This window comes from Podarcis erhardii (assembly GCF_964252035.2).
Source record: "Podarcis erhardii genome assembly, chromosome: 17".
Taxonomy (NCBI): Eukaryota; Metazoa; Chordata; class Lepidosauria; order Squamata; family Lacertidae; genus Podarcis; species Podarcis erhardii.
In genome coordinates, this window is record NC_138515.1 from 10194932 (window position 1) to 10250515 (window position 55584).

A 55584-nucleotide genomic window follows, 5' to 3' on the forward strand; every position below is an offset into this window, starting at 1 on the left:
AACAAATACTGTATCTGTTGTTTGATGTACAAAGAACGCCTCAAATAGTATTGTAGCTTTTTCTCATCTTTTGAAAAATTCATCTGTATATGGAATATTCACTTGGAAAAATGTGGCCTTGCTTTAGCATTTACAAACAACTTTGATTTTCTCTTTAGTACATCACTGGAAAATAAATTGGGTTGTCCGAATTTTCCCATATACGAACCTGTAATCATTCAGCCCTGCAACAAAGGAAACATTTCTAAAGATTACTTTTGTTTTCTCCCAAATCCTAGCCCTCATTTTCACTACCAAACATTCAGGCAGAACTATTTCATGCTCATAAAATGCTGAGACAGAAGTGTGAAAATTGTTCTTGTGGGGGTCAGTTTGGTGTCCATTTCTGCTTTTCTTTGGTACATAATTATTTCTGCCCTTCCTTGTCCCCAGTAATGGCTATTTTTAAAGAGGGGATCATATATGTTGCGTTTTCATAGGTTGGAATTCATGAAACCAGACACTTAATTTCTGCTCTTTTGCTTTCATGTGATTTATTCTGACATTTGCTTTCTGTAACGTGTTGGCAAGGACGTAACAATATATTGTATACAAAATGGAGCATTGCAATTTTTCAATATGCATTTATCTTAGCATTCATATTTATATAATTTAAACCTTACACTTTAATTACTTTCAGAAACATGCTGAAAGATAGGCTATAACATTCTATTTGCCCATTACTTAATTAGATGTAAAAACAAAACAAATTCCTTCCAGTAGCACCTTAAAGACCAACTAAGTCAGTTCTTGGTATGAGCTTTCGTGTGCATGCACATTTCTTCAGATACACTGAAACAGAAGTTTCCAGACCCTTCTATATAGTGAGAAGGTGGGGAGGGGTATTACTCAGAAGGGTGGTGGGAATGGGTGATAGGCAGATAGCTGTGATGAGTCTGTCTATCACCCATGTGATAGCTGTCTATCACAGCTATCTGCGTATCACCCATTCCCACCACCCTTCTGAGTAATACCCCTCCCCACCTTCTCACTATATAGAAGGGTCTGGAAACTTCTGTTTCGGTGTATCTGAAGAAGTGTGCATGCACACGAAAGCTCATACCAAGAACTGACTTAGTTGGTCTTTAAGGTGCTACTGGAAGGAATTTGTTTTGTTTTGACTATGGCAGACCAACACGGCTACCTATCTGTAACTTAATTAGATGTGTAATTTGATATGTAATTTGCAGTGTTATCATGTCTGAGTGGACCTCTCACCCCCTGATTTTCCTGCATTGGACCACAGGAGGTTGTTGTCCTTCAGCTGGCATTCCGGAATAATGTAGCTGCCAGGCCGATTTTCCTTCTTGCAGAAAATATGCAATATCCGAAACAAGATCCAGCATGATCCAGTAGTGTGGAAAGGGTGCAACTCTACTGTATGGTGTGGTTGGGATAGAGTGGTCTGAATGGTGTCCATTCTTTAGCACCTTTTCCGCAGTGAGTCTGAGCAGAGCAAGCAAGCTGTTATCTGGGGAGAATGGGAATGGCAGGCAGTATTGAAAGAAGTTACTGGATTAATTGGGTTGTGTGTGTGTGTGTGTGTGTGTGTGTGTGTGTGTAAGAGGAATTCTCCCGTATGCGAAGACAGGCTCTGGCAGATTGAGCTAATGAGATCAATAGTGGGTCCAGCAGCCAAGAAGGCAGTTTCTGCCACAGGAGTCCCTTTATAGCAGGAAATGTGAGGGCCTGGGCCTCGCCCCCTAGGCCAGCTGGAAAGGCCTTGTAAGGTAGTAGGCCCTGTATTTATTTTATGTATGTATTTATGTATTTTAAGAGAGCCAGTGTGGTGTAGTGGTTAAGAGTGGTGGACTTGTAATCTTGTGAACCGGGTTCGATTCCCCGTTCCTCCACATGCAGCTGCTGGGTGACCTTGGGCTAGTCACACTTCTTTGAAGTCTCTCAGCCCCACTCAGCTCACAGAGTGTTTGTTGTGAGGGAGGACGGGAAGGAGATTGTTAGCGGCTTTGAGACTCCTTAGGGTAGTGATAAAGCGGGATATCAAATCCAAACTCCTCCTCCTCCTCCTCCTCCTCCTCCTCCTCCTCCTCTTCTTCTTCTTCTTCTTCTTCATCTTCTATCATCCCCACAGCCGATGGTGACCCTTGGGTCCCTTACAAATCTATGATTCTATGAGTCCAACAACAACTATTGGGGGGGGACCGTTAATGCAATGCAGCTCAAAATGTAGATTCCCAAGACAGGTGTTTACCATATAATATCAACTGTGACTGACAGAACTTCACCATAGGTTTATTTGGGCTATGGGACGGTTGATGCTTGTTAGGCTCAGCATTGCCAAAAGATGGAAAGACCTACCAAATGGAATAGAAACACTGTTTTTGTCTCCCTGCCGCTAAGCCCTCTCTGGCATGTTAGATGTTCAGGGAGCGCAGTGTCCCATAACCTTCCTTAACCAACAATCTTGGGATGGGGGTCTGAATTTCCAGTGACTAGCAATGGAGATTTTAGCTGCTGCTTAGAACATAAATACAGTGGTACCTCAGGTTAATCGTGCGCCGCCGGAGCACGATTTCTGTTCTCATCCTGAAGCAAAGTTCTTAACCTGAAACACTATTTCTGTGTTAGCAGAGTCTGTAACCTGAAGCGTATGTAACCTGAGGTACCACTGTACAAGAGGATAGTGGTCAATGGTTGGGTTGTATTACTTTCTAGAGAAAGTAATGCCAAATCTGGATTCATTGCTGAGGTTTGATGCACAATAATAGAAATTAGATTGAACACCTGGGTCCAGTAGTCATTTAGAATGCAGATACTGCCATGAAATCATTTAGTATCCTCTGCAAAGGAAAAGGGGCTTAGCTTGGATTATGGAGCATCAGTAAAATATAATCTATGAAAATATTCAGTTTATGTTCATCTCCTTGAACCCTGATGTCTTCAGTGCCTTGTGAGATGTTAGGTGTTGTGCTAGCATTGTACTTGTAGATGGAACTTTCCCTGCCTATATGACGATGGGTGTGGCTTACCCCAGAGCCATTTGTCCTGTACGCTATGTTTATTTATTAAACAATATTTGCACACCACTTAATCAGAAAGACCACACTGCACCTTACACAGAAACAATCTGTAATATTCATCATGATAAAATAAAAAAAATGGAAAACAAGTTGATGTAACAAAATGTATCGATATAGAGATGAAGTCAACAGCTTTAGGTAAAAATGCACCCAGTAAAATTACATGTATTGTTAATTATTACTTGTAGATTCTAACAACTCCCATTGATAATAAGTTGGTTGATTTATTTTACGTTTTGAAACACCGTGGAGATAATATCTGGTGGGATTTATAAACTTGTTTACATCATTCCATGCTCAATAAAAACATCATAAAAAGGATATTGTGGCAAATTGCTGTCATTTGGAAGAGCTCAACATCCATCGTGCTTCCTTGTAAGTCTATTGTGGTTTGAGGTTCTGCAGCTTTGATTTCAATTCATTCATTCAGCCCTTCTGATGCTCTTGTCTTTGTCACTTTGAAGGGATATAAGAACAATTTCAAAGCACCTGATGCTTTTTTATCTTGGCCACAAGATTCATACTCAATGGCAGATTTACTACTTTTCATGCAGAAGGCTCCAGATCCAATATTTTTCCAAAAGGGTATAAGGTAGCTTAGCAGGCCTAGTGAAGACTGCAACCTGAGACCCTGCAGAGGTGCTACAATTTGGAATAGACACCGAATGTATGACTCTTTAAAAGGCAGGTTAAGATAGGCATGCTCTTCAATAAAATATTCTAGTGTTATGCCTTGTGAAGCTGTTAATTTTGCAATTGACAGGAATATTGTGAAGCCTCAAACTCTTCAGCTCACTTGCCTCTGTGCTCCTTCCTCAGTTTGTGGGCTGTAGCCAGACATTCATTCACAGTGGAATTACATCAATTAAAAGAATACAGAATTTTAATCTATGGTGATGAACTATGCCAAGATGTTGTCTGATTGCTAAAATTTTAGTTCGATGGAAAATGCAGTTTTGTAAATTGGCTCTAACACCTCGCTAACTTGGGAGCAGACATTTCCAGGATTCCTTGAAAGGGAGATATCAGACATTCAACTCTGCAGTGTAGAATTATTGGTCAAGTGAATGTAATAATTGGTTTAAGGGGTGACACAATTAGGTTGCTGGTTGCTCAACTGTTGTGCTAGGCTCTGTCTACTGAGGCCGGCTCTACCATTGGGCAAGTGGAAGCAGGCAGTTCTCAGTCAGCTGTATGGAGTGATGTTTAAGGCACATCAAATGGCTTGTTCTTTAATTTGTTATTATTGCATTTTTACGGTAACGTTATGCATTTTGTGTTTTTATGTTGTAAAGTGGCCTGTGATAGTCAGCTGAAGGTACATAAATTTAATAAAGAACAAAAAATAAATAATCATTTTATGAACAAGCCTCTCCCAAAGTATTTTTGTATAAAGCATCAGCGGACGAGCACTGTTGAAATCGGTAACATCTTTAAAGTTTATTTTCAGATGCTGCATCAATGGGAAGAGGAAATCAAACAGCGGTGACAGAATTTATCTTCGTTGGATTTTCCAATTTCCCAGACCTGCAGGTTCCATTGTTTCTGGTGTTCTCTCTAATCTACCTGGTAACTTTGATCGCAAATATAATCATCATCACTACGATACGGCTTGACCGCAGCCTCCACACCCCCATGTACTTCTTCCTCTCCATCCTCTCCTTCTCAGAAATCTGCTACTCACTTGTCATTATCCCCAATATGCTTGCAAATTTTCTGAGAGAGAAGAAGACCATTTCCTTCATTGGCTGTGCCACTCAGATGTGCATTTTCCTGGGCTTTGCATGCACAAACTGTATGCTTCTAGCAGTGATGGGGTATGACCGATATGTCTCCATATGCAAACCTTTACGTTATCAGATTTTGATGAATCAAAGACTCTGCAACAAACTGGTGGCTTGTTCAGCAACAACTGGATTTCTTTTTTCCACCTCAGAGACTATAATCATATTTACCTTGCCTTTCTGTGGGCCAAATGAACTTAAGCACTTTTTGTGTGATTTATCACCTTTGCTTGAATTAGCCTGTGGCCGAAACTACATAGGAGAAATTGTCATTTTCATTATTTGTGTTTTGGTTGTAATTTGTGCATTCCTGTTCATCCTTCTCTCGTACATTTTAATTGCAAACACTGTCTTGAAAATTCCCACAACGGCTGGGAAGCGTAAAGCCTTTTCCACTTGTGCCTCCCATCTTATTGTGGTCGTGGTGCACTTTGGGTGTGCTGGCATTATCTATTTAGGGCCCAAAAACAGTTACACCCTAGATCAGACTACTTTTATTACTGTCTCTTACACAATGGTGACTCCCTTGTTGAACCCTTTAGTGTACAGCCTGAGAAACAAAGATGTCCAGATAGCGCTTAAGAAATCGCTTGGCAAAAGCTCCTGCACCCAAAGAATTTGAAAATTAAGCGTAATCCAGTTTGAAGAGGAATTATGAAACCCAACAAATACTGTATCTGTTGTTTGATGTACAAAGAACGCCTCAAATAGTATTGTAGCTTTTTCTCATCTTTTGAAAAATTCATCTGTATATGGAATATTCACTTGGAAAAATGTGGCCTTGCTTTAGCATTTACAAACAACTTTGATTTTCTCTTTAGTACATCACTGGAAAATAAATTGGGTTGTCCGAATTTTCCCATATACGAACCTGTAATCATTCAGCCCTGCAACAAAGGAAACATTTCTAAAGATTACTTTTGTTTTCTCCCAAATCCTAGCCCTCATTTTCACTACCAAACATTCAGGCAGAACTATTTCATGCTCATAAAATGCTGAGACAGAAGTGTGAAAATTGTTCTTGTGGGGGTCAGTTTGGTGTCCATTTCTGCTTTTCTTTGGTACATAATTATTTCTGCCCTTCCTTGTCCCCAGTAATGGCTATTTTTAAAGAGGGGATCATATATGTTGCGTTTTCATAGGTTGGAATTCATGAAACCAGACACTTAATTTCTGCTCTTTTGCTTTCATGTGATTTATTCTGACATTTGCTTTCTGTAACGTGTTGGCAAGGACGTAACAATATATTGTATACAAAATGGAGCATTGCAATTTTTCGATATGCATTTATCTTAGCATTCATATTTATATAATTTAAACCTTACACTTTAATTACTTTCAGAAACATGCTGAAAGATAGGCTATAACATTCTATTTGCCCATTACTTAATTAGATGTAAAAACAAAACAAATTCCTTCCAGTAGCACCTTAAAGACCAACTAAGTCAGTTCTTGGTATGAGCTTTCGTGTGCATGCACACTTCTTCAGATACACTGAAACAGAAGTTTCCAGACCCTTCTATATAGTGAGAAGGTGGGGAGGGGTATTACTCAGAAGGGTGGTGGGAATGGGTGATAGGCAGATAGCTGTGATGAGCCTGTCTATCACCCATGTGATAGCTGTCTATCACAGCTATCTGCGTATCACCCATTCCCACCACCCTTCTGAGTAATACCCCTCCCCACCTTCTCACTATATAGAAGGGTCTGGAAACTTCTGTTTCGGTGTATCTGAAGAAGTGTGCATGCACACGAAAGCTCATACCAAGAACTGACTTAGTTGGTCTTTAAGGTGCTACTGGAAGGAATTTGTTTTGTTTTGACTATGGCAGACCAACACGGCTACCTATCTGTAACTTAATTAGATGTGTAATTTGATATGTAATTTGCAGTGTTATCATGTCTGAGTGGACCTCTCACCCCCTGATTTTCCTGCATTGGACCACAGGAGGTTGTTGTCCTTCAGCTGGCATTCCGGAATAATGTAGCTGCCAGGCCGATTTTCCTTCTTGCAGAAAATATGCAATATCCGAAACAAGATCCAGCATGATCCAGTAGTGTGGAAAGGGTGCAACTCTACTGTATGGTGTGGTTGGGATAGAGTGGTCTGAATGGTGTCCATTCTTTAGCACCTTTTCCGCAGTGAGTCTGAGCAGAGCAAGCAAGCTGTTATCTGGGGAGAATGGGAATGGCAGGCAGTATTGAAAGAAGTTACTGGATTAATTGGGTTGTGTGTGTGTGTGTGTGTGTGTGTGTGTGTAAGAGGAATTCTCCCGTATGCGAAGACAGGCTCTGGCGGATTGAGCTGATGAGATCAATAGTGGGTCCAGCAGCCAAGAAGGCAGTTTCTGCCACAGGAGTCCCTTTATAGCAGGAAATGTGAGGGCCTGGGCCTCGCCCCCTAGGCCAGCTGGAAAGGCCTTGTAAGGTAGTAGGCCCTGTATTTATTTTATGTATGTATTTATGTATTTTAAGAGAGCCAGTGTGGTGTAGTGGTTAAGAGTGGTGGACTTGTAATCTTGTGAACCGGGTTCGATTCCCCGTTCCTCCACATGCAGCTGCTGGGTGACCTTGGGCTAGTCACACTTCTTTGAAGTCTCTCAGCCCCACTCAGCTCACAGAGTGTTTGTTGTGAGGGAGGACGGGAAGGAGATTGTTAGCGGCTTTGAGACTCCTTAGGGTAGTGATAAAGCGGGATATCAAATCCAAACTCCTCCTCCTCCTCCTCCTCCTCCTCTTCTTCTTCTTCCTCTTCCTCTTCCTCTTCTTCTTTGTCTTCTATCCTCCCCACAGCTGATGGTGACCCTTGGGTCCCTTACAAATCTATGATTCTATGAGTCCAACAACCATGGGGGGGGGGGAACCCGTTAATGCAATGCAGCTCAAAATGTACATTCCCAAGACAGGTGTTTACCATATAATATCAACTGTGACTGACAGAACTTCACCATAGGTTTATTTGGGCTATGGGACGGTTGATGCTTGTTAGGCTCAGCATTGCCAAAAGATGGAAAGACCTACCAAATGGAATAGAAACACTGTTTTTGTCTCCCTGCCGCTAAGCCCTCTCTGGCATGTTAGATGTTCAGGGAGCGCAGTGTCCCATAACCTTCCTTAACCAACAATCTTGGGATGGGGGTCTGAATTTCCAGTGACTAGCAATGGAGATTTTAGCTGCTGCTTAGAACATAAATACAGTGGTACCTCAGGTTAATCGTGCGCCGCCGGAGCACGATTTCTGTTCTCATCCTGAAGCAAAGTTCTTAACCTGAAACACTATTTCTGTGTTAGCAGAGTCTGTAACCTGAAGCGTATGTAACCTGAGGTACCACTGTACAAGAGGATAGTGGTCAATGGTTGGGTTGTATTACTTTCTAGAGAAAGTAATGCCAAATCTGGATTCATTGCTGAGGTTTGACGCACAATAATAGAAATTAGATTGAACACCTGGGTCCAGTAGTCATTTAGAATGCAGATACTGCCATGAAATCATTTAGTATCCTCTGCAAAGGAAAAGGGGCTTAGCTTGGATTATGGAGCATCAGTAAAATATAATCTATGAAAATATTCAGTTTATGTTCATCTCCTTGAACCCTGATGTCTTCAGTGCCTTGTGAGATGTTAGGTGTTGTGCTAGCATTGTACTTGTAGATGGAACTTTCCCTGCCTATATGACGATGGGTGTGGCTTACCCCAGAGCCATTTGTCCTGTACGCTATGTTTATTTATTAAACAATATTCACACACCACTTAATCAAAAAGATCTAACTGCGCTTTATACAGAAACAATCTGTAATATTCATCATGATAAAATAAAAAATGGAAAACAAGTAGATGTAACAAAATGTATCAATATAGAGATGAAGTCAACAGCTTTAGAAAAAAAATACACCCAATAAAAAATTATATGTATTGTTAATTATTACTTGTAGATTCTAACAACTCCCGTTGATAATAAGAAGGTTGATTTATTTTACGTTTTGAAACACCGTGGAGATAATATCTGGTGGGATTTATAAACTTGTTTACATCATTCCATGCTCAATAAAAACATCATAAAAAGGATACTGTGGCAAATTGGTGTCATTTGGAAGAGCTCAACATCCATCGTGCTTCCTTGTAAGTCTATTGTGGTTTGAGGTTCTGCAGCTTTGATTTGAATTCATTCATTCAGCCCTTCTGATGCTCTTGTCTTTGCCACTTTGAAGGGATATAAGAACAATTTTGAAGCACCTGACTCTTTTTTATCTTGGCCACAAGATTCATACTCAATGGCAGAGTTACTGTTTTTCATACTGAAGGCTCCAGATGCAATATTTTTCCAAAAGGATATGAGGTAGCTTAGCAGGACCTAGCAGGACTAGTGAAGACTGCAACCTGAGACCCTGGAGAGGTGCTACATTTTGGAACAGACACTGACTGCATGACTCTATAAAGGGCAGCTTAAGACAGGCATGCTCCTCAGTTTTCTAGTGGTGTTCAGAGTTATGGCTTGTGATGCTGTTAATTTTGCAATTGACAGGAATATTTTGAAGCCTCAAACTCTTCAGCTCACTTGCCTCTATGCTCCTTCTTCAGTTTGTGGGCTGTAGCCAGACATTCATTCACAGTGGAATTACATCAATTAAAAGAATACAGAATTTTAATCTATGGTGATGAACTATGCCAAGATGTTGTTTGATTGCTAAAATTTTAGTTTGATGCAAAATGCAGTTTTGTAAACTGGCCTCACTAACTTGGGAGCAGACATTCCCAGGATTCCTTGAAAGGGAGATATCAGACATTCAACTCTGCAGTGTAGACTTATTGGTCTAGTGAATGTAATAATTGGTCTAAGGGGTGACACAATTAGGTTGCTGGTTGCTCAACTGTTGTGCTAGGCTCTGTCTACTGAGGCCGGCTCTACCATTGGGCAAATGGAGGTGGCCTTTTCTCAGGCAGCTGTATGGAGTGATGTTTAAGGCACATCAAATGGCTTGTTCTTTAATTTGTTATTATTGCATTTTTACGATCACGTTATGCATTTTCTGTTTTTATGTTGTAAACCGGCCTATGATAGTCATCTGAAGGGCAGTACATAAATTTAATAAAGAAGAAAAAACAAAAAAATCATTTTATGAACAAGCATCTCCCCCAGTATTTTTGTATTAAACATCAGCTGACGAGCACTGTTGCAATCTGTAACATCTTTAAAGTTCATTTTCAGATTCTACATCAATGGGAAGAGAAAATCATACAATAGTGACAGAATTTATCCTAGTTGGGTTTTCCAATTTCCCAGACCTGCAGGTTATGTTGTTTCTGGTGTTCTCTCTTATGTTCCTGGTTACTTTGATGGCAAATATAATCATCATCACTACGATACGGCTTGACCGCAGCCTCCACATCCCCATGTATTTCTTCCTCTCCATCCTCTCCTTCTCAGAAATCTGCTACTCACTGGTCATTATCCCCAATATGCTTGCAAATCTTCTAAGAGAGAAGAAGACCATTTCCTTCATTGGCTGTGTTACTCAGATGTTCCTTTTCCTAGGCTTTGCATGCACAAATTGTATGCTTCTAGCAGTAATGGGGTATGACCGATATGTCTCCATATGCAAACCATTACGTTATCAGATTCTGATGAATCAAAGACTCTGCGCCAAGCTGGTGGCTTGTTCAGCAACAACTGGATTTCTTTTTTCCACCTCAGAGACTATAATCATATTTAGCTTGCCTTTCTGTGGACCAAATAAACTTAAGCACTTCTTTTGCGATTTATCACCTTTGCTTGAATTAGCCTGTGGCCGAAACTACATAGGAGAAATTGTCATTACCATTGTTTGTGTTTTGGTTGTAATTTGTTCATTCTTGTTCATCCTTCTCTCATACATTTTAATTGCAAACACTGTCTTGAAAATCCCCACAACGGCTGGGAAGCGAAAAGCCTTTTCCACTTGTGCCTCCCATCTTATCGTGGTTGTAGTGCACTTTGGGTGTGCTTCCATTATCTACTTAAGGCCCAAATCCAGTTACACGCTAGATCAGACTATTTTTATTTCTGTCTCTTACACAATGGTGACTCCTTTGTTGAACCCCTTGGTGTACAGCCTGAGAAACAAAGATGTCCAAATAGCACTTAAGAAATCGCTTGGCAAAAGCTCCTGCACCCAAAGAATATGAAAATCAAGCGCTATCCACTTTGAAGAGGAATTATGAAACCCAACAAATATGTGTAATTTCATGGACAAAGAATGCCTCAAATAGTATTGTAGCTTTTTCTCATCTTTTTAAAAATTCATTTGTATATGGAATAATCACTTGGAAAAATGTGGCCTTGCTTTAGCAGTTACAAACAACTTTGATTTTCTCTTTAGTACATCATTTGACTTAATCTTTAGTACATGCAATGCTGCTAAAAATGAAAATGCCCAAGACATTTTTACCATATAATATCAACTATATAATACCATATAATATCAACTAAACATACGGAGAACTTCTCCATAGGTTTCTTTGGGCTATGGGACAGTTGATGCTTGTTTGGCTCAGCATTGCCAAAGGATAGAAAGAGCTACCAAATGGAATAGAAACAGTCTGTTTTTAATCTCCCCGCCACTAAGCCCTCTCTGGCATGTTAGATGTTCAGAGAGAGCAATTTCCCATAACCTTCCAAACCAACAATCCCGGGATGGGAATCTGGATTTCCAGTGACTAGCAATGGAGATTTTAGCTGCTGCTAAGAACATAAATACAAGAGGATTGTGGTCAATGTTTGGGTTGTATTGTTTTCTAGAGAAAGTAATGTCAAATCTGGATCCATTGCCAAGGTTTGATCCATGATAATAGGAATTAGATTGAACACCTGGGTCCACAAGTCACTGAGAATGCAGATACTGCCATGAAATTATTTAGTATCCTCTGCAAAGGAAAAGGGGCTTAGCTTGGATTGTGGAGCATCAGTAATATATAATCTATGAAAATATTCAGTTTATGCTCATCTCCTTGAACCCTGATGTCTTCAGTGCCTTGTGAGATGTTAGGTGTTGTGCTAGCATTGTACTTGTAGATGGAACTTTCCCTGCCTATATGACGATGGGTGTGGCTTACCCCAGAGCCATTTGTCCTATACGCTATTTTTATTTATTAAACAATATTCACACACCACTTAATCAGAAAGACCACTGCACTTTACACAGAAACAATCTGTAATATTCATCATGATAAAATAAAAAAGTGAAAAACAAGTAGACATAATAAAATGTATCGATATAGAGATGAATTCCACAGTTTTAGGAAAAAACGCACCCAATAAAATTACATGTATCGTTAATTATTTCTTGTAGATTTTAACAACTCCCATTGATAATAAAATGGTTGGTTTATTTTATGTTTTGAAATACCGTGGAGATAATATCTGGTGGGATTTATAATCATGTTTACATTGTTCCAAGCTCAAGGCTCCAGATCCAATATTTTTCCAAAAGGGTATAAGGTAGCTTAGCAGGACTAGTGAAGACTGCAACCTGAGACCCTGGAGAGGTGCTACATTTTGGAATATACATGTATGACTCTTTAAAAGGCAGCTGAAGAAAAGCATGCTCCTCAATAAAATATTCTAGTGGTGTTCAGAGTTATGCCTTGTGATGCTGTTAATTTTTCAATTGACAGGAATATTGTGAAGCCTCAAACTCTTCAGCTCACTGCCTATGTGCTCCTTCATCAGTTTGTGGGCTGTAGCCAGACATTCATTCACAGTGGAATTACATAAATTAAAAGAATACAGAATTTTAATCTATGGTGATGAACTATGCCAAGATGTTGTCTGATTGCTAAAATTTTAGTTCGATGGAAAATGCAGTTTTGTAAATTGGCTCTAACACCTCGCTAACTTGGGAGCAGACATTCCCAGGATTCCTTGAAAGGGAGATATCAGACATTCAACTCTGCAGTGTAGACTTATTGGTCAAGTGAATGTAATAATTGGTCTAAGGGGTGACACAATTGGGTTGCTGGTTGCTCAACGGTTGTGCTAGGCTCTGCCTACTGAGGCTGGCTCTACCATTGGGCAAATGGAGATGACCTTTCCTCAGGCAGCTGTATAGAGTGATATTTAAGGCACATCAAATGGCTTGTTCCTTAATTTGTTATTATTGCATTTTTACAGCCACATTATGCATTTTGTGTTTTTATGTTGTAAAGTGGCCTGTTATAGTCAGCTGAAGGGCGGTACATAAATCTAATAAAGAACAAAAAATAAATAATCATTTTTTGAACAAGCCTCTCCCAAAGTATTTTTGTATAACGAATCAGCGAACGAGCACTGTTGAAATCGGTAACATCTTTAAAGTTTATTTTCAGATGCTGAATCAAAGGGAAGAGAAAATCAAACAGCGGTGACAGAATTTATCCTTGCTGGATTTTCCAATTTCCCAGACCTGCAGGTTCCATTGTTTCTTGTGTTCTCTCTAATCTACCTGGTAACTTTGATCGCAAATATAATCATCATCACTACGATACGGCTTGACTGCAACCTCCACATCCCCATGTACTTCTTCCTCTCCATCCTTTCCATCCTCTCCTTCTCAGAAATCTGCTACTCACTTGTCATTATCCCCAATATGCTTGCAAATTTTCTGAGAGAGAAGAAGACCATTTCCTTCATTGGCTGTGCCACTCAGATGTGCATTTTCCAGGGCTTTGCATGCACAAATTGTATGCTTCTAGCAGTGATGGGGTATGACCAGTGGCGTAGCGTGGGTTGTCAGCACCCGGGGCAAGGCAAGTGATTTGCGCCCCCTAACCCGTGGATTTGCGCCCCCTAACCCTAACCCCCAGATGTTGCGCCCCCCCTGCACCCCCCACGCTACGCCACTGCGGAGTCGTCCGCCATCCTGAGCCAGCGGACCGACCGATCGCTCGCCCGCCCGGAGCCGCTGCGGCCGGAGAGCTGCGCCCGATCGCTCTGCGCCCTCTGCCCGCCGCTGGCTCTAGGCCAAACCCCGGGCCCGACTCGGGAAGCAAATACCGCGCATGAGAGGAAAAGATGCGCAAACCCCCGGCGCAGGCGCCCCGCTTGTTGACACGGGAGGGGAGGGGGGAGAGGAAACGCTGCTGGTGCCGCTGCTCCTCGGCAGCGGCTCCTCCTCTTAGCCCGCCCTGCTTACATTTGCGCCAATCCCCACCCACTAAAGCCTTCGCGCCTCCCAATGGGAAGCCTTGCCGGGTGGCGGCCTCTGCTGCCTGAGAGTTCTAAAGCCACGCCCACTTTCCCAGAGACTGGCTGTTCTGAGGGATCCAGGGCAGGGCCGGCGTGCGCGCGCGCTTCTTGCTGCCCGGGCGCTTGCTCTAATCCCGCCTTCCCTGGGAGGGAGGGACGGCGGTGGCCGCGAGCGTCTGGGGTGGGGCGCGCGCTGGCTCTCCCTGGCGGCCCCCGCGCCTGGCGTTCTATCAGCGCGCCCGCCCGCCTCCTCTCTCTTTCCCCACCCATCCTCCACGTGCTGCGCTCTAACCCGGAGTTAGAAGGGAATTAGAACACGCCCCCCGTGTGGGGTGGTTTTTTTTTTTGCTGCTTCTTCTTTTTTTAGGGCTTTAAAGTTATGCTTAATATCTGCAACACATTGAGTGCTCGTCCAGAAAAGTTGAGACTCACCCTCCAGTGCTATGCTCATGAGGCGCTTTCCTTCTCGTTGCTTAGGACTTCGTAGCAGCGGGGGAACCGCCAAAAAAGCCCCTTCGGGCGCGCGGGAGGAGCGAGCCGCCCGCTTTCCCGCCCTCGCCGGCCTCCTGGGGCGCACGCAGCGCTCGCGCCCTCCGCAGCCCGCCCAAACGCGCGCCAATGCCGGGCGGGCGACGCGCCCCCTCCGGGAAGTGCGATGTAGGCGCCGCTCCTGCACCCGACGGCCTTTTCTGCAGGGCTTCTAGCTGCAAGCGAGTGTGCGCGCAGAAGGCGGCGCCTGGGCTGGGGAGCGCGCAGCCTCGTCCTTTCCATCGCAGCCAGCACTGTGAGAGAGAGAGTGAGCCACCAGGACCAGGTAGGGGCAGAGAGCTCCGAGTGCGCCCCCAAAAATGTTGCGCCCGGTGCGGCTGGCACCCCTTGCACCCCCCACGCTACGCCACTGGGTATGACCGATATGTCTCCATATGCAAACCGTTACGTTATCAGATTTTGATGAATCAAAGACTCTGCAACAAACTGGTGGCTTGTTCAGCAACAACTGGATTTCTTTTTTCCACCTCAGAGACTATAATCATATTTAAGGCCCCAGATTCAATATTTTTCCAAAAGGGTATGAGGTAGCTTACCAGGACTGGTGAAGACATCAACCTGAGACCCTGGAGAGGTGCTACAATTTGGAATAAGCACCAAATGTATGACTCTTTAAAAAGGCAGCTCTTTAAAAGGCAGCTTAAGATAGGCATGCTCCTCAATAAAATATTCTAGTGGTGTTCAGAGTTATGCCTTGTGAAGCTGTTAATTTTTCAATTGACAGGAATATTGTGAAGCCTCAAACTCTTCAGCTCACTTGCCTCTGTGCTCCTTCCTCAGTTTGTGGGCTGTAGCCAGACATTCATTCACAGTGGAATTACATCAATTAAAAGAATACAGAATTTTAATCTATGGTGATTAACTATGCCAAGATGTTGTTTGATTGCTAAAATTTTAGTTCGATCCAACACTATCCAACCATCTCGTCCTCTGTCGTCCCCTTCTCCTTGTGCCCTCCATCTTCCCCAACATCAGGGTCTTTTCCAGGGAGTCTTCTCTTCTCATCAGGTTGCCAAAGTACTGGAGCCTCAGCTTCAGGATCTGTCCTTCCAGTGAGCACTCAGGGCTGATTTCCTTCAGAATGGATAGGTTTGATCTTCTTGCAGTCCATGGGACTCTCAAGAGTCTCCTCCAGCACCATAATTCAAAAGCATCAATTCTTCAGCGATCAGCCTTCTTTATGGTCCAGCTCTCACTTCCATACATCACTCCTGGGAAAACCATAGCTTTTACTATACGGACCTTTGTTGGCAAGGTGATGTCTCTGCTTTTTAAGATGCTGTCTAGGTTTGTCATTGTTTTTCTCCCAAGAAGCAGGCGTCTTTTAATTTCGTGGCTGCTGTCACCATCTGCAGTGATCATGGAGCGCAAGAAAGTAAAATCTCTCACTGCCTTCATTTCTTCCCCTTCTATTTGCCAGGAGGTGATGGGACCAGTGGCCATGATCTTCGTTTTTTTGATGTTGAGCTTCAGACCATATTTTGCGCTCTCCTCTTTCACCCTCATTAAAAGGTTCTTTAATTTCTCCTCACTTTCTGCCACCAAGGTTGTGTCATCTGCATATCTGAGGTTGTTGATATTGTTTCCTGCAATGTTAATTCTGCCTAGGGATTCATCCAGCCCAGCCTTTCGCATGATGAATTCTGCATATAAGTTAAATAAGCAGGGAGACAATATGCAGCCTTGTCGTACTCCTTTCCCAATTTTGAACCAACCAGTTGTTCCATATCCAACTCTAACTGTAGCTTCTTATCCCACACAGAGACTTCTCAGGAGACAGATGAGGTGATCAGCCACTCCCATTTCTTAAAGAACTTGCCATAGTTTGCTGGGGTCGACACAGCCAAAGGCTTTTGCATAGTCAATGAAGCAGAAGTAGATGTCTTTCTGGAACTCTCTAGCTTTCTCCATAATCCAGTGCATGTTTGCAATTTGGTCTCTGGTTCCTCTGCCTCTTCTAAATCCAGCTTGCATTTCTGGAAGTTCTCTGTCCACATACTGCTTGAGCCTTCCTTGTAGAATGTTAAGCATAACCTTGCTAGCGTGTGAAATGAGTGCAATTGTGCGGTAGTTGGAGCATTCTTTGGCACTGCCCTTCTTTGGGATTGGGATGTAGACTGATCTTCTCCAATCCTCTGGCCACTGCTGAGTTTTCCAAACTTGCTGGCATATTGAGTGTAGCACCTTAACAGCATCATCTTTTAAAATTTTAAATAGTTCAGCTGGAATACCATCACTTCCATTGGCCTTGTTATTAGCAGTGCTTTCTAAGGCCCATTTGACTTCACTCTCCAGGATGTCTGACTCAAGGTTAGCAACCACACTACCTGGGGTGTACGAGCCATCCATATCTTTCTGGCATAATTCCTCCGTGTATTCTTGCCACCTCTTCTTGATGTCTTCTGCCTCTGTTAGGTCCTTACCACTTTTGTCCTTTATTATGGTAATATTTGTACAAAATGTACCTTTCATATCTCCAATTCTCTTGAACAGATCTCTGGTTCTTCCCATTCTGTTGTTTTCCTCTATTTCTTTGCATTGCTCATTTAAGAAGGCCTTCTTGTCTCTCCTTGCTATTTTTTGGAAATCTGCATTAAATTTCCTGTATCTTTCACTGTCTCCCTTGCATTTTGCTTGCCTTCTCTCCCCCGCTATTTGTAAGGCCTCGTTAGACAGCCACTTTGCTTTCTTGCATTTCCTTTTCATTGGGATGGTTTTAGCTGCTGCCTCCTGTATAATGTTACGAGCCTCCATCCATAGTTCTTCAGGCACTCTGCCCACCAAATCTTAATCCTTAAACCTGTTTAAGTGATGTTTAAGGCACATCAAAGGGGTTTTATTGCTATTGCATTTTTAGGGTCACATTATGCATTTTGTGTTTTTATGTTGTAAAGTGGCCTGTGATAGTCAGCTGAAGGGCAGTACATAAATTTAATAAAGAACAAAAAATAAATAATTATTTTATGAACAAGCCTCTCCCCAAGTATTTTTGTATAAAACATCAGCTGATGAACACTGTTGAAATCTGTAATACCTTTAAAGTTTATTTTCAGATGCAGCATCAATGGGAAGAGAAAATCAAACAGTGGTGACAGAATTTATCCTTGCTGGATTTTCTAATTTCCCAGACCTGAAGATTCCATTGTTTCTGTTGTTCTCTCTAATCTACCTGGTTACTTTGATAGCAAATATAATCATCATCACTGTGATACGGCTTGACCGCAACCTCCACATCCCCATGTACTTCTTCCTCTCCATCCTCTCCTTTTCAGAAATCTGCTACTCACTTGTCATTATCCCCAATATGCTTGCAAATCTTCTAAGAGAAAAGAAGACCATTTCCTTCATTGGCTGTGCTACCCAGATGTGCATTTTTCTGGGGTTGGCAGGCACAAATTGTATGCTTCTAGCAGTGATGGGGTATGACCGATATGTCTCCATATGCAAACCTTTACGTTATCAGATTTTGATGAATCAAAGACTCTGCACCAAGCTGGTGGCTTGTTCAATATCACTTGCATTTATTTTTTCTATAGCAGAGACCATTACCACATTTACCTTGCCTTTCTGTGGACCAAATAAAGTTAAGCACTTCTTTTGCGATTTAGCACCTTTGCTTGAATTAGCCTGCGGCCGAAACTACATAGGTGAAATTGTCATTTTCATTATTTGTGTTTTGGTTGTGATTTCTTCTTTCTTGTTCATCCTTCTCTCGTACATTTTAATTGCAAACACTGTCTTGAAAATCCCCACAACGGCTGGGAAACGTAAAGCCTTTTCCACTTGTGCCTCCCATCTTATCGTGGTCGTGGTGCACTTTGGGTGTGCTGGCATTATCTATTTAGGGCCCAAATCCAGTTACACACTAGAAGAGACTATTTTTATTTCTGTCTCTTACACAATGGTGACTCCCTTGTTGAACCCCTTGGTGTACAGCCTGAGAAACAAAGATGTCCAAACAGCGCTTAAGAAATCACTTGGCAGAAGCTCCTGCACCCAAAGAATGTGAAAATTAAGCATTATCCACTTTGAAGAGGAATTATGAAACCCAACAATTACTGTATCTGTTGTTTAATGGACAAAGAACACCTCAAATAGTATTGTAGCCTTTTCTCATCTTTTAAAATATTCATCTGTATATGGAATATTCACTTGGAAAAATGTGGCCTTGCTTTAGCATTTACAAACAACTTTGATTTTCTCTTTAGTGCATCACTGGAAAATAAATTGGGTTGTGGGAATTTTCTCATAAATGAACCTGTAATCATTCAGCCCTGCAACAAAGGAAACTTTTCTAAAGATTATTGTTGTTTTCTCCCAAATCCTAGCCCACATTTTCTCTACCAATCATTCACACAGAACTATTTCAAGCTCATATAGTGCTGAGACTGAAGTGTCAAAATTGATCTTGTTGAATGGCTGGCACCCGTATACAGTGGTACCTCGGGTTACATACGCTTCAGGTTACAGACGCTTCAGGTTACAGACTCCGCTGATCCAGAAATAGTACCCCAGGTTAAGAACTTTGCTTCAGGATGAGAACTGAATCGCGTGGCAGCGGCGCGGCAGCCCCATTTGCTAAAGTGGTGCTTCAGGATAAGAACAGTTTCAGGTTAAGAACCTACCTCCGGAACGAATTAAGTACTGTATTTTTCACTCTATAAGACACACCAGACCATAAGACGCACCTAGTCTTTGGAGGAGGAAAACAAGAAAAAAAAAAATTCTGAATCCCAGAAGCCAGGACAGCAAGTGGGATCACAGCTTGCTGTCCTGGCTTATGGGATAGCAGCGCGCAGCTTCTCCCAGGCAGCGGCATGAATTCTCCCCCTGCCCAGGTCCCTGGCTGGTACCTGTATATTTCTTTTGGGGTCAGTTTGGGGTACGTATCTGTTTATCTTTGTGGATGTGGCTTTTTCTGCCCTTCCTTGTCCCCTGTGATGGTATTTTTTAAGGAGGGAATCTGCTTTTTCATCATCAAACCTTTTACTGGCATCACATACAAACATTCATCGATAACACTGGGCAACAATTTTTTACTTTTTGAATGTTGTCTAGATTTCTACAACTGATTTAGGGTATTTTTGCACTGCTGAATCAGGAAATGGCATCCGTTTCTCTCCATCAGGTCAGGTTTACTGTAAACTGAATGGTGGGCATTGATAAAGGTAAGTACACGTAAATTGCATGTTGCTTCACCATTTTTCAAACTTCAGGGCTTGAACTTCCATTTCTTGGAACTCCTGGAATGCTCAGCGGCAGGGAGGTCTCTCTTCAGAGTCCAACAGTAGTCAGCCATCATGACTGCGTCCCAGCGACCCTGATACCTGGTCTCCATCTCTTTCATGTCCTGATGGAATCTCTCCCCCTGCTCGTCACTCATTGAACCCAGGTTCTCAGGAAACCGGTCCATATGTGAAAATAGGTAGTGCATCTTGACGCTCATGTTGCAGCCCAGGTTTTTGAAAGCAGTCAGCATATTGTTGACAAGTTCTGCGTAGTTTCTGGCCTTATTGTTGCCAAGAAAGTTATTCACTACAAGAACAAATGCCTTCCACGCTTCCAGTTCCACTTCTTTCATTGAGTTTCTGAACTCTGTATCTCTGATGAGCTGACAGATCTGAGTACCGTCAAAGATGCCAACTTTCAACTTCTCCATGGTCAATCCTGGAAAAGCCTGGCACAAGTAAGTGAAGCAGTCACCATCCTTGTCCAGAGCCTTGGTGAACTGCTTGATTAAGCCGAGCTTGATGTGCAGCGGTGGGAAGAGTATTCTGTCTCTGTCCACCAGAGGGTCGTTGATGACGTTCCTTTCTTTGCAAGGCTCCAATTCCTCCCGCACAGGCCAGTTCTTCTTCATGTAATGCTGAACACGGTCCCTACTATCCCACATGCACAGAAAACATGGGTACTTGGTGAAGCCAGACTGTTGTCCCAACAAAAGGTTCACCATCTTCAGGTCAACACAAATAAACCACTTATGCTGATCATAACCAATTTTCTCCAGCACATACTTCACCGCTTCATAGTTTTCCTTCAGTGTACTCGAGTGAGCCAGGGGTATAGAGGCAAACTGGTTGCCGTTGTGTAGCAGAACACATTTCAGTGATCGCTTGCTGCTATCAATGAACAGTCTCCAATCTTTGGGTTCATACTGTGGCACTCCAAGCTTGAGCAGAAGCTGCGCAATATCTGCACAGTACACCAAGTCCTTCTCTTCCGAGAAAAAACGGAGGTACTCTTGATGCCTGTTGCGGAAGAAGCTGATGCAAGCACTGTCAGAGAGGAGGTTTTTTCCCTTCAATCTGGATGCCAACAGTTCGGCAGAGTCCTTTGACAAGCTCAGGTCGCGAACTAGATCATTCAACTCCTTTTGGGAAAATGGATGTGGAGCATCATCTTCAAGAACCACTTCTTCTTCTTCATGTCCTTCAACACTGGAGGCATCTTCGTCACTAATGTCAGGAAGTTCTCCAAAGATAGGCACTGGAATTTCATCACAATAAGCTACAGGACGACGTGCTGATTGAAGATCAGGATACTTGAGGCTGCTCCAGTTCTTTCTGTTGATCCCAGCCGCACTAATTTATGGAAGATTTCGAGGTTTTATGACCTCAAACTGATCCCTTTTTGACATAATCACCCAGAACTATCGGACCTGAATACTTCTTGTCATTAAAATAATCATTTCCAATCAAAACAATTATTCGACATGGCATTTTACCCCCACCAACTTCTTCTAAAATGCTCCACACAAGCGTACATGTGAACAAAAATGTAAAAAAAATGACATGTGGCCATAGCTCAAAAACTTGACCTGATTGAGCAAAACCAATGTGATTTTTGGATTCAGCGCATCAGATTCGTCCTAAATCAACTGAAAAAACGCAGACAAGAAATTTGTTGTTGACCAGTGTAATCAATACAGAATTCCCGCCATCCCAGTGACACAAAACATTTGGAGTCTGCTTTTTCAATGTTGGAATTCTTGTAACCAAACACACTTAATTTCTGCTCTTTTGCTTTCATGTGATTTGTTCTGACATTTGCTTTCTGTACAGTGTTGGCAAGAATGTAATAACATATTGTACACAAAATGGAGTATTGCTATTTTTCAATAGGCATTTATTTTAGCATTCATATATATATATATATATATATATATATATATATATATATATATATAGAATAAGTAATTTGCAGTGCTATCATGTCTGAGTGGTCCCATCACCCCCTGATTTTCTTGCACTGGACCACATGAGGTTGTTGCGTGGCGATTTCCTGTCTCCCACCAGTAGGAATAACGACACGTGACACAAATATTTAGGTTAATGGGCTAAAACAGGGCACAACTTTATTGGTTACAGGTAAAGAGCAGTATTGGCTTAGGCATTGGTCCTATCCGACTATCCGGCTTCAGCCTGTTTGCTTGAAGACTGGGAAGGGTTAACACCAGTGAGGGAGCCCTGCTGATGCACATCAACTAGGGACTCCCCCGGGATCACCGCTCGGGGGGACGCTTTAGGCCCTGACCTCCATAGGCTTCAGACGAGGTCACGCTCCCCGGAATACTTTACCGGACTACCCTTCAAAATTTGGGGGAGGTAATGGTGCTCCCCCCCCAACACATGTACATAACAATACCCCTACCAATGCCTAACCGCCAAAACCAAAGAAGTTGTGACGAGAGGGAGATCCCGGGCCGTGCTCCCCTTAAATGAGGCAAGCCACACCCCCTGAGGCAGCTGATTGGCTGGCCAGGGGATGACGTGGCCCAAGGATTCCCCTGATCGTGCGGGGCTGGAAGCCAGCCTCTGCACGCGTGTTGGGGGCATGAAGCGCGCACCACACCTCCTCCTGAGGTTGGAAGTGGCTTTGTCCTTCAGTTAGTATTCCAGAACAATGTAGCTGCCAGGCTGATTTTCCTTCTCTCAAAAATATGAAATATCTGAAGAAAGGTCCAACCTGATTCAGTAGTGTGGAAGAGGGTTGGCTGAAACTCTACTGTGTGGTGTGGTTGGGAGGGAATGGTCTGAATGGTGTCCATTTTTCAGCAACTTTTCCTCACTTCAGTCTGAGCAGAGCAAGCAAGTTGTTATCTGGGGAGAATGGGAATGGCAGGCAGTATTGAAAGAAGTTACTGGATTAATTGGTGTATTTGTGTCTTTGTGTGTCAAGCAGGACTTCCCCTGTACGCGAAGACAGGCTCTGGTGGATTGAGCTGATGAGACCAATAGTGGCTTCAATAGCCAAGAAGGCAGTTTCTGCCAGAGGAGTTTATAGCTGGAAGTGTGAGGGCCTGGGCCTTGCCCCCTAGGCCAGCTGGTAAAGGCTTTGTAAGGGAGCAGGCCTTGCACTCCTCACCACAGCCAACGGTGACCCTTGGGTCCTTTTCAACTCTTAGATGCTATGGTTCCAACAACAACAATGGGAAAAAAGAACCATTCATGCAATGCTGCTCAAAACGTAGATGCCCAAGACAGTTGTTTACCATATAATACCAACTGTGAGTGACAAAACTTCTCCATATGTTTATTTGGGCCATGGGACGGTTGATGCTTGTTTGGCTCAGCATTGCCAAAGGATAGAAAGAGCTACCAAATGGAATAGAGACAGCCTGTTTTCGTCTCTCTGCCGCTAAGCCCTCTCTGACATGTTAGATGTTCAGAAAGCGCAATGTCCCATAACCTTCCTTAACCAATGATCACAGGATGGGGATCTGGATTTCTAGTGACTAGCAATGGAGATTTTAGCTCCTGCTTAGAACATAAATACAAGAGGATAGCGGTCAATGGTTGGGTTGTATTGCTTTCTAGAGAAAGTAATGCCAAATCTGGATCCATTGCCAAGGGTTGACCCACAATAATAGGAATTAGATTGAACACCTGGGTCCAGAAGTCATTGAGAATGCAGATACTGCCATGAAATTATTTAGTACCCTCTGCAAAGGAAAAGGGGCTTAGCTTGGATTGTGGAGCATCAGTAATATATAGTCTGTGAAAATAGTCAGTTTACGTTCATCTCCTTGAACCCTGATGTCTTCAGTACCCTTGTGAGATGTTAGGTTTCATGAGATGGAACTTTCCCTGCCTTTTTGACGATGGGTGTGGCTTACCCCAGAGCCATTTGTCCTGTACGCTATATTCATCTATTAAACAATATTCACAAACCACTTAATCAGAAAGACCGAAACAATCTGTAATATGCATCATGATAAAAGAAAAAATGGAAAACAAGTAGGCATAATAAAATGTATCAATATACAGATGAAGTAAAGAGTTTTAGGAAAAAATGCACCCAATAAAATTACATGTATTGTTAATTATTTCTTGTAGATTTTAACAACTCCCATTGATAATAAGATGGTTGGTTTATTTTATGTTTTGAAATACCGTGGAGATAATATCTGGTGGGATTTATAATCATGTTTACATTGTTCCATGCTCAGTAGAAACATCATAAAAAGGATATTGTGGCAAACTGCTGTCATTTGGAAGAGCTCAACATCCATCGTGCTTCCTTGTAAGTCTATTGTTGTTTGAGGTTCTGAAGCTTTGTTTTGAATTCATTCATTCAGCCCTTCAGATGCTCTTGTCCAGGGATCAGCAATCATTTTCAGCAGGGGGCCAGTCCACTGTCCATCAGACCTTGTGGTGGGCCGGACTATATTTTTTTGGGGGGGGGGGGGGGGATGAACGAATTCCTATGCCGCACATATAATCCAGAGATGCATTTCAAATAAAAGCATACATTCTGCTCCTGTAAAAACATGCTGATTCCCAGACTGTCTAAGGGCCAGATTTAGAAGGCAATTGGGCTGGATCTGGCCCCTGGGCCTTAGTCTGCCTACCCATGCTCTTGTCTATGCCAATTTAATGGTAAATAAGAACAATTTCAAAGCACCTGACTCTTTTTTATCTTGGCCACAAGATTCATACTCAATGGCAGAGTTACTGTTTTTCATGCACAACGCTCCAGATCCACTATTTTCCTGAAGGAGTATGAGGTAGCTTAGCAGGACTTGTGAAGACTGCAACCTGAGACGCTGCAGAGGTGCTACAATTTGGAATAGACACTGACTGCATGACTGTTTAAAAGGCAGGTTAGGATAGGCATGCTCCTCAATAAAATATTCTAGTGGTGTTAATTTTTCAATTGACAGGAATATTGTGAAGCCTCAAACTCTTCAGCTCACTGCCTATGTGCTCCTTCATCAGTTTGTGGGCTGTAGCCAGACATTCATTCACAGTGGAATTACATCAATTAAAAGAATACAGAATTGTAATCTATGGTGATGAGCTATGCCAAGATGTTGTTTGATTGCTAAAATTTTAGTTCGATGGAAAATACAGTTTTGTAAACTGGCTCTATTGCCTCACTAAGTTGGGAGCAGACATTCCCAGGATTCCTCGAAAGGGAGATATCAGACATTCAACTCTGCAGTGTAGACGTGTTGGTCAAGTGAATGTAATAATTGGTCTAAGGGGTGACACAGTTAGGTTGCTGGTTGCACAACTGTTGTGCTAGGTTCGGTCTACTGAGGCCGGTTCTACCATTGGGCAAATGGAGGCGGCCTTTTCTCAGGCAGCTGTATAGTGTGCTGTTTAAGGCACATCAAATGGTTTGTTATTGCTATTGCATTTTTACTGTCATTTTATGCATTTTGTGTTTTTATGTTGTAAAGTGGCCTGTGATAGTCAGCTGAAGGGCAGTACATAAATTTAATAAAGAACAAAAAATAAATAATCATTTTATGAACAAGCCTGTCCCAAAGTATTTTTGTAAAGAGCATCAGCAGACGAGCACTGTTGAAATCGGTAACATCTTTAAAGTTCATTTTCAGATTCTACATCAATGGGAAGAAAAAATCAAACAATAGTGACAGAATTTATCCTTGTTGGGTTTTCCAATTTCCCAGAACTGCAGGTTATGTTGTTTCTGGTGTTCTCTCTTATGTACCTGGTAACTTTGATGGGAAATATAATCATCATCACTACGATACGGCTTAACCGCAGCCTGCACATCCCCATGTACTTCTTCCTCTCCATCCTCTCCTTCTCAGAAATCTGCTACTCACTGGTCATTATCCCCAATATGCTTGCAAATCTTCTAAGAGAGAAGAAGACCATTTCCTTCATTGGCTGTGTTACTCAGATGTTCCTTTTCCTGGGCTTTGGGTGTACAAATTGTATGTTTCTAGCAGTGATGGGGTATGACCGATATGTCTCCATATGCAAACCGTTACGTTATCAGATTCTGATGAATCAAAGACTCTGCACCAAACTGGTGGCTTGTTCAGCAACAACTGGATTTCTTTTTTCCACCTCAGAGACTATAATCATATTTACCTTGCCTTTCTGTGGACCAAATAAACTTAAGCACTTCTTTTGTGATTTATCACCTTTGCTTGAATTAGCCTGTGGCCGAAACTACATCGGGGAAATTGTCATTACCATTATTTCTTTTTTGGTTGTAATTTGTTCATTCCTGTTCATCCTTCTCTCGTACATTTTAATTGCAAACACTGTCTTGAAAATCCCCACAACGGCTGGGAAGCGTAAAGCCTTTTCCACTTGTGCCTCCCATCTTATCGTGGTCGTAGTGCACTTTGGTTGTGCTTCCATTATCTATTTAAGGCCCAAATCTAGTTACACGCTAGATGAGACTACTTTTATTTCTGTCTCTTACACAATGGTGACTCCCTTATTGAACCCCTTGGTGTACAGCCTGAGAAACAAAGATGTTCAAATAGCACTTAAGAAATCGCTTGGCAAAAGCTCCTGCACCCAAAGAATGTGAAAATTAAGCATTATCCACTTTGAAGAGGAATTATGAAACCCAACAAATGCTGTATCTGTAGTTTAATGGACAAAGAACACCTCAAATAGTATTGTAGCTTTTTCTCATCTTTCATTTGTATATGAAATATTCACTTGGAAAAATGTGGCCTTGCTCTAGCATTTACAAACAACTTTGATTTTCTCTGTAGTATATCACTGGAAAATAAATTGGGTTGTGGGAATTTTCTCATAAATGAACCTGTAATCATTCAGCTCTGCAACAAAGGAAACATTTCTAAAGATGACTGTTGTTTTCTCCCAAATCTTAGTCCTCATTTTCACTACCAAACATTCAGGCAAAACTATTTCAAGTTCATATAGTGCTGAGACTGAAGTGTCAAAATTGTTCTTGTTGAATGGCTGGTACCCGTATATTTCGGTTGGGGTCCATTTCTGCCTATCTTTGTGGAGGTGGCTTATTCTGTTTATCCTTGTCCCCAGTAATTGCTATTTTTAAAGAGGGGGTCATATCTGTTGCTTTTTCAAAGGTTGGAATTTATGTAACCAAACACACTTGATTTCTGCTCTTTTGCCTTCATGTGGTTTTTTTTCTGATATTTGCTTTCTGTAACGTGTTGGCAAGGACGTAACAATATATTGTATACAAAATAGAACATTGTAATTTCTCAATATGCATTTATTTAGCATTCATATTCATATAGTTTAAACCCCAAACTTTAATTTCTTTCAGAACCATGCCCAAAGAAAGGCTATACCAGTGGTGGCGAACCCATTGCACCCCATGCAAGGGGGGGTGGGCAGTTCAGCTTAGGAGCACTTTGCTGCCTTCAGGTGGTGCAGGGGCTCTCAGATGCAGCTTTTGGGCTGCCTCCACTTTCCCCAACCTCAGCAACTGTTAGCCTGGCTGCCTTCAGGTTGCAGAGGATCTGATGCAGAGGTGGGAGCTTGTTAAACGACTCCCTTGAGGGGAGTGCAGCCACAAACCCCTCAATGGAAAGTGTGATGGAGCCTGCACCTCCCCAGCTGAGCAGCCCCGATCCAGCTCCTGTTCCCGTGCAAGCAGCAACGCTCCTTAGCAGAGCAGCCTGATCCCACTTGCACTTGCCTGCAAGCAGGAGCAGGCTGGAGGGGGTGTGGCACCAACATCCCTTGCCTGCTCGCTTGCCGCCCCGGCGCAGCCTTCCCTCACTCAGCACCGGGGCTGCAGGAGTTGGAGGGCGTAGTTGCTGTTGTGGCGGCGGTGGCGGAGAGGCCCAGCGCTGGAGGGTGGCAGAGGCCTACTTGCTTGCCGCCCAGCCCGCCTTCCCTCACTCTCATAACAGAAGTGTGGCACTCAAAGTAGAAGTTATACTCAGAACAGAGCATGTTCCGCTTCCGAAAAAGGTTTGAAAACCAGAACACTCATTTCCGGGTTTGAAGTGTTCGGGTTCCAAGTAGTTTGAGAACTAAGCTGTTCGAAAACTGAGGCACCACTGTATTGCTCCACTCTCTCTCCACACAGGTGCGCCACCCTTCCCTTCTAAACTAAAGCCTCAGTATTCAGGTTAAATTGCCGTGTTGGCACTTTGCGATAAATAAGTGTGCTTGGGGTTGCAGTTTGGGCACCCGGTCTCTAAAAGGTTCGCCATCACTGCCATATGGAATTGAACTTCTGCATGCAGAGCATGTGCTCCACCAAAGAGTTATGACCCAGAGCTACAGGGGTGAGGGCGGCTAGCCAGGTTTTTTTGCCCTGGGTAAGGCCTCCAGGGGAGCGCCATTAAGACTCCCAACATATTTGTATGTGTGCGCGCAAATGTTCATGGGGAGGTGCCAAACTGGGTCTTTGACCCAGGGGAAATAAAGCCTAGTTTCTCCCATGCTTAAACATAAAATAAGATTCCAGTCCTCACAGTCCCAAAGGGTTGATTTAAATGAGAACACAGGATGCTGTCTTCTACTGACTCAAACCACATTGGCTCATCTAGCTCAGTATGGTGAACACTGACTGTCACAGTCCGGTTTACGGGCGGTCAAAGGATGTCGGGACCAGGGGCAAGATGGCGGGGTGGGAGCAGGAATGGGAGTCCGGAAGCCAAGGGTCTGAGGGTCAGAGAGCCGGGAGTCCAGAAGCCAAGGCTCCGAGGGTCAGGAAACCAGGAGTCAAGGAACCAAGGGTCTGAGGATCAGGAAGCAAGGAGTCAAGAAGCCAAATGTAGCAAGGCAGGAAGCGTGTTGCTGTGGCAAAGAGCCAAAGGGAAATGCTGACCTTATATCCCTTCCCGGCTCTTGCCACCAGGTGCTGTGAGTTACCAATAGGCCTCACCTGTGCTGATGTGCCTTGCCTCTTCAGAACAAACTTAGGAAAGCCCCAGTCCTGCGAAGCCCTACCGGTCACAGCGCCTGGCTCCTGCAGGCACTCCTGACACTGACTGGCAGAAGCAGTTCTCTAGAGGGATTCTATCAGGGGGCATTCCCAGCCCCGCCTGCAGATCCTATTGGGGATTTTACATGCAAAACCACATGCTCTACAACTGAGCAATGGTCCTTTGCCAACCTGGACAGCAGTATGCAGCTGGTGGTTCTGGTTACCAGTGCAACATGCAAACATGCATACCTTGTTCATCTAGGGATTTCTCTTCTTCCTTGAAGACATTACAGCACCCCTCAGGGACAGGAAGCCCCACTCCCTTTCTGCTCCCCTGGCCCTCCATCAGAATGCTAGAGAGGTCCCACTTTACAAACTATTTTGGTCTTGGCTGGAGGGAAATTCACTCATGGCCATTTTTGAGAATTCAAAAGTTGCAGTCTACACTGACAAGGGCAAAGGACCCACTTCCCAGCAAATAACTCACCAGGCGCTCCCAATCCTTCTGAAGGTATGAGCCACAGAATGACGCTATTCCCTGTGAATGGCTTCCTGATGGTGGACCTCCCATGGAGACATGAGGAAGTGTCATCACAACCTATAGTGTCTTTCCACTTCTGCAAGCTCAGGTCCGCGAAATCGAAGAGGTTGTCCTGCAGGAAGGAGGGGTCTGCCTTGGACCACAGATCCAGGGACTTGGTTCTTATGCAGAGGAGAGGACAAGCTGAGGTGTCATAAAAGAGTCTGTGCTAAACGCCTCTAGCCTCCTAAATTGATTATGGGCCTCTCTTGGGGTTCAGCTTTTTAGCAGGGGAAGGAAGGAGATATGTATTTCCCTCGTTACACATTGCCAGTGGATGAACACTTTGAGGATTTTGTGTATTTTACTGTCTGCTTTTATGGCATCTTGGCCTTTTAAATCTTTACAAGTTGTTTTGAAACTCTCTAGTAAAAATCAATTCATAAATTCAATTAATATCAATAATTATAAATCAATGGGGCTCAAGGGAGTGCTATTATACATGAGGTTTTCAAAATCTATCTTTCAGTCCCTCTGGGGTGCTTCCATGAGCTCAACCAGCAGTGGACATGGTGGATGTGTAAAAAAAGAGATAAAAACAAATAAATGAGAATAAGCTCTCCAAATCCAGGTGAGGGCTGCCTCCTCCTCCATTTTCCTTGCAGATGGTGCCCATCAGCCAAACATTTTGAGGAGATTTTGGCACCTCTCTGTTGGAAAGCCTCTCTTACCTATGTGTCAAGTCACCACATTTTTTTAAACAGACAAAGGTTGCAGCCGGTTACATCTCTTTGCACACAGTTACACAATTTTTCATTTTGAGTGCAGAACTGATCCCAGGGTCTGCTCTCCCAAAAAGGTCCTTTGCTCCACTTTCCACACTAGACAGTAAGTAGCTAGCTAGTTACCCAGTGTTATGATGCTAAATCGACCCCTATGGTTGTAATTTCATGGGCAGTCATTTGATTTTTTCCTGATTCTAATTTTTAAGCTGTATTTTAATCAATTGTTTGTGTTTTGATGTATTTGACGTTCGATGTTAGCTGCCCTGAGCCCGATCTAGGCCAGGAAGGGTGGGGTATAAATAAAAATTTACTTACTGGACTCCGAAGAAGACAGATGTCTCCGATGTAAACTGATCCAAAAAAAAGACAGTTCTCTAAAGCAGCAAGACATCTCTGGTGTCAACTGAAGAAGACAGTTGAGTGAGCTTTTAAGATCCTTTCAAACAACTCACCTGGTTTCCTGGGAAGCAAAACATTCTGCAGCCCATTGTGAAGTCAGATCTTGGCCAAGGCCTCGCCCAATGGACTGTGGGCTCCCTCTCTCTCTCTCTCTCTCTCTCTCTCTCTCTCCATCTCAGGCCCATGTCAACACTTGGTATCTTCATCCAGCTTTCAAGCACCTGCCCTGCCCCTTAATTTACCCCTCACCAGGAGGGCCAGGGCAGCTGGAAAAGAAAATATTGCCCCTCGTTTAACAAATATTGAACTGAAACGTTATAAAAGGAAATGAAATGCAAATTCATCTGGAAAAAGTGGTCTAAAGCATAAAGGGAATTTAAGATTCTCAATCTCCTTGGCAAGAAGCAGAACTCTTTCTTTCACAGACAAATTATTCTCTGGCAATCACCACAAATAGAAAAGGCTTCACAAGTGTACAGTTGCACTGGCGCTATCACAATATGTTTTTAGGCACCACGCTGCCAGATGGTTTGCCCCACCCCTGCATTTGGTGCTGGTTCTTCTTCCATCACCCCTGCTTCTGAATGCAGAGCATGTGCTCCACTGAAGAGATATGACCCTTCCCTTCCAGAGCTAAATCATCCTGTTTTATGTGTCTAGATCCCAACTGCCCCCCGCTACTCCATGACATCTGACACCCTGGATCTGCTGTCTAGGGCTGATAGGAGTTGGGAGTTGAGAAACCAATTCAAGATGCTGGAAATGCACCTGATGGAGGGAGAACTTAAGGGTGCAGGTGTGAGCCCTGCAGAGGTGGAGTGTGTATTTTAGGGCTGAGTGAAAAATGAGCTCCTAGAAATTCCTATTTGTGGGTGGTATAATTGGGGGCGGGGAGAGCATTTTACTGATTTGGGGGGAACGGGGAGGTGGTAATTCTCCTGCCATTTGGATGGAGACAAACCCAAAAAACTCAGAAAATTAACCAGAACACTCCCTGTGAGCATCGGATTTATGAAGGTCAAATAACCAAGTTGCATCTTTAAAAACTGCCCATGGGGTGGGGGGTGGGGAGAACAAGGCTTCAGAATGTCTCCCCTCTTCCCCACTTACCTTACCTTCTGTGGCAGCAGAGGAGGCAGAAGACCATTCTCTGGGCTTTCAATTGAGCCAAAGATAGTTGTCCGAAGGAGACAGATGTTTCCAATGTCAACTGATCCAAAAAAGACTGTTCTCTGAAGGAGACAGACATCTGCAGTGTCAACTGATCTGAAGGAGACAGTTGAATGAGCTTTTAACTGATCTCAGAATTCTTTCAAACAACTCACCTGGTTTCCTGGGAAACAAAACATTCCGCAGCCCATTGTGAAGTCAGATCTTGGCCAAGACCTCATGGACTGTGGGCTCTCTCTCTCTCTCTCTCTCTCTCTCTCTGTCTCCATCTCAGTCCCATGTCAACACTTGGTATCCTCATCCAACTTCCAAGCACCTGCCCTGCCCCTTAATTTACCCCTCACCAGGAGGGCCAGGGCAGCTGGATCTGGGCTTCCCTCATAGTTTCCCCCAAACACCCCCTGCCTCTCATCCCTATGGGAATTGAAGAAGAAAAAATGGGCCCTGACTGTGATCCAGTTTCCAACACCTCATGAAAACTCACCTCCCTGCCCAAGGTGTTGGCTGGCCGGCTCTTCCTGATTTAGTCGTTGTGTATTATCTGTTCCAGTGGTTTGAAAGTTCTTGCCTTTTCATTTTAGGGTGTGGGCTACACCTTCTCTTTCCACCTGGCTAACTCACCACCTCTAGGCAGCTTTCAAAAAGCACATTTGTACTCTCAGGGGATCTTCCTTGGTGCTTTATTTTTACTTGAACACCCCACCTTTCCTCCAAGAAACTCAAGGTGGTATACATGATGTGCTATCCCTGTCCAAATTATCTTGGCAATAACCCTCTGAGGTAAGCTAGGCTGCCTCCAATACTGGAAGGAGTATGAGGCCATAGTGACTTTGAAGGATGCCCTCCACACCCTGCGGTGGGGAATGAGAGCTGGGGATTTCACCCTGAGGGAGCCCCAACCCCACCATTCAAAATGGTATCACAGAACTTTAAATGTGTAGCATGGATACAGCCAAAGTTTAACAATACAAAAGTAAGACAAGCAGAAACAGAAGTTACCTCAGACCCAGATAAACGACACCACAAACCAACTTATGATGCTGAATCCCCCTTGAAAAGGAAATATAGCCCCTTATTTAACTAACATTAAACTGAAATGTTAAAAAAAGCAACGAATCTGAAAAAAGTGATCTAAAACAAAAAATGGATAAAAGCATAAGAGGAACTTAAGATTCTCTATCTCCCTGGCAAGATGCAGAACTCTTTCACAGACAAATTTACCACACATAGAATAGGCTTCACAGTTGTATAGTTGCACTGGGACTACCATCATATATTTTTAGGCACCAGGCAATAAGGTTTCTTCTATAACCAGGCCTTTGGCCTTTAACTCTCTCTGCCCCCTGCCTGCCCCCCAACACACATACACACAGAGAGAGATTCAGAGCAGAAGACATTACCCTCTCTCCCTCTTTCTTGCAGTGCCCTGTCGGCATTTCCAAGGAAAATGCTGAAGGAAGAGGTGACATGTTTCTGGGTCCACAAGCGGGCACCAAGAAGGAGGAGGAATTTTTATAAAAGGGGCTTTATTCTCCCACCTGGTGCCTTCACAGGTTGTGCTCTTTTATCTCTGGTCGGGGACAGAGGGTGGCACTAGGGAGGGAAATGTCGTCGCGCCACTCCTTGGTGTGTGGAGTGCCGCAGGGCGCAATTCTCTCCCCGATGCTTTTTAACATCTTTATGCGCCCCCTTGCCCAGATTATCCGGAGCTTTGGGCTGGGCTGTCACCAATATGCTGATGACACTCAGCTCTATCTGCTGATGGATGGCCACACTGACTTGACCCCGAACACACTGACCAGATGCTTGGAAGCTGGGGCTGGATGGTTTCGTGGAAGCCGATTGAAACTAAATCCTTCGAAGACAGAGGTCCTATGGCTAGGTCGGGATGGCATGGGGATGAGGGACCAACTCCCTTCTCTTGCGGGAGCCCAATTAGTCCCATTGCCTTCCGTTAAGAGTTTGGGTGTAATCCTTGACGCCTCCCTTTCCATGGAGGCGCAGGTTACAGCAACAGCCAAGGCGACATTTTTCCACCTTCGCCGCATCAAGCAGTTGGTCCCTTACCTTTCCCGCCCCGACCTGGCCACAGTGATCCATGCGACGGTCACCTCCAGGCTTGACTACTGTAATTCGCTCTACGCGGGGCTGCCCTTGAAGCTGTCCCAGAAACTCCAGCGGGTGCAGAATAATAATAATAATAATAAATTTTATTTATATCCCGCCCTCCCCAGCCGAAGCCGGGCTCAGGGCGGCTAACAACACTAAAACAGTACAACATTATAAAACATTATAAAAATGGATTAAAATGAATTAAAATCAAAATTGATGGCAACCATAAACTAAAGTTTTGTAAAGATTGCCAGAGGAGGGAGTCAGGCTGCGCCCTGACCAAAGGCCAGGTGGAACAGCTCTGTCTTGCAGGCCCTGCGGAAAGATGTCAAGTCCTGCAGGGCCCTTGTCTCTTGTGAGAGAGCGTTCCACCAGGTTGGAGCCGCAGCCGAAAAAGCCCTGGCTCTAGTTGAGGCCAGCCTAACCTCTCTGTGGCTTGGGACCTTCAAGATGTTTTTATTTGAAGATCGTAAGTTCCTCTGTGGGGCATACCAGAATGCTGCAGCGAGGCTCCTCCCGGGGTCTCTGCCATGGGAGCATATTCACCCAGTGCTTTTCCCGCTGCGCTGGCTCCCGGTGGAGTACAGGGTCAGATTTAAGGTGCTGCTTTTGACCTTTAAAGCCCTTCACGGCCTAAGACCCTCGTACCTACGGGACCGCCTCTCCCGGTATGCCCCACGGAGAGCCTCAAGGTCCATAAATAGCAACACCCTAGTGGTCCCGGGTCCTAAGGAAGTTAGATTAGCCTCAACCAGAGCCAGGGCCTTTTCAACACTGGCTCCGGCCTGGTGGAACGCTCTGTCTCATGAGACCAGGGCCCTGCACGGTATGATTTCTTTCCGCAGGGCCTGTAAGACAGAGTTGTTCCGCCTGGCCTTTGGCTTGGAGCCAATTTGATTCCCTCCCTCCCTCTCTCTTTTTTCCCCTCTCTTTTTTTCTTTTTCTTTCTTTCCCCCCCTTCTTTTCCTTCTCCTCCTGCGATGAGGCTACATTTTAATATTTTAAAGTTCCATTATTTTAATGTTGTATTTTATTTTGTTTTTAAGTTTATAATCATTCATCTTGTTTTTATTATTGCTTGTAAGCCGCTCTGAGCCCGGCCTTGGCTGGGGAGGGCGGGGTATAAATAATAAATTATTATTATTATTATTATTATTATTATTATTATTATTATACTACCTATAGGTACCAAGCAAAAACGTTCGTTGTCAACTGAGGCCTTGGACTGAGGTAACATCTTCTATTCTTTTAAATGTGTTTGTGGGAGAGGGGGTGGTTTTTGTTTGTTTGTGTTTTTCTTCTGTATTTTGCGTTTCTATCTTGTATTTTTATGCCCTGAGATTTTCAGATGAGGGGGAAATCAATCAATTAAATTTCAGAGGAGCCTCTGAGATCCTTCACGTGAAATGAAAACGACAGCCCCAAGGAACTGTGCAGGTCCCTCAACTTCCCATTATTGCTCCACCCCCGCTGAAAAAAAGTTATCAAATGCGGATAAATATGAGATAATTAAAATAAAACACATAATATTTGTTATGTACTGAAGTTCTCACCCTGGGCCAGCAGGGGGATACTGTAGATAGTTCAGGTCCACATATGCAAATAAGGGATCGAAAGTGACGTTCAGTGATTGGATAGTTACAGAAAATGGTTACTGTGGAGCTTTATATAAGCAGGCTGGTTGAACCCTTCAGTTCTGTTCTGTTCCAGCTTACAAATAAAGAGCTGCTTTGGAGAAATCGCTGCGTCGACTGCTATGTCTACCCACTATTCAACACTGTTCATAGCTGAAGCAGACAGACTCTCACATCTTACAGAGAGCACAAAAGATCAACTGGCTACTAAGTCACTTGTCAGGGTGACTCAACAGTTGGCAGTTAGGCCTGAATAACTTTAGTAGGCTCAAATGACTGTGCAGTCCCAGCACTTCCCAGCCTGCTTTGCTGCTTCTGCTCTCCAGTGGCGTAGCGTGGGTTGTCAGCACCCGGGGCAAGGCAAGTAATTTGCGCCCCTAACCCGTGGATTTGCGCCCCCTAACCCCCAGATGTTGCGCCCGGTGCGGCCGGCCCCCCTGCAACCCCCACGCTATGCCACTGCTGCTCTCATGTGTCTTTGTCACATGACATGTACCTCCATACACACTGCCCACACTTGTATCCGGAGGAGGTCACTTTGATGCAGCTAACCCAGCTGTTTTATTTATTAAACAATATTCGCAAACCACTTAATCAGAAAGACCGGAACAAACTGTAATATTCATCATGATAAAATAAAAATTGAAAATCAAGTAGACATACTAAAATGTATCGATATAGATTAAGTCAACAGTTTTAGGGGAAAAAATACACCCAATAAAATTACATGTATTTTTACATTACTTGTAGATTTTAACAACTCCCACTGATAATAAGATGGTTGATTATTTTACGTTTTGAAACACCGTGGAGATAATATCAGGTGGGATTTCTAAGTGTTTACATCGTTCCATGCTAAATAAAAACATCATAAAAAGGATATTGTGGCAAATTGCTGTCACCTGGAAGAGCTTAACATCCAACCTGCTTCCTTGTAAGTTATTATTGTTATTGCATTTTTACAGTCACGTTATGCATTTTGTGTTTTTATGTTGTAAACTGGCTTGTGATATTCACTTGAAGGGCAGTACGTAAATTTACTAAATAACAAAAAATAAAAAATAATTTTATGAACAAGCATTTCCCCCCAGTATTTTTGTATAAAACATCAACTGACGAGCACTGTTGCAATCTGTAACGCTTTTAAAGTTTATTTTCAGATGCTGAATCAATGGGAAGAGAAAATCAAACAGTGGTGACAGAATTTATCCTTGCTGGGTTTTCCAATTTCCCAGACCTTCAGATTCCATTGTTTCTGGTGTTCTCTCTAATTTACCTGGTTACTTTGATGGCAAATATAATCATCATCACTGCGATACGGCTTGACCGCAGCCTCCACATCCCCATGTACTTCTTCCTCTCCATCCTCTCCTTCTCAGAAATCTGCTACTCACTTGTCATTATCCCCAATATGCTTGCAAATCTTCTAAGAGAAAAGAAGACCATTTCCTTCATTGGCTGTGCTACTCAGATGTGCATTTTCCTGGGCTTTGGGTGCACAAATTGTATGCTTCTAGCAGTGATGGGGTATGACCGATATGTCTCCATATGCAAACCTTTACATTATCAGATTTTGATGAATCAAAGACTCTGCACCAAGCTGGTGGCTTGTTCAGCAACAACTGGATTTCTTTTTTCCACCTCAGAGACTATAATCATATTTACTTTGCCTTTCTGTGGACCAAATAAACTTAAGCACTTCTTTTGCGATTTAGCACCTTTGCTTGAATTAGCCTGTGGCCGAAACTACATAGGAGAAATTGTCATTTTCATTATTTGTGTTTTGGTTGTATTTTGCTCATTCCTGTTCATCCTTCTCTCATACTTTTTAATTGTTAACACTGTCTTGAAAATTCCCACAACGGCTGGGAAGCGGAAAGCCTTTTCTACTTGTGCCTCCCATCTTATCGTGGTTGTAGTGCACTTTGGTTGTGCTTCCATTATCTATTTAAGGCCCAAATCCAGATACACACTAGATGAGGACACTTTTATTTCTGTCTCTTACACAATGGTGACTCCCTTGTTGAACCCTTTAGTGTACAGCCTGAGAAACAAAGATGTTCAAATAGCACTTAAGAAATCGCTTGGCAAAAGCTCCTGCACCCAAAGAATCTGAAAATCCAGAGGGAAATAGTTGTCACCTTGGAATCATGAAACACAACAAATTTTGTATAACTCTCTGGACAAATAATATCTCTGATAGTTCTGCGGCTGTTCCTTATCTTTCTACTCATCTGGATATAGAATATTCATTTGGAAAATGGTGGGCTTGATTTAGTAGTTACAACTTTGATTTTCTGTTTAGTAAAATGCTGGAAAAGCCCCTGCTGCACCCAACAAATCTGAGAATCTAGAGGGAAATACATGTTTTCACCTTGAAGAGGAATCATCAAACACAATCAATTTTGTATAACATTCTGGAGAAAGCAGATCTCTGATAGTACTGCAGCATTATCTTTCCATTCATCTAGATATGGAATATTCGTTTGGAAAATGGTGGGCTTGATTTAGTAGTTATAACTTTGATTATCTGTTTAGTAAAATGCTGGAAAGTCGCGGGTGGCACTGTGGTCCTTTTGAGTGAATCTGAGCAACGGGGTGAGCTCTCCTTGCTCAGTCCCAGCTCCTGCCAACCTAGCAGTTTGAAAACATGTCAAAGTGCAAGTAGATTAATAGGTACCGCTCTGGCGGGAAGGTAAACGGTGTTTCTGTGTGCTACTCTGTTTCGCCAGAAGCAGCTTAGTCATGCTGGCCACATGACCCGGAAGCTGTACGCCGGCTCCCTTGGCCAATAAAGTGAGATGAGCGCCGCAACCCCAGAGTTGTCCACGACTGGACCTAATGGTCAGGGGTGCCTTTACCTTTACCTTTTAAAATGCTGGGAAATATATTGGTTTGAAAGGGGATTGTCTCATAAAGGAAGCTCTAGAACAAAAGACATGTTTCAAAAAATTACTCTTGTTTCTTCCCAAATCTTAACCCCAATTTCATGACTAAACATTCATGCAGATTCATTAAGTGCTGAAACTTAACCAAGGCATCAAGATTGTTCTTTGTGTTGAAAAATCTTCTTGATATCAGTGAGATAAGTGCAACGTTTAGAATACATCTGAAGGCAGTCCTGTTTCAGGAAGTTTTTTTAATGTTTAATGTTTTTGAAATATACTCAGAGTCGCAAAGTGATTTCATGCTCTTTATTCAGCTCATAGTGGTGAGGAGGAATGAATGAATGTCCCCTCAAAGTATCTGCTTTATTAAATACATTATTTACACAATGGGCTGCACATGATTGGCTAATTCCGGAATTCTACTGTAAGCCAATCAGGTTGTGGATTCACTTCTATCTGGAGCATGATTGGGTGGTTCCTGCTAACCAATCATACTGCTGCATTGTTCTAGGACCAATCAGACTGCTGCCTTTTGGAGCCTATTGTTCTAGGACCAATCAGACTGCTGCAGTTTGGATCCTATTCAACTCAGTACATAACAGTTTTATTATGTTTTATATAATGTTTTGATGTTTTATTGTATGCTGGAAGCTGCCCAGAGTGGCTGGGGCAACCCAGCCAGATAGGCAGGGTACAAATAATAAAATTAGCATCATTCATCATCATTATCATGTACTGTATATTTGGGCAGGGAGCAGTTGGGTATGCTGGAAAAACTCAACATTTCTTTGTGGAGGTGGCTTCTTCTTCTCCCCAGTAAAGACTATTTTTAAACAGGGAATCTTGTGAAAATATGTCTGTTGTTTTTCAGAAATTTGAATTGATGTGGAATGGACCTAATTTCTGCTCTTTGGCTTTCTCAAAGAACAATTAGTATGGCATACGTTTCTTTTCCTTAATTCTCCCATCTCATTAGGTTGAATTCAATGAGGAGACCTTCGGAGCAAACAAATACAGTGGTACCTCAGGTTACATTCGCTTTAGGTTACAGACGCTTCAGGTTACAGACTCCACTAACCCAGAAATAGTACTTCGGGTTAAGAACTTTGCTTCAGGATGAGAACAGAAATCTTGTGGCTGCGGTGCAGCAGCAGTGGGAGGCCCCATTAACTAAAGTGGTACCTCAGGTTAAGAACAATTCCAGGTTAAGAACGGACCTCCAGAACGAATTAAGTTCTTAACCTGAGGTACCACTGCGCAGAATTAGTTTGCCTGTTCTGACAATTGCTTTTTGAAAATTGTTGGCTGACACATATATAGCACACGCAAAACGGAGCTTTGCCATTTTTACAGCATAAATTTATCTTAGCATTAATATTTATATAATTTAAACCTGCAGAGCAACATATGGGAAAAAAAGCTTATAATTTTTATTTGCCCATTAGATTATTAGATATAGGGCCCTTCCAGATGGGGTTTTTGCAAAGATCCCCTTCTGCATTTATGTGCTTATGGCTTTGCAGCGAAGAAGTGGTGGTGCTTGAAAAATGAATGGAAAAGTATTTCTCAGTATTCCACTCAGGACCTTGACCTTGAAGGGCAAAATATTTAGGGGAAAATATTCAGTTCTGTTTGGGGGTCAGGTGCTCCTGAACCAGCACCAAATAGAGTCAGTTTCTGGATCCAGCATCCGTGTCAACATGCTGCTGTCTGTATTTCTGCACTTTTATATGCATGCTGTTCTCCTTGGAGCATATACACCTGACATGCCTGTTTAAATTCTAGTTGCGTGACTGCTATTTTTTTTTAAAAAAAAAAAATCCATCGGTTCTGCTCACTGCCTCGGAAAATTATGCCAGAGTAATGATTCACCAGCTTAATTGTTGTCACGGTTGTAGCAGAGGGTAAAACACCTGCCAGACTTTTTCAGATGCAATACAGCCCCAGAGCAGAAGGATTATTAAGCGCAAAAACCGATTGTGTTATGACCGACTGAAATTTGAATTATGGATTCTTCGGAAATGTTTACCATTTCTCCCCTACTGCTATATACAAATCTGCATGCTCAGCTCATGTATTTATATGTGGAACATGCAGGAATGTAATAGTGGTTATTATACAAGGGGGAAACAGACCGTTAAGAGACTGTTTAATGTAACCGCTCGAGGGAGAATTGAGAGAAGAAAGCCAAACGGCACTAAAGTAAAAAGCGTGGAAAGCATGTGGGTCTAAACAGGGAAGTAGCAATCATTTGCTACAGATTAATGTTTATACCTTTGGTGCTTTATTGAAACTTTGGAGCAAGGGAGGCCATGGGGGATTAGTGGAACACATGGGTGGAATACTGGGAAATGCTTTTTCCGTCGTTTTTCAAGTATCCCCTCTTGTTCATTGAAAAGCGATAAGGACATAGATGCAGGAGGCAGAGGAACAGACCTCTCAACCTAGGTAAAGCAGAAGGTCAGTTGCTTCATCCTTAACTTTGTTCTGGGGGTTGGGGTGGTGAAGGCAAGGGGACAGGTAGAGTGATACAGGAGCACTTTTCACAGGGCACCAGGACAAGACACTCCTCAACTTTCTTTGACTTTCTGAGGTATAAGCTACTGAGATTACGCATGTACAATTTGCCTATATTTCTGTGTGTGTCCTTATAGAAGATCGATCAGAGCTAAAAGAGAGGAAGTGTGAATTTCTAAGAAAGGCTACGTGATGGGGGCAAACGTATAAAAAATAAAAGCTGTGAGATGTGGCGCCCCCAGGCAATTTCAGTGTCTCTTATGCCAGCTTGAAGATGGCGCATGATGAACTTGAGGTTGCAAGGAGGTCCCAGCTTTGGACGACAGAAGACTGAGCAACAGAAGATTCACTGATGGGGAAGACGAGCCGAGTTGTGACCATCTCTGCTCTGACATGTCTGTCTCAGGTAAGGCACCTTGGATTTCGGTTTGGCCAGAAAGGAAAGCCAGCAGGGAATTAGAATTCAAATAGGGATCTGTATTGTAAAATGTAGAAAGCATCTCTAAGACATGCAGTGGAGAGAGAGAGGAGAATGAAATATCTGGCTGGGGTGTAGAACAAAAATTAATATTTTATCCCTTGAGGAAGAGGGCAAAGATAGCTCAGTTGGTTAGAATGTGGTGCTGATAATGCCAGGGTTGCAGGTTTGATCCCTGTATGGCCTGGCTGCATATTCAGGTTGGATTAGATGAACCTCAGAATCCCTTTCGATTCTATGATTTAAAAATGGAATGGATGAAGAGGAAAGAATAAAAGCCACTTTGACTTTTTCATCTCTTGAAGGTTCCTCATGTGACACTGCAGGAGAGCTGTTCAGGCACTGACCAGTGAGTATGTTCATGGAATTAACTGCTTCTTGCAGCTGACTGAAATTTTGGGTGAAATTAAGTGAAATTTTGCCTCAGTTTTCAGGGGGAAGATTGAGGGAGGGGGAGACACACACTCTTTGGCAATGGTCTCCATCATGGGTAGGCAAACTAAGGTCTGGGTGGCCGAATCCGGCCCAATCGCCTTCTCAATCCGGCCCACCGACAGTCCAGGAATCAGTGTGTTTTTACATGAGTAGAATATGTGCTTTTATTTAAAATGCATCTCTGGGTTATTTGCGGGGCATAGGAATTTGTTCAGCCCCCCCCACCAAATATAGTCCAGCCCCCCACAAGGTCTGAGGGACAGTGGACCGGCCCCCTGCTGGAAAAGTTTGCTGACCCCTGTAAGGAAAGCTTGGGTCCTCGAGAAAATGTATTTAGTGGTGATACAAACACCATAATTTCTGAACTGGTTTTGTTGTGCAGGTGGCTGCAACAGCCATTTTAAAGAGTCTGACCAGAAGTTACAGACTCCCAAGAAATTTCGGGGAACTTCCAACATCCAAAATAAGAGGGGGACTTGGGGGCCACCTTTCTGAATCCCCTTCAGTAACAAGGCCATAGCTGTCAACTTTTCCCTTTTCTTGCGAGGAATCCTATTCGGAATAAGGGAATTTCCCTTAAAAAAAGGAAAACAGCTATGAACAAGGCAGGGAAACGGATATTGTATTGGGTCACTTTGAACTTGTTGGTGTGGGTTTCCCTATGTTCTTGTGTCAATTTCTCCTAAAGGCCCAGTTGCCATAGCATACTTGAACAATTTTTCATGGAAATGTGTTCAGATGTTCCCCAATTTTTGGAAAATTTGAGTCACTCTGCCACTAAGAGTTTTGTCATTGTGGATTTCCATTGTCTGGGAATTGTCATTCTTCCCCAGAAAATGGAGATGTATGTCAATGCTGGCTCTGGGGTGATTTTGGGCTTGGTTACTTGCCCAGTTTGCAAATATTTTAAGGCAGAACCCCTGCACTTTCTCACAATCTCACCATAGGTGTGGGATTATCGGGGGGTGGGGGGTTATCACACCCTCTCCAGCAAAGCAAGCTTTCCAGAATTAGTTTTAAGGTGAGCCCTAGACCACATGCTTCAAACGTGAATCCAAATTTTGAAGGCCACTAGACCTCTTTGCCTCTTAGGACCAGGCTTAGAGAGATCCTTAAATAATGTCAGTGAGCGCTGTGGAAATTGTATGTGCAGAAGAGGAGATCTGAGCTACTTGGAATCAGCTGAACGTGGTCTTGAAAGGAACAGTCTCACTTTAAAAGCTTATATTGCCCACCTTCTTTCAAACAAGCATCTCATTGTCAGCCCTCTGTTATCACCCAGTAATCTTCCTGTGTTTATCTGCACTTGGGATGTTCAAAGAAAAGAAGTATGAGAGATGGCTGAGGCTTAAGATGTTGGAAGTAACTGTGCAGATTGCAAAACCAAATCATTTATTGATTTAATCTAATATATTCATACCTGCCTTTCTCCCAAGGTGGTCTTCAGCTAAATACCATGAAATAGATGAATGTTAAGCATTGATCAAACAGTCCTGTCTCCTCTGGTCACTTTAAATGCACAGGTGCTACTTAACAAATCTCGAGTAACCAAGCAAAGGGAAATAGGGGCATTCATGGATGTGCAAACCTGGCTTTTATTTCTGTGATATTAACATTTTCTTGAATCGCCAGTTCTCCCCAAAGCTGCTCAAGCCAAAACTGGGTCCATCTCTGGTACATCTGGTAAGATTCTTTTTGGAAAAAAAACCATGTTGTAACTGTGTCAGTTGTGTGATGTTTGCGTTGATGAATGATGCCACCAGCTGCAAGCTGTCCTGGAATGTGCATTTTGACAGCCTGGGGTTTCTGTGCAGTGCTGAGTTCTATTTCCATTGAAGCCTAATTTTCACTGAAGACCCAAACCTGTGCTAGGGCTGTGCCACATTAATCTGTAGGTTGGGGCTTGTATCCAACTGATTTCTGCTCAGAGTAGAGCAATTGAAATTAATGGGCCTAAATGACCATTGATTCCAAAAAGATCCACTTTGAATAGGGCTAGAACACCTCTGTTTAAAATATTAACATACCCCAGCATAGAAAACTACCATTACAGAGAGAGGACTAGCCATAATATTATCGTTGTACTAGTTTTCTACATAGATGGATTGTTAATGCAGAGGACACGTGAGTCCTGTAAAGCCTGCAGATTAAAATGCTATGGTGCACATTCAAGTCTACTACCTCAGCCAGCAGCCCTAATATTATATCCCTCTGGATTCAGGGACTAGATGAGGAGGAAGTGTCCCCTCGCATCCAGTGTCCTTCCAAAATGATACAGTCGTACCTTGGTTCTTGAATTTAACCCGTTCCGGGAGTCCGTTTGACCCCCCCAAATGGTTCAAAAACCAAGGTGCAGATTCTGATTGGCTGCAGGAGCTTCCTGCAGCCAATCAGAAGCTGCAGAAGCACCGTCAGACGTTCGGCTTCCAAAAAACGTTCACAAACCGGAACACTCACTTCTGGGTTTGTGACATTCGGAAGTTGAGTTGTTCGACAACTAAGGCATTTGACTCCCAAAATACCACTGTACTGGTAAATTAGAAATTCTTCATTGTTTGATGTCCTGCTTCTAAATTTTGCAAGACCAACATGCACATGTGGTTTACAGTAGGTTCCAACAGTAGTTCATATATTTTTTCTTCTCAGTTACCAGATCTGCACATGTGCATTGATAAAACACCACACAGAAACAAAGTTCAAGAGTGCCTTTGGGTAGTGTTTTGTCATTCTAGATGTGGGGCAGGGGGAGTGGGGCAGGGAAGGCAAATACAGTCGTACCTTGCATCTCAAACACCCTGGCTCCCAAACAAATCGGCTCCCAAATGATCAAAACCCAGAAGTGAGTGTTCCCGTTTTCAAACGTTCTTTAGAAAGCCGAACGTTTGATGGGGCTTCTGTGGCTTCTGTTGCCTGCAGGGGCTTCCTGCAGCCAATCAGAAGTTGTGCTTTGGTTTCCAAATGTTTTGGAAGTTGAGCGGACTTCTGGAACGGATTCCGTTTGACTTCCAACGTACGACTGTAGACTGAAGGAACAAATTGAATTGCTCTGCTTCTGGAACAAACTGCAGACATAGGAACCAACTCCTATGTACTCCAAAGTATTTGAGGTGGCCAAGCCCCTCAAAGGTTGATGGGCATTGCCATTCAAATGAGGTGTGTGCACCATCGCAGCGAGAGAGAAGCCAAAATGCCCAGCAGGCTAGGAATTTATCCTTGCTCTGGGCATGGGGCCAAGCATCGGTATTGGCTAGTTGTTCCCGCGCCCAGGGGAATGCCCTCTAATTCTTTCCGCCATTGGCTAATTAAGCGGCAGGAGGACGATAGGCCGATTCACAGAGGAGGCCTGGGGGGCTGCCGACAAAGCTGCCAGCCCGAGAAGGGGCAAACGGACTTATTTTGGAACAAAAGGATGGAGTGCTGGGAAATCTGCTCATCACTTGACTCATGATGTTTGGGTTCCTACACATGGGCTTAACGGGGGGGGGACAGGGGGCAGCTTCCCCCCTAAATCAAGTAAATCAATGAAAATATTTAACTAACTGAGGTTCTGCCCCCCCTAACATGAAGCCTGCCCCCTCCCCCCGCAACATAAAGCCTGGCTATGCTAAGGTTACCATATTTTTTTCAAGGAATCCAGGGACACTTTTTATTAAAAAATAAAAGAGGGGGAAAAGATATTTTTAAAAAGTTATTTTAAAAAATTAAGAAGTAATATCTTCTCTTCTGTGGTCTCCTCTGTCACGTGGCCTTCCACTGGGCCCCGGCCTGCTGTCTTGGAGCGCTAGCCGCCATGGAGTAGGCTCGGGTCGGTCCTGGGCTCAGCCACGTGTCCTTGCCCTCCCGGTGCTCTCCTACCTCTTCTCCTGAGTGGTGGCAGCGGTGCAGCAAGGTCGGGGCTCCCCTCTTTTTTCTCCTTCCTCTTTCTCTCTTCCTTCTCCTCTCCTCCTTCTCCCTGTGTCAGCTCCAGGGCTTTCCTGGCCCCAGAGAGCTGCTGGGCAGTTGGGCCTGGCTCTTGCGCCTGGCTCAATTTGGGTCACGCACATGTGTGTGTGTGTGTGTGTGTGTGTGCGCGCGCGGTTCCCCCAGTTGATGCACCGGGCGTCCCCAGTTCCCCCTTGGCAGTGGTGGCAGCAGCGGCAGTCTCAGCAGCCTGGAGCCAGCCTGGTAGCGCAGTTGACTCTGGCTGGCTTCAGGAGCTGCTCGCTGCTGTGGCGCCCGCCATTTTGCGTCGCTGGAAGTCCCCATATGATGTGCCTTGTGCTGTTGAACCAATCACACAACATTCATCCCCTACGAATAAATCCACAACACTTAAAATATAAATCCGGGGACATTAAATGAAATCCGGGGACATTCTTGGGACGGATTTCGTCCAGGGACGGATTTGTAAATCTGGGGACTGTCCCCGGGGAACGGGGACGTCTGGTAACCATAGGCTCTGCCCATGTTCCTACTTACTATGAACAATAAATGGCAGTGGTTCTGACTCTCCCCTTCTTTCCCCCCCACTTCTGGGCTTGTGGTTGTGATGGTTGGGCTGCTCCTCCTCTGCGGCCTCGTCTCTGTCTGTGTGAGGTACTGCTGCCTTCACTGCCACCCAGCCGGGGAAGACGACAACTCCCAGCCCTATGAAGTCACAGTCATCGCATTTGATCACGACAGCACTCTTCAAAGCACCATCACTTGTGAGTTGAGCAACCATACTAGTCCCTTGCTAGCTGCTTAAAATCTATAGAAAGGTTCCTACTAGAGAAGAATGGCAGATTGAGTTAACGGACTACAGTGTTACCTCAGGTTACAGATGCTTCAGGTTACAGATGCTTCAGGTTATAGAATCCGCTAACCCAGAAATAGTACCTCGGATTAAGAACTTTGCTTCAGGATGAGAACAGAAATCATGTGGTGGTAGCGGGAGGCCCCATTGGCTAAAGTGGTACCTCAGGTTGAGTACAGTTTCAGATTAAGAATGGACCTCCAGAACAAATTAAGTTCTTAACCCGAGGTACCACTGTATGCTGAAATGGCTAAAATGACCGGAAAAGTCAGAAATCAGGAAGACCAAAATTTTAATGAGGAATGGGGAAAATTTATAACTTATGTTAAAGACCATTGTAAACAGTTAAAATCGTTAGTAGGATTGGAATATCACTTGTTGTTTAAGGTTGATTCTGGACATAATGGAAGAGGTAAAAGGTTTGGAGTACAGTGGTACCTCGGATTAAGTACTTAATTCGTTCCGGAGGTCCGTTCTTAACCTGAAACTGTTCTTAACCTGAAGCACCACTTTAGCTAATGCGGCCTCCCACTGCCGCTGCGCCATCGGAGCACAATTTCTGTTCTCATCCTGAAGCAAAGTTCTTAACCCGAGGTAATATTTCTGGGTTAGTGGAGTCTGTAACCTGAAGCATATGTAACCTGAAGCATATGTAACCCGAGGCACCACTGTATTATAAAAGATCCGGGAGGAAATGATTAATAATAGGACCTACATAGGGGAGGATGGAAGTTCAGGAGATTCCTTGGAATCTTGTTTTAACGATTTATGTGTGATATATCTCTGTAAAACTTTAAGTTGAAAAATCAAATAAAAATTTAAAATAAACTTTTTTAAAAAAATCAATAGAAAGGACTCTACTCCAATCTCCATCTGCCTTTGAGGCAAAACCAGTAATGGTGCAGACACTTCATCCAAGAAAGAAGCAGATTGTTTTGCATTTCTGTTATCCCAGTGTTGCTTCCTTCCCATGAAGAGATGCTACAGTTTTTTAATGTATTCAGCAGTGGAGCGTATGGAAAGGCTGCCCGGGGCGGGTGTGCAGAGAGGTCCCCCAAGGAGGGGTGGAGAATGCAGGGAGCTTGCAAAGCGGTGCAGAGGGTACACTCCAGGAGAGTGGGTGGCATCATTGGCGCCCACCCTCCTCTTTCCGCTGGAACTGCCGGGCCAGACACAAAGAAACTCCAGCCGCAGCCTCTCTCTGCCCCTAGGTAGGTATCAATATCCAGAGCTGTAGAAGCAGCTACAGTGGCATAGCGTGGATTGCTGGCACACAGGGCGGGGCAAGGTTTGTGCCCTCCTGGTGGACTGGGCAACTGCAATGGGGAGGAGAACGCCAGGGGAGCATGTGTGGAGCCCAATGGAGGGTGAACGGAGTCCGCCTCCAGCAGACTCCTCACCGACTGCCTCCACCTAAGGTAAAGGTAAAGGGACCCCTGACCATTAGGTCCAGTCATAGCCGACTCTGGGGTTGCGGCCTCATCTCGCTTTATTGGCCGAGGGAGCCAGCGTACAGCTTCCGGGTCATGTGGCCAGCATGACTAAGGCGCTTCTGGCGAACCAGAGCAGCGCACGGAAATGCCGTTTACCTTCCCACCGGAGCGGTACCTATCTATCTACTTGCACTTTGACGTGCTTTCGAACTGCTAGGTTGGCAGGAGCAGGGACTGAGCAATGGGAGCTCACCCCATTGCGGGGATTTGAACCACCAACCTTCTGATCAGCAAGTCCTCGGCTCTGTGGTTTAACCCACAGCGCCACCCGCGTCCCTACCTGCCCACTAAACCAAGCCACCTGCCGCCAACCGTCAGCTGCCAAAAATGCCTTTTTGTTAGGGATTGTAGGATAAGACCCGCCAAGGAAAAGAAAGAATTTATTGATGTATGCAACAACAGCGGCAAGAGTCTTGATTGCACAAGGATGGAAGAATGAGGAAACCCCGACAAAAGAACAGTGGCAAGAAAAATTGATGAACTACGCAGAACTGGCAAAATTGGCATGCAAATTACGAGACAGGGACAACTGTGATTTTAAAGAAGAATGGGAACATTTTGCAAATTATTTAAAAAGACAGCAAAATGAATCGGGCTCCTTGGCAGGTCTTGAGTAAACATACACAAATTTATTGAGGGTTAACATAGTAGACAGATAATATAAGGATGTATACCATTTTATAATATGCAGAAGTTAACATTGGTTGAGAAATCGGAGAGAAGAGTTGAGGGAAGTCATAGGGGGGAGGGGGAGGGTTTGTTGGGGAGGTGGGGGGAATGGGGGGAAATAATGAAGATGATGTGTTTTGATAATTTGTTATGTTGAAATTGTCAATAATTTTTTATATATATAAAAACCCTCAGCTGCCAGGACTCTGTGCCCGTTGCGGGGGCACCTGATTGCAACCCCTCAAAAATGAGCGCCCAGGGCCATGCCCCCCCCCCGCCCCTCCCACTACGTCTCTTCTGTGTTATCTTGGACAATAAATTCTGTGTGCATTCTGCAGTGCGCATTCCTTTGGCGGAAGCCCCCTCGACCATCAATCAGTCACAGCATTGGGGTCATTCTTATCCTCGCTCATTCCTGATATTTAAGGTACTGGAAGTAACCTGGAGAGTTGTGTGTTCTTCTTGTTTTCAGCCTTCCATTCGGTGTTTGGTCCAGCTGCTAGAAGAATGCTTGCAGTAGCTCATTCCCACAGTGTTCTCCCAGCCATACATTACCCTGCTGGGATGGAGACACCCCCCATTTACGAAGAGGCTGTGCACATGAGTAGATTCAGAGTGGCTAGAAGTGGAGAACCAGCCCCAGAGTCACAGCTGGAAGAGAAACAGTCGGTGGACGCCGAGAAAGGACAACAAGCAGATCAACCATCAAGCCAAGGCTCCTGATGAACCAGATCATCATCAAGTACTGCCAAGACCACTTCAAATTATGTTCCTTTGGTAGCTGTAGTGTTTTCTAATGCTACAATTCTCAAATTCCCCAGAGAGGCTTGGGAAACCCAGCTGGATGGGCAGGGTATAAATATATTATTATTATTATTATTATTTGCACGATGCATTAAATAAATTGCATGCAACCTGTAGCAATGTGGCAATACATTGTATGCAAATGCAGAGATTTTACATGCGTTTCCAAAGTTTGTATTTCTCTTGGACTCTTAAATTGATCACTAATGCTGTAAAATATAACCTGGAAGCACAACACAAATGTTTGCAGTGAATTTCAATTCATGATCTATCTTTATTCACTGACCATCCATTTCTGCCTTGAGTTTTTGTGTGGTGTTTTCTTCTTAATGATGTACATAATAGGTTGCCTGCCTTTGAGTCCTTAATCCTTAAACTATCACTAGTTATCATTACATGATTAGTGAGAATGGTGATTAATTGAAGGAGGCCATTAAAGTATTTGAGTGGGGGAAATACTGTTTTGTTTTGGTTTTTTAAAAAAGATGTGGTGTGCGATTAATTCTTTGGGTCTCTTTTTCCATGCCTGAGGACCTGGGTGAAGCGTGATGGTTGAATTACAAACTATTAACACTGCAGGAAGTAAACAAACCTGGGGTCTTTCCATTCCTTGATTCAGCCACCAAATTCAGTGCAAGGTGGCCTGATGGCAGATTAGAAAAGGGAGCTGAATACATCTGAGCCTGTGGTACTGGCAGCTTTTCTTTCTTGCAGCTTGTTGTTGTTGTTGTTTAGTCGTCTAGTCATGTCCGACTCTTCGTGACCCCCTGGACCAGAGCACGCCAGGCACTCCTGTCTTCCACTGCCTCCTGCAGTTTGGGCAAACTCATGCTGGTAGCTTCAAGAACACTGTCCAACCATCTCGTCCTCTGTCGTCCCCTTCTCCTTGTGCCCTTCATCTTCCCCAACATCAGGGTCTTTCCCAGGGAATCTTCTCTTCTCATGAGGTGGCCAAAGTATTGGAGCCTCAGCTTCGCGATCTGTCCTTCCAGTGAGCACTCAGGACTGATTTCCTTAAGAATGGAGAGGTTTGATCTTCTTGCAGTCCATGGGACTCTCAAGAGTCTTCTGCAGCACCAGAATTCAAAAGCATCAATTCTTCGGTGATCAGCTTTCTTTGTGGTCCACCTCTCACTTCCATACATCACTACTGGGAAAACCATAGCTTTAACTCTACGGACCTTTGTAATTCTTGCAGCTAGGTTACATTTATTCCAACAAAAGCTTGTTTTTTTCTGGCATGTACCTCCCTCCCTTTCCTCTGTCACAAACATGTTTCATCTACAGATTTGCACTGGCATTGTAGTGAAGCCAGGACAGCACTCAAAACTTATGATCTAGCCTTGTCCTGTATTAATTCAAATGTTGATGCTGTACACCATTACTTCCTGGTATCCTCTGCCTTGATGGAGGGCAATGAGATTGGTCCCTGCAAATCCTATTAGCTAAGCAGCTACAATCAAATACTGGAAGGATCGGACAGCTCCCCGATTGCATTATGTTTGGGAGACCTTTTTCTTTTGCAGCAAAAGAAAAGGCCACCTTTAGCTGGAAGCACAAAGAACATAAAACATCCTGAGACCTGGGACTCCTATTTAGAGTTCCGCATGATCTATATGCCAAATGGGTTCTGCTGGAGTTTATCCTTTTTCCATCTGGCCTCTTCTCTCCCTTCCCACCCCCCACCCCCATATTGCTCTAGGGTGGAATCTACACACATATAAAAACCGTTCTGAAATTATTATTATTATTATTTTTTAAAAGCATTTTGAAAAATTCATTGAATTTTCCATAAGGCTCACCATTGCCATCTAGTGTCACATTGTATATTGCACTTAAAACACACAACACAATTAAAACGTTTTATTTGCAGCTGAATAGCTGAGTCCTTGTTTATGAATATATTGATCTGACTTTGTATAGTACTAACCCATCCAAGAAAACAGACTTGCTTTGCTGGTACCTTTCCTACTGGTTTTTTTTTCTTGTTTGTTTGTTTGTTTGTTTGTTTCTTGTTTGTATTGTTATAAAATACTTTAAATCAATAAACTATTGTAGAAGCTATTAATAAATAACATAAATATGATGTCAGTATCTGTGCCACTTGCTAATTTAATGAGTTTAAGCTAAATCAACTGGTTATGGAAGTATTTGTCCAATTTTTGAACTGGAAACAGATTTTATTCGCTAGCACTAATTTCGTTTTGTGTGTGCTGTTATTATAATTCTTCAATCTACACTTTGTGGCACTTATTAGTTGTGCCAAAACAAATTCAGCTTGGGAAATTCAGCTTGTGTTACCTGGAGTGTTGGAAATGCCATTTAAATCAGTCAAAGCTGTTTAACTTCCTTTCTGGCTGGCGCATGCCTGGGAATCGTTCAGACATACCGTATTTTTTGCTCTATAAGACTCACTTTTTCCCTCCTAAAAATGTGGAAATGTGTGTGCGTCTTATGGAGCAAATGCAGGCTGCGCAGCTATCCCAGAGGCCAGAACAGCAAGAGAGATTGCTGCTTTCACTGCGCAGTGACCCCTCTTGCTGTTCTGGCTTCTGAGATTCGGAATATTTTTTTTTCTTGTTTTCCTCCTCCAAAAACTAGGTGCGTCTTGTGGTCTGGTGCATCTTATAGAGCAAAAAATATGGTAGATAAACCTACAAGACCTTACACAGATTGTGCTGTACAAATGTTTGGAAGTTGGCAATTGCCAAGAAGACACTCACAACACCAGGGCCTCCTAAGGGAAGGAGAAGCCAGACACTTTATTTGCAACTACATTACACGTAAATCTGGATGTCATGACGGAAAGATCAAATGCTCAATCTTCTGGTAGCTCCACTATTTCCTCAGACTACGGCTCTCATTCTTTGTCGTTGGTCAGTCAGTCAGCTTTATTGCACATAGCCAAAGGCTGCCGCTATGTACACAGAATCATTCAACAATTATAAGAAAATATTCTGGATTGATACAAAAAAACTTAAAACATTTATATTATCAAGACATTACCTACTCTAAACAGAGCTATAAAAGTACCTTAATATACAACTTAAGACATTAAACAATAAAATTTATAAGCTAAAATTATCACATGGCCACTAATATATTAAAAAATAATGTTAATTAATACAATGTGCAATTATATTCAGAGTTTGGTGATAAGGATAGAATATAGCTTGATGTAGATAGGGTCAAATAAATTCATCTCCTTTACAGTTGGTGGCTACCTTGGCTATATAATTTGCTCTAATTTTCCTAACGGCAGTTGCAAAGAGTGCTACACGCCAGGTCACATACTTATCTGTGTCTGCAAGGAGATATAAAATCATGTCAGAGGGGTTCTGGCCAGGGGGCCTTCTCATTATAGGTGCTACAAATCTTTGTCGTTTGAAATGTGAGCACTGAACATCACTCAATCTTTGACTTTGGCAAACGATGTCTTCCATCACTGCAAAGCTATTATTGTAGGAAGAAATAAGGACGGTGTGAGGGGAGGGGTGGCTATTATATTTGTATTATTTCTGTGCTTTATACACCAAATAAAATCCATTTTTTTCTCCTTTTGGAAACATGGCTAGCTAAAATCCTCCTTTGGTTGAGCACTCTCTGGAAAACATTGGCCCAAAAACACTGCAGGTGTGATAAGCAATTGGGTGAGGACCACAGTTGAAAGGGGGCCAAGATAGCTGTTTTGTCTGACTCCCCAATGGGCCCCTCTGATGTGAGCATATTCACAGGTTTCGTCTTTGTTTGCAGCTATTGCCACATAACAACCTATCGTATTCTTCATCAGCAGTTTCCAGGCTCCCTCTACTGAACTTCCTCTGCCACAGCAGGTGGGATGCATTGCATCAGCACAGAGGGCCGTCTGCCACTCCCCCTGCTGACCAGGTGACGCCATGGCAGCCCCTATTTGGCCAATATGCTCAGCACCAGCCTCTGGTGCCATCTGCCGGTCTACTTCATCAACAGCAGGTTCTGCGCTCTCAACCGGGAAAAGGGTGGCACTGTGGTCTAAACCACTGAGCCTTCTGGGCTTGCTGATCAGAAGGCTGGCGGTTCAAATCCCCGCAACGGTGTGAGCTCCCATAGCTGTCCCAGCTCCTGCCAGCCTAGCAGTTCAAAAGCACACCAGTGCAAGTAGATAAATAGGTACTGCTGCGGCAGAAAGGTAAATGGCGTTTCCGTGTGCTCTGGTTTCCATCACGGTGTTCCATTGCGCCAGAAGCGATTTAGTCTGCTGGCCACATGACCCGGAAAGCTGTCTGTGGACAAACGCTGGCTCCCTTGGCCTGAAAGTGAAATGAGTGCTACAACCCCATAGTTGCCTTTGACGGGACTTAACCATCCAGGGGTCCTTTACCTTTCTGCACTCTCAATCTTTCCCTCCTGCTGATCATTGTAGTCCACAAGTGCTGCCTCTGTCTTCTGTTCAAATTAAGGAGGCATTTCTGGAGTCTATTGAGCAAGGACTGCTCTCCCTCTGTTTCCTCAGACAAGGAGGAAGTGGGTTCTCCTTGTTGACATTTCCATTCCACCTTAAGGAGCAGACGTATGGAATTGTTGCATGTCACATGTACGTTTACATTCCAGCACAGCTTGCTGGGGACTTCCGTTGTGTACAGCTTTTGGTTTTTCTGTTCTCTCTGAGACGACATGAGAGAGAGACGACATGTTTCTTTGTTCTGATTTACAGTGGTGCCCCGCAAGACGAATGCCTCGCAAGACGAAAAACTCGCTAGACGAAAGGGTTTTCCGTTTTTCGAGGCGCTTCGCAAGACGAATTTCCCTATGGGCTTGCTTTGCAAGTCGAAAACGTCTTGCGAGGCTTGCGAGTTTTTTTCCCTTCCCCCCCTTTTTCTAAGCCGCTAAGCCGCTAATAGCGCTAATCCGCTAACAGGGGTGCTTCGCAAGACGAAAAAACCGCAAGACGAAGAGACTCGCGGAACGAATTAATTTCGTCTTGCGAGGCACCACTGTATGATTAATAAATCTGTAGAAGAAGAAGAAGAGTTTGGACTTGTTATCCCGCTTTTCACTCCCCTTAAGGAGTCTGAAAGCGGCTAACATTCTCCTTTCCCTTCCTCCCCCACAACAAACACTCGGTGAGGTGAGTGGGGCTGAGAGACTTCAGAGAAGTGTGACTGACCCAAGGTCACCCAGCAGCTGCATGTGGAAGAGTGGAGACGCGAACCCGGTTCACCAGATTACAAGTCACCACTCTTAACCACTACACCACACTGGCTCTTGAGGTTGAGCTCTGTAGTTGTAGTATGCTTCCACAAGCCTCCAGCCTATTCTGTGTGTGCAGTTTGATCTGCTGATAGTGTGCCCTGGCTCAGAAGCCCGGGTCGCTGATTTACGTCAGAGCAGAGGTGATGGTCTTCGCAGCAGGATGGCTGGAAGGAGACGGCCCAGCCGGGGCTAGCCAGCTGGCCTCCCGGCCCTCTGCATGTCGACACTCCTAACCTTTTTGCATACCCTCCAAGTGTCCCAGTTTTCAGGGACAGTCCCAGAGTTACGGAGGCCACCCCGGCTTCTGATTTGATCCTGAGATGCCCTATTTCCCCCATCAGTACCAACGCTGAGCTCAGGGAGGAGGATGAGATGGCATTTGTCCAGAGTGGTGGCAGCTGGAAGCGAACACCCCGTTGCCTCTCCCTGGTTTGTCCATGGCCACCACTGCTAGCATCCTCCCTTGGGCAGCTCATAGTGGCTGTTGGAGAGCAGGGAAGGAGGAGGAGAGGCTGTTGCCACTGGAACACAGCCCTGTGTGATGTGCCTCCTCTGAGATGCAGGCAGAGGGCAGGGCTGGAAGAAAGGGGGAGCTGAGCACAAGGAGTCTCGATTGCTTTTTTTAAAAAAATGCTTTGTGCATCTGTGTCTAATCCCGCCTCTTTCTAAAATTTATTTTTTGATGTGTGTGTTTCTTTTTACAAATCCACCAAAAAATAAAATAAAATAAAATAAAATAAAATAAAATAAAATAAAATAAAATAAAATAAAATAAAATAAAATAAAATAAAATAGGGATTAAGGGTTTTTGTCAGGACAGTGAAGGGTATGTGTGCTGAGTACCTTTGGTGTTGTGGTGGGGGTGCTCACCTTTCTTCAGATAGGAAGTGCTCTGCACGGGGGCACACACACAC

At 43.7% G+C, this 55584-nt stretch overlaps 7 protein-coding genes across 8 annotated transcripts in view; all 7 read left to right on the forward strand.

The window, feature by feature from the left end:
• LOC309331988 (olfactory receptor 10T2-like) overlaps positions 1–363 on the forward strand; it is a gene marked incomplete at its 5' end in the record, with an annotated part of 1349 nt that extends 986 nt beyond the window's left edge. Inside the window, one exon of the mRNA XM_081844583.1 lies at positions 1–363. This exon is cut by the window's left edge and continues 986 nt beyond it.
• A 2847-nt stretch (positions 364–3210) lies between these two features.
• On the forward strand, positions 3211–5927 carry LOC309332336 (olfactory receptor 10T2-like). Its single transcript, XM_081845480.1, has 2 exons — positions 3211–3455; positions 4531–5927. The coding sequence occupies exons 1-2, from the start codon at positions 3374–3376 to the stop codon at positions 5484–5486; spliced, it is 1038 nt and encodes a 345-aa protein (XP_081701606.1). The 5' UTR covers positions 3211–3373; the 3' UTR covers positions 5487–5927.
• A 3321-nt stretch (positions 5928–9248) lies between these two features.
• LOC309332362 (olfactory receptor 10T2-like) lies at positions 9249–11112 on the forward strand. Its single transcript, XM_081845527.1, has one exon. It carries the CDS (start codon positions 10082–10084, stop codon positions 11024–11026), a length of 945 nt encoding a protein of 314 aa, XP_081701653.1. The 5' UTR covers positions 9249–10081; the 3' UTR covers positions 11027–11112.
• A 2079-nt stretch (positions 11113–13191) lies between these two features.
• Positions 13192–15143, forward strand: LOC309332756 (olfactory receptor 10T2-like; the record flags this gene model as incomplete). Its single annotated transcript, XM_081845931.1, has 2 exons — positions 13192–13572; positions 14958–15143. Coding segments are annotated over 2 exons (567 nt in total), but the record flags the coding sequence as incomplete, so codon positions are not given.
• Positions 15144–16608: 1465 nt separating this feature from the next.
• Positions 16609–26503, forward strand: LOC309332520 (olfactory receptor 10T2-like). Its single transcript, XM_081845751.1, has 2 exons — positions 16609–17784; positions 25575–26503. The coding sequence occupies exons 1-2, from the start codon at positions 17677–17679 to the stop codon at positions 26409–26411; spliced, it is 945 nt and encodes a 314-aa protein (XP_081701877.1). The 5' UTR covers positions 16609–17676; the 3' UTR covers positions 26412–26503.
• Positions 26504–36476: 9973 nt separating this feature from the next.
• LOC309332361 (olfactory receptor 10T2-like) lies at positions 36477–38006 on the forward strand. The gene has a single exon (XM_081845526.1). It carries the CDS (start codon positions 36552–36554, stop codon positions 37494–37496), a length of 945 nt encoding a protein of 314 aa, XP_081701652.1. The 5' UTR covers positions 36477–36551; the 3' UTR covers positions 37497–38006.
• A 2110-nt stretch (positions 38007–40116) lies between these two features.
• On the forward strand, positions 40117–50106 carry TMEM52B (transmembrane protein 52B). 2 transcript variants are annotated; one of them, XM_081845672.1, is made up of 6 exons: positions 40117–40728; positions 41060–41191; positions 41569–41612; positions 43331–43380; positions 46213–46383; positions 49107–50106. In XM_081845672.1, the coding sequence occupies exons 2-6, from the start codon at positions 41138–41140 to the stop codon at positions 49355–49357; spliced, it is 570 nt and encodes a 189-aa protein (XP_081701798.1). In that variant the 5' UTR covers positions 40117–40728; positions 41060–41137; the 3' UTR covers positions 49358–50106. The 2 variants fall into 2 exon arrangements, with proteins under 2 accessions (XP_081701798.1, XP_081701799.1); XM_081845673.1 differs by having other exon boundaries at positions 40117–40716.
• Positions 50107–55584: the final 5478 nt, after the last annotated feature.

Coding starts and splice junctions, on each gene's coding strand:
- LOC309332361 (XM_081845526.1), top strand. CDS start 36,552: ATGGGAAGAGAAAATCAAACAGTGGTGACAGAATTTATCCTTGCTGGG.
- LOC309332362 (XM_081845527.1), top strand. CDS start 10,082: ATGGGAAGAGAAAATCATACAATAGTGACAGAATTTATCCTAGTTGGG.
- LOC309332520 (XM_081845751.1), top strand. CDS start 17,677: ATGGGAAGAGAAAATCAAACAGTGGTGACAGAATTTATCCTTGCTGGA. Junction 17,785..25,574: donor TGTTCTCTCTAATCTACCTG/GTTACTTTGATA, acceptor CTTATGTACCTG/GTAACTTTGATGGGAAATAT.
- LOC309332336 (XM_081845480.1), top strand. CDS start 3,374: ATGCTCAATAAAAACATCATAAAAAGGATATTGTGGCAAATTGCTGTC. Junction 3,456..4,530: donor AACATCCATCGTGCTTCCTT/GTAAGTCTATTG, acceptor GTTTATTTTCAG/ATGCTGCATCAATGGGAAGA.
- TMEM52B (XM_081845672.1), top strand. CDS start 41,138: ATGGGGAAGACGAGCCGAGTTGTGACCATCTCTGCTCTGACATGTCTG. Junction 41,613..43,330: donor AGCTGTTCAGGCACTGACCA/GTGAGTATGTTC, acceptor TTGAATCGCCAG/TTCTCCCCAAAGCTGCTCAA. Junction 43,381..46,212: donor GGTCCATCTCTGGTACATCT/GGTAAGATTCTT, acceptor CCCCCACTTCTG/GGCTTGTGGTTGTGATGGTT.